The 72,089-nt window shown below is 40.0% G+C and overlaps 2 protein-coding genes and 1 long non-coding RNA gene across 6 annotated transcripts; 1 reads left to right on the top strand and 2 right to left on the bottom strand.

Annotated features, from left to right (window-relative positions):
- Window positions 1-26,074: 26,074 nt before the first annotated feature.
- On the top strand, window positions 26,075-33,691 carry LOC142607735 (ras-related protein RABE1c). Its single transcript, XM_075779340.1, has 9 exons — window positions 26,075-26,327; window positions 26,426-26,567; window positions 30,483-30,555; window positions 30,638-30,738; window positions 32,405-32,470; window positions 32,665-32,762; window positions 32,949-33,011; window positions 33,086-33,178; window positions 33,292-33,691. Exons 2-9 carry the CDS (start codon window positions 26,495-26,497, stop codon window positions 33,373-33,375), a joined length of 651 nt encoding a protein of 216 aa, XP_075635455.1. The 5' UTR covers window positions 26,075-26,327; window positions 26,426-26,494; the 3' UTR covers window positions 33,376-33,691.
- A 735-nt stretch (window positions 33,692-34,426) lies between these two features.
- On the bottom strand, window positions 34,427-37,910 carry LOC142605521 (uncharacterized). 2 transcript variants are annotated; one of them, XM_075776918.1, is made up of 6 exons: window positions 37,744-37,910; window positions 37,383-37,459; window positions 35,337-36,401; window positions 35,182-35,247; window positions 34,902-35,100; window positions 34,427-34,700 (listed from the first exon to the last, which is right to left on the bottom strand). In XM_075776918.1, the coding sequence occupies exons 2-6, from the start codon at window positions 37,383-37,385 to the stop codon at window positions 34,636-34,638; spliced, it is 1,398 nt and encodes a 465-aa protein (XP_075633033.1). In that variant the 5' UTR covers window positions 37,386-37,459; window positions 37,744-37,910; the 3' UTR covers window positions 34,427-34,635. The 2 variants fall into 2 exon arrangements, with proteins under 2 accessions (XP_075633033.1, XP_075633032.1); XM_075776917.1 differs by having other exon boundaries at window positions 35,337-36,410; window positions 37,744-37,884.
- Window positions 37,911-55,725: 17,815 nt separating this feature from the next.
- On the bottom strand, window positions 55,726-61,677 carry LOC142607050 (uncharacterized). 3 transcript variants are annotated; one of them, XR_012839223.1, is made up of 3 exons: window positions 61,481-61,677; window positions 60,804-60,991; window positions 55,726-55,959 (listed from the first exon to the last, which is right to left on the bottom strand). It is a non-coding gene; the product is annotated as an uncharacterized LOC142607050 (long non-coding RNA). The 3 variants fall into 3 exon arrangements; XR_012839222.1 differs by lacking the exon at window positions 55,726-55,959 and adding an exon at window positions 59,762-60,013 and having other exon boundaries at window positions 60,782-60,991; XR_012839221.1 differs by lacking the exon at window positions 55,726-55,959 and adding an exon at window positions 59,762-60,013.
- Window positions 61,678-72,089: the final 10,412 nt, after the last annotated feature.

Raw genomic sequence — 72,089 nt, 5'->3', positions numbered from 1 at the left:
GAGGACACATCCGAGGGTGAGTTTCTCCTCGGATAGACCCAAGAAAACTCGTAGATTCAGTATGAAGGTCAAGGCAGAACTCTGGAAAGATTGTTGGTTAAGAGGGGGAAGCCCTGAACCTCCTGAATACACCGATGTTAGAAAGGTATCATGAGCCAGGGCTGCCACCTCCACATTAAAGACTCTGCACCTACCTCACTGGCCGCATTAATGGGGAAGTGACTCCTAAACAGTAGAACTGAAACTTCTGGTCACTATTCAAAGGCACTAAGAAGAGAAATATCTAGGGGGGAGGAGGTTTGAGCAACACGTGGATAAAGTATCAGGAAAAGAAGTATTTAAGGGGAATGGACGCCAAAGAAAAAGGGGGGGCCAAGAAAGAAAGAAAGAAATTAAGAATTGTAATCTTTGAGAAAGAAAGAGAAATAATACAGAGAGGGTCCTCGGCTTACGTCCGAGGAGGTCTATTTGCAATTATCGTTTATTATTTACAAGTATTTATAACTTTTAGCCTGTTATCAAGTTCTCAATACTTCTAACCTAGGTTTCAAGCCCACACTCTACAAATTTCATTGTTTAAGGCTCATTGGGCCTGAGCCCGTAGTTGTCTTTGGGTCCAGGTGCAATTGTGCACTTACAATTGGCGCCGTCTGTGGGAATCTAGTAAAAAAGGAGCTGGGATACGATGGCAGGCCTAGGTTCTCACCATGCAGAATCACAGGGATCACAACCGGAGGATCATTTCGAGCGTTTTGAGCGTCAAAGGGATCGTGAGGGAAGTGTCCATACAGAATACCCTGGGGCTAGCCATACTCATGGCGGGGGTAGCACCACCCACGAGGATGGTGCTAAAGCCATGCAGAAGGAGATTGGTCGTTTGAAAATGATGATGTCGAAAATATCACCAATAAGTTGCGAGCACTCCCCAACTCGAATCAAACCTGCAAACAGAAAACAAAGAGACCTAAAAGAGAGCACCGGTGTGGTGCCGGCCAAAAACCCTCCGAAGGTCAAGTTAGAATTTCTTTTCAACCCTAAAGTGCTAGAGTTGAGTCAAATGTGCGTACCTTGCTTTGTGAGGGTTTTGGAGTATATATAGTAGCGTAGGGCCGAGATTCTCGCCTTGGTCAAGTAATCCTTTCCTTCTAGGAGAGTGACTCGTGAAATTCTGTATCTCTTAGAGTTCTTTTCCTTATATGAATTTTCAATCAAGGCTTAACGTTTAGTGCAAGAGTTCTTCATATACACGTTGGCGTGAATTACAATCAAGGCCACGTCAGCCCTAATCATATAGTATGACTTGAGGTAGCCCGGAGAAGGACGGGGGAAATTATGTGCATCCATTCTACCTGTCCGTCCACAACGCATTCGTCCTCCTTGGTCATATCACCCGTCACCCTATCACAACGATTTTTACATGTGGTGGTACCGTCATGTTTGTTTTATCCCCCATCAGTTGCCCCCTCATTCCATGATACCGTTATCTCGCCCAAGCGGTCTCATGGAATGACGGTTACAATTTCTGGCGGACAGGCTGGAATGCTGTCATAAATGCTCAGGGACATGTGGGGGAATTTTAATGGTTGTTTGCTGGAATCGAGGTGTCCCTTCGTTTACCGCGCCGTTCCCCCTATATATATACCACCCACCATATTCACTTTTACACTTTTTAGAAAATTTTCTGATCAGAGCGCAACCGTCAACCCTTTTCAGAGAGTAACCGTCTCCTTTGGAAGCCGGAAAACAACGTGGTGATAACTTCTCCGTCGTGCGCGTCTCGCCGTCTACTTGTAAGTTTCTTGTAAGCTGTTCTTATACAACATTTCATTCCTTATTTCCCTTGTTGGTCCCGTCGTCGGTATAAATCTAGAGCCTTAGGCTTCCTTTACCCGTCATATGTAGGTGTCAGATGTCTAGTGAGGCGTCAAGTAGTCAATCTTATGCCCGCGAGGGAGCGGGTTACGAAGAGGTGTTCCCGTTAGGTCAAGCAGACCAAGACACCTCCAGCGGGGAGAGGGAACCGTCGGCTAGCTCTCCTTCCCATGGGGAAGATGAAGGGCAAGATATGGACGGGTCAGAGTATGACTCGACTGACGACCTGGACGGTGTCGATCCCCCGGTCCAATCCGTCATTGGTCCTGACGGCTTCAGGGAGTTCGTCCTGCTCCCTTTGTGGACGGTGAATGACTTTGTGTCAACCATCAAGCCAGCGCACTTCAACACGCTGAGGCAAAAATACCAAATACTCGACACCATATCCATCCGTCTACCATTCAAATCAGAAAAATGCTATTACTACGGTCTTGAAGATGTCGGTGTCTACGAGCAGATGCTAAAAGCGGGTCTCCGATTTCCCCTAAGTGCATTGCACCGTCGTCTCCTCCAGTACCTGGGTCTGGCCGTCACCCAGATATCTCCGAACGCATGGAGGGTTTTCCTGAGCGTCGAGGTACTGTACGGCGTCATGTCTGACGGAGCTAGACGGTTGACAGTGGAAGAATTCTTTCATTGTTACCGTCCGTCTGAAATTACAAAGTCAAGGGGGATGTACAGCTTTGTGTCGAGGAGTCCGGTACTTAGGCTAGTATCCGAGACCCTAGACTCCAACCGTAACTGGAAGGGTCGTTACTTCTTCCTTCGAGGAGATAACTGGATGTGTCGTCCAGGCGACGACGACTATATGCCGGTTGATAAAACGTGGGGTATAATGCCCCCGTCTGGTACGAGTTCGTCTACTCATTATCCGTCATTCATTTTCATGGATTCTCTCTTAACATTTTTTTTTTATTTATAATTTTTACAGCGAGGGACCGTCCACTTATCTCAACCGAACAGTTCGGTTTTCTGGAGAAAATTTTCCAAAAGACAAAGTTGTCTGAACGGACCTGGTCGAAGCTCGTCACATTGGATACGTTACATTGGTATTGTGACGGTCCTGAACCTACATCCGTCGCCAGACGATACGACGCAGGTGTACGCAAACGTAAGTTCTAAAATCCTTCCGTCGATAATCTGTCTTTATGTTATTCCTTTGTTGACCGTCTTCTTTTGTAGAAATGGATGACGCCAGGAGACGGGCTATCATCAAACAGCAAGCAGCAAAAAAGAAGCAGGGGGCGATGCTTCAAAGGTGGATCCGTCACAGACGGCTCCTAAAAGGCCATCTTTTGAGAGGTGGGACTGTCACTCCAAAAAGCAAAAACTTGTGACGGGTCTACCTGCCGGTCAGGGGTCCGGCATGGCAAAACCATCTCCCAAGCTAGGAATTGGCAAGGGTAAGGGTTTGATGACCAACCCGGACCCCGTGAAGGAGAAGCCCCCCGTCCTGCTTCGTGAAGACCCCCAATACGCTCTCCGTCGTATTGGCTCCATCATAACCGATGAAGATTATGAAGACCTGGGGAACCATGCCACCGAGACCATGGGGGAGACATGTCTATACAGCTTAGCCCAGGTTAGTTCCCGTCATAGGCCCATTCCGTCATTTTAACTTCGTTTCGTTCTTATCCGCCCTGAATTTATGTCTATCCAAACTGTTGTAGGGTGTATTAATGGCCAAGGGCCTGTCAGACCGTTGCCTGGCCAAGGAAAGAGCCCTTGAACGGGTACGTGCTAAGGCAAAGGCGACGGCGGAAGAACTGGACGATTTGAAGCTATGGAGGGTCCGTCATGAGAAGAAGCTGGCGCTCTCCGAGCAGGCTCGCAAGAATTTAGAGAAGGAGGTGGAGCTACTCAGGAAGACGGTGAAAGCCCATGACGACAATATTCTTCAAGCGAAAATTGATGCCGTCAGAGAGTACCGAGATTCCGACGCCCTTTTGACGGAGCTTGGTTCCTCCTTTAGCGACGGTTTCGATGACTGCATCCATCAGGTGAAGGCGTCATTCCCTGACTTGGACTTAGCTCACATAACCATAGATGCTGAGGCCCGAACCCCTGCTCACCCCGTCGACTCTAAAGGGACGGAGGAACTCTTTGGCGAGGTTCCAGGTGATGACGGGGTCGCTAAAGCTACAGAAGAAACGACCGTCACTGACTCTTTTCAGCCGTTGCCTGAAGGCCCTGATGAACCCGTCACAATTAAAGATTAAAGTAATTTGTAGCGATAGGGAACAATTTCACTTTCTGTATTTGTTCAACTCTTTGTTATTGAGATGCACTGTATTATTGATACTTCTTGGATAATCCGTTTAGATTAATGTAACCCGTCGTTTTATGCTTTGCCTGATATCTTCAGTATGTCTTGGACTATCCGTTCACTTTGATTGAATTTTGCTTATTTATTTTGCTTATTTATTTAGCTCTTCAGTGGATCCGTCCACTGTATGGACAGAAGGTTTTTGTCCTTCTGTATAACCCGTCCACTTTGTAGAATTTGTTGGTATGGTCCGTCCACTTTGTGGACTTGTATGTTTTTATTCTTTTAATTATCCGTCCACTTTTGTGGACGTAGGTTTGTCATCCTTTGGATGATCCGTCCACTTTATGGACTTGTAGGTTTTTCATCCTTTGGATGATCCGTCCACTTTGTGGACTTGTAGGTTTCTCATCCTTTGGATGATCCGTCCACTTTGTGGACTTGTAGGTTTTCCATCCTTTGGATGATCCGTCCACTTTGTGGATTTGTAGGTTTCTCATCCTTTGGATGATCCGTCCACTTTGTGGACTTGTAGGTTTTTTATCCTTTGGATGATTCGTCCACTTTGTGGACTTGTAGGTTTTCAATCCTTTGGATGATCCGTCCACTTTGTGGACCTGTAGGTTTTTCATCCTTTGGATGATCCGTTCACTTTGTGGACCTGTAGGTTTTTCATCCTTTGGATGATCCGTCCACTTTGTGGACCTGTAGAATTTTCAACAGCATGCATTCCGTATTTTCTAAATAAAAATTCCTCTCATAAGTTCAACAAACCAATTGTCAATGGAAACGAAAACTTGAGTTAAAAAGTAAAAGCTATGACTGTCTAAAAATTAAACTGAAAATAAGGCAGTAGGTATCGTTTTATGACTGCTGCACTACTGGTAGTACTTCTTCAGGTGCTCCGTGTTCTAGGGATGGCCCAACTTCCTTCCGTCTAATGTCTCCAGGTAGTACGTTCCTTTCCTGTGCCATGAGATGATTCTGTACGGGCCTTCCCAGTTAGGACCCAGCTTTCCTAGGGATGTATCCTTCGTAGCGCCAAGCACTTTTCATAACACTAGATCTCCAACCTTGAAGTCTTGGTGCCGGACCTTGGAGTTGTAATGTTTCGCCATCATGTCTTGGTACCGCGCCAGTCTCTGGGCTGCTGCTGCCCTGACTTCATCGACAAGGTCAAGCTCTAGACGTAATGCTTCAATATTCTTGCTCTCGTCATAGCTTTCCACGCGGTAGCTCGTCAATCCCATTTCTGCCGGTATGAGGGCCTCAGCACCAAACGCCAATCGAAACGGTGTCTCTCCCGTTGGCGTTCTTACCGTTGTTCTATACGCCCATAGGACACTTGGTAGTTCGTCCGGCCATATGCCCTTTGCCCCCTCGAGCTGGGTCTTGATAATCTTTAACAAGGACCGGTTCGTGACTTCAACTTGTCCGTTGGCCTATGGGTGGGCGGGTGACGAGTAGTGATTCTTGATTCCCAGCTGAGAACAAAAATCTCGGAATGCATCATTGTCGAATTGCTTCCCATTGTCTGAAACGAGTACTCTCGAGATCCCATATCGGCAAATAATACTTCTCCACACAAAGTTGCAAATGTTTTTCTCCGTGATAGTGGCGAGAGCTTCTGCTTCCACCCACTTGGTGAAGTAGTCGATTCCAACCACCAAGAACTTCAGTTGTCTTACCGCTATTGGAAATGGACCCATGATGTCTAACCCCCATTGCGCGAACGGCCATGGGGCCGTCATCGGTGTGAGTTCCTCCGTTGGCTGTCTAATAAGATTGCCAAACCGTTGACACTTATCGCAGGCTCTAACGTACATACGGGCATCCTTCTGCATTGTCGGCCAGTAGTATCCTGCTCGGAGTAGCTTGTGCACCAGAGACCTTGTTCCCGAGTGGTTTCCACAAATTCCTTCGTGAACTTCCCTCATCACGTAGTCTACTTCGTCATGGCCAAGGCATCTTAGATACGGTCGGGAGAATCCTCTTTTGTAGAGGATGCCTTTAATCAGTATGAATCGGGCAGCCCTAACCTTCAATTTCCTTGCGTCTACCTTGCTGTCTGGCAGCTTGTCGTCCTTGAGGTACGCCACGATTGGAACTGTCCAATCGTCCTTAGTGCTTAATTCCTGCATTCGAACGTTATCTAGTAGCGATGAACGTTGGACGAAGGACAATACCTGTTTTGGAGCGATCATGGGTTCGGCCGAAGCAGCCTTGGCAAGTCGGTCCGCCTCTTGATTCTCTTCTCTTGGGATCTGAGCTATCGTGAATTGGAGGTCGCTCGTTAGACCCTTCGCTTCTCCGAGGTACCTTCTCATTCGTTCATTCCTGCAATCATAGCTCCCATTAACTTGGCTGGTTACGATTTGAGAATCGGAGTAGACTACTGCCTTCCTAGCCCCAGCCGCTATCGCAAGTTCCAATCCTGCCACCAGGGCCTCATACTCCGCTTCGTTATTTGTAGTGGGGAACTCCAGACGGATCATGCATTCAACCTTATCTCCTTCCGGGGTGTGGAGTACAACTCCGACTCCTCCTGCATGCTTATTGGAGGATCCGTCTATATGAATTCTCCATGTGGGCGTCTCTTCTGCCCCCTGCTCGTCAGGTGTAGTGAATTCCACGATGAAGTCTGCTAGTATTTGTCTTTTCACAGCTGTTCGTGGCTGGTATTGGATATCATACTCACTCAGCTCGATAGCCCACAAAGCCATCCGTCCGGCCGTTTCAGGATTGTTCATTGCTCTCCGCAAGGGCTGATCCGTCAGGACTATTATTGTATGTGCTTGAAAATAGGGCTTCAGTTTTCGAGCTGCAGTTACGAGTGCGAAGGCGAGTTACTCCATCCGTGGGTATCTCTCCTCTGCGCCTCTTAGCGCCCGGCTTACAAAGTACACGGGCTTTTGTATCTTCCCTTCCTCTCGGATGAGAGCTGCATTTACCGCTGCTGATGAAACGGCAAGGTATAGGAACAATTCCTCCCCCGGCGTGGACGGACTAAGCAATGGCGGGGTAGAGAGATATGCTTTTAACTCTTCAAATGCCCTTTGGCACTCGTCCGTCCACTCGAAAGATCTCCTTAGGGTTCTGAAGAAAGGTAGACACTTGTCTGTTGCTCTTGATACGAACCTGTTTAGGGCTGCTATCTTTCCTGTCAAGCTTTGCACTTCCTTCACCGTCCTCGGAGGAGATAGCTCCATAATTGCTTTCACTTTCTCAGGGTTGACCTCAATGCCCTGTTGGGACACCATGAATCCTAGGAATTTTCCAACAGTCACTCTGAATGCGCATTTTTTTGGATTCAGCTTCATTTTATATGTGCGAAGAGTGTTGAAAGTCTCCTAGAGGTCCCTCAGATGATCGGACACCTTTGCACTTTTCACCAGCATGTCATCTACGTAGACTTGGACGTTCTGGCCAATTTGGTGCGCGAACATTTTGTTCATTAATCGCTGGTATGTGGCTCCTGCATTCTTGAGCCCGAATGGCATCACCTTGTAGCAAAAAAGCCCCTGGCTTGTCACAAATGATGTTTTCTCTTGATCTGTTTTCTCCAATTTAATCTGATTATACCCTGAGAAGGCATCCATGAAGCTCAACAACTCATGTCTTGCGGTGGAGTCCACTAAGGCGTCAATGCGTGGGAGCGGGTAACTGTCTTTAGGGCACGCTCTATTCAGATCCGTGAAGTCAACGCACATTCTCCACTTCCCATTTGACTTTTTGACCATTACCACATTTGCCAGCCAGTCTGGGTAGTACACCTCACGTATGAAGTTCGCTTCTCGTAGCTTCTGCACTTCCTCTGCTGCGGCTCGATCCCTTTCGGGGGCAAACACGCGCTTCTTTTATCGAACTGGAGAGAATGAAGGTGACACGTTCAATTTATGGACTATGACTGACGGATCTATCCTTAGCATGTCGTCATGGCTCCATGCAAACACGTCTTGGTTCTCTTTGAGGAACAGTAGGAGCGCATGTCGAACCGTTTGGTCGACCGAGGTTCCTATCGTGGTGGTCCGGTCGAGCCTTGAATCGTCCAGTTGTACCTCTTCCAATTTCTCCACGGGTTCTGCCACTGCTCTCTTTTCTTCGATGTTCATTACCTGTACATGGTCATCCATCTCCATCATGGCCACGTAACATTCCCGTGCAGCCACCTGATTTCCGCGCAGTTCTCCAACTCCATGTTCAGTGGGAAACTTGATCATCAGATGGTAGGTAGAAGTGACGGCCTTCCATGCGTTGAGAGTGGGTCGTCCGAGTATGGCATTATACGCTGAGGAGCAATCAACCACTAGAAAGGAAACATCCTTGGTTATTTGCTGCGGGTAATCTCCTACTGTCACCGCCAATGTGACGGATCCTAAAGGATGGACCCGGGTTCCCCCAAAGCCAACGAGGGGTGTGCATGCCGGGATCAGGCGCTCTTTTGCAATCCCCATCTGCTGGAACGCGGGGTAGTAAAGGATGTCTGCTGAGCTCCCGTTGTCCACTAGAACTCGGTGGACGTTGAAGTCTCCTACCTGTATACTAACCACAAGCGCGTCGTCATGGGGGTGATGAAGGCGCCGGGCCTCTTCTTTAGAAAACTCGATACTGGAGCCATTCCGTCGTATTCTTTCTAGTGAAGAGCCCGTCGACTGGACACTTTGCACCGTCCGTAAATAGGTCTTTCTGGCCTTTTTAGACGACCCCGTTGAAGTATTACCCCCTATTATCATCCGTATGTCTGCTACCGGTGGTCTGGGACGTTCGTTTTCCTGTCTAGGATTCTGCTCCTGGGGTTGATCCGTTCTCTCCTTCCTCACGAACCTCTGCAACCTTCCTTGCCTGATCAGGGCTTCGATCTGTTGCTTCAGGTCATAACAGTCTGTCGTATCATGGCCGTGGTCACGATGAAAACGGTAGTATCTATCTCGTGGCCTCTTGTTTGGATCTCCCTTCAACTTGCCCGGGAACGTCAAGGTTCCTTCATCTTTGATTTGCATTAACACCTGGTCAATTGGGGCTGTGAGGGGGGTAAAACTTGTAAACCTCCCCGAAGGTGGTTTGGATCTCCGGTCTTCTCGTGGATCTCTGGTTCTTGCCATTTTTCGTCCATTATTTGGTTTCGTATCTTCCTGTCTTTCCCTTTTTCTTGGTTTATAGTCGTCTCTGGCCAACAAGGCATCCTTCGCGTTCATATACTTCGTCACCCTGTAATATACATCGGACATAGTCTTTGGGTCATTCTTGCATAGAGAGAACAAGAACTTACCCTCTCGTAGCCCGTTCGTGAATGCTGCCACAAGTATCTTGTCATCTGCTTCGTTTATCGAGAGGGATTCCTTGTTAAAGCGGGCTATATAAGACCTTAATGTCTCGTCTTCTCGTTACTTAATGCCCAGTATACACGCAATAGACCTCTTATGTCGATGACTTCCAATAAAGTGTGATACGAACTGTGCGCCCAGTTCCTTAAAAGTACCGATAGAATTAGGCGTCAGCCTGCTGTACCAATCCCTCGCAGGCCCCTTCAAGGTGGTGAGAAAAGCCCTACACATGATTTCATCTGGTACACCCTAAAGATGCATTAGGGTTCTAAAAGACTCCAGGTGATCCAACGGGTCTTTGGATTCGTCGTAGTTTTCCACATGGGGCATGCGAAACTTTGGAGGAACGGGGCATGAATTTACCAACGTTGTGAAAGACGAATCTGTTCTATGGACTAGGTCGTCCAGGTTGCTGGATAGCCGTCCTCTAAGGGCGTTCATCATCACATCCATGCGTTCCTTCATCTCCTGCATCTCGGCTGTGATATGAGGTGGCAGGGAGTCCGAGGCAGATGGCGGGTTTGTCTCCGGTCTCTCCGGCCTTGTCGGTGCGATGCTACCTTTAGGCCTGACGGCATTCCTCCCCTTCGGGCTCGCGACTTCCTGGTCCTCCCCTGGTGCACTTTGGTGCGCAGTCATCTGCCGTAGTTGCTCTTCTAAATTGTGATTCTGTTTAGTGAGGCGCTCAACAGCAGCAACAAGCGTCTGAACTTGCCTTTCTAGCGCTGTAGCGTGCGGTTCTTCGCCTCGATTGTTGACTGTCGCCATTGATCTGGTGAGTACCATGCAACTTTTCGTCCTTGGAATAGAGCAAAGTATGAATTAGTTTTCCCTTTACTCTCGAGTCCCCACAGACGGCGCCAACTGATGATGTTGAAAATATCACCAATAAGTTGCGAGCACTCCCCAACTCGAATCAAACCTGCAAACAGAAAACAAAGAGACCTAAAAGAGAGCACCGGTGTGGTGCCGGCCAAAAACCCTCCGAATGTCAAGTTAGAATTTCTTTTCAACCCTAAAGTGCTAGAGTTGAGTCAAATGTGCATACCTTGCTTTGTGAGGGTTTTGGAGTATATATAGTAGCGTAGGGCCGAGATTCTCACCTTGGTCAAGTAATCCTTTCCTTCTAGGAGAGTGACTCGTGAAATTCTGTATCTCTTAGAGTTCTTTTCCTTATATGAATTTTCAATCAAGGCTTAACGTGTAGCGCAAGAGTTCTTCATATACACGTTGGCGTGAATTACAATCAAGGCTACGTCAGCCCTAATCATATAGTATGACTTGAGGTAGCCCGGAGAAGGACGGGGGAAATTATGTGCATCCATTCTACCTGTCCGTCCACAACGCATTCGTCCTCCTTGGTCATATCACCCGTCACCCTATCACAACGATTTTTACATGTGGTGGTACCGTCATGTTTGTTTTATCCCCCATCAGAAAAGAAAGCTCGCCGCGCCAGACGTAGGCCTTCACCGTCCTCATCTAATCCTTCCTCAGAGGAGGTCCGGGGAGGTAGTTATAGCTCAATGTCATGCTCACCCCCTAGCGCAATGTCCTCTTGTGAGGAGGACGACCTGCCAGCTCGCAGACGCAAGAAGCTTCCTTCTAAGGGCTTAGGGAATGATGCTATGAGTCGGGTGTTGCACCAACTCTCCAAATCTCCATTTTCACGGAGGATTGAGAAAGGGAAGCTTCCCAGAAGGTTTACCCAGCCCACCTTTACCATCTACAATGGCCGAACTGATCCGGTGGAGCACGTGAGTCACTTTAACCAGAGGATGGCAGTGCACTCTCATAATGAGACCCTGATGTGTAAAGTTTTCCCCTCTAGCTTGGGACCTGTTGCTATGAGGTGGTTCAACGGCCTTAAATCGGGGTCTGTAAGTTCGTTCGGGGAGCTTACTAGAGCATTCGCTTCGCGGTTCATTACGTGTAGCAAAGTACCTCGGCCATTAGACTCGCTGTTATCCATGACCATGAGAGAAGGGGAGACATTGAAAGCATATTCTAACTGGTACTGGGAGATGTTTAATGAAATAGATGGTGACTTTGATGAGGTAGCGCTCAATACCTTTAAGGCAGGTCTTCCTACTGATCACGACTTGAGAAAGTCTTTGACCAAAAAGCTTGTCCGCAGCGTACGTCGCCTCATGGATCGTATTGATGAATACAAAAGGGTAGAGGAAGACCAGCAGCAAGGAAAAGGTAAGGAGAAGGTTATCCCGTAGGAGAGAAGGGATTTCAGGTCGGACAGATACCACAACAACAAGCCGAGGAGAGATTACATTGGGCAGTCCAGCTCAGCAGCACCTCAGGCCGTGAACACTGTGTTCCGAGAACCAGTACACCAGTTGCTGGACAAAGTTCGTAAGGAGCCCTTCTTCAAGTGGCCTAGTAAGATGGCAGGAGACCCCGCGAAGAGGAATCAGAACCTCTTTTGTCAGTACCATCAAGACGTGGGCCATACTACTGAGAATTGTCGGACCCTTTGGAACCACTTGGAGCAGTTTGTCAGTGAGGGAAAATTAAAGCAGCACTTGTGTCAACTTGGCGGGCAGGACAGTCAATCCGGTTCAAACAATCAGAGGAATAATTCATCTCGACCGGCGTTAGGAACAATTAATGTTATTTTTGCTGCACCTGGCAGGACCGGCTCAGGTCCCACCAGGGTGATGGCAGTTTCACATCCTCAGGCCGAGGAGTCAGGCTGCAGGCCGAAGAGGTTGAAGCTGAATTTGCCCGTCTTGGGATTTTCCGAGGAGGATAAGGTGGGGACTATCCAACCCCACGACGATGCTCTTGTAGTTACTCTTAGGATAGGGAATTATGATGTAAGGAGGGTGATGATTGATCAGGGCAGCGGTGCAAATATCATGTACCCTGATTTATTTAAGGGGCTAAGGCTGAAGTTGGAAGATCTTACTCCTTATGACTCGCCACTCAAAGCTTTGAAGGAAGGGCCGTTGTCCTGAAGGGACAGATTCGTTTGCCCGTTCAATCCGGCTCAGAAACGGTTGAGGTGGATTTCATTGTGGTCGACTCGTACTCCCCATATACAGCCATCCTCGCCAGGCCATGGCTGCACGCTTTGGGAGCTGTCTCCTCTACCTTGCATGTTAAGGTTAAGTTCCCCTCGGGGGAATACGTTGAAGAGATCCTCAGCAGTCAATCGGTGGCCAGGCAATGCATATCGGCTACAGTGCTGCACCAGACGGAAGCCGAGTCTTCGGCTTTGATCACCAAAGACTTATAGCAATTAACAGCTCCTAATGCACCTGGAGTGGTAACAAGAGAGGAGGCTCATTGTGAGGAGTTAGAGAAGTTTTTGATAGCCGATGACCCGGAGAGGTTCTTCCAAGTCGACATACGTTTGCCGCACCAGGAGAAGATGGAGTTGTTGGAATTTCTGAAAGACAATATCGATGTTTTTGCATGGGATGCTTATGAGGCTCCAGGTGTGGATCCGAGCTTCATTTGTCATCGTTTAAACGTCAACCCTGCCATTGTTCCGAGAAGGCAGCCACCTCGGCGTTCTTCCAAAGAACATTCCGAGGCTGTGAAGGAAGAGGTGCTCAAACTCAAGAGGGCAGGGGCTATTAAAGAAGTTTTCTACCCCGAGTGGTTGGCGCATACGGTTGTGGTTAAAAAGAAGAATGGAACGTGGAGAGTATGTGTGGACTTCACTGATTTGAACAAGGCCTACCCCAAGGATTCGTTCCCAATGCCGCGTATTGATCAATTGGTGGATGCCACTGTCGGACATCCTCGTATGAGTTTTTTGGATGCCTTCCAGGGTTACCATCAGATTTCATTAGCATTGGAGGATCAATAAAAGACTGCTTTCATTACTCCAACAAGGAACTACCACTATAAGGTCATGCCATTTGGGTTGAAGAATGCTGGGGCTACTTACCAAAGAATGTTGACCAGAATGTTTGAACAGCAACTAGGGAAGACCATTGAGGTATATGTGGATGATATGGTGGTGAAGATTAAAACAATACCTTCACACGTGAAAGATCTGGCTGACACCTTCCAGGTGCTAAGAAAGTACAAGCTACGCCTTAACGCCTCAAAGTGCTCTTTTGGCGTGGGGTCTGGAAAGTTCTTGGGATACATGATTACTCATAGAGGCATAGAGGTAAACCCAGCGCAAGTTAAGGCTATTCAGGATTTGTAGCCGTCTCGGAACCCAAAAGAAATCCAGAAATTGACTGGAATGATTGCCGCACTGAACAGATTTATATCTCGGTCAGCTGACCGGTGCCGTCCTTTCTTCCAGTTGCTGAACAAGTGGAAAGGGTTTCAATGGATCGAGGACTGCGTGCAAGCTTTCTAATAGCTTAAGCAATATCTTTCTCGGCCACCCATTTTGTCTCGCCCCGAGGTGGACGAGGTCTTGTTTGCTTATCTGGCAGTGGTCATCCACGCAGTCTGCCTGGTCCTTATAAGGGATGAAAGCGGGGTGCAAAGACCGGTCTACTACGTTAGTAAGTCTTTGAATGAGGCCGAGGTGCGCTATCTGCTCTTGGAGAAAGCGCTTCTGGCCATAGTTCATGGCACGCGCAAGCTTCCTCATTATTTCCAGTCTCACACTGTGGTGGTTCTGACCTAATTGCCTTTTAAGGCGGTATTATGCAGCACCGATTACTCTGGCAGAGTGGCAAAATGGGGAACCATTTTGGGAGCCTTTGACGTTAAATACAAGCCTCGCACCTCGGTGAAGGGCTAGGTCCTCGCTGACTTGGTGGCAGAGTTTACCGAACCATTGTTAGAAGAAACTCTGAAAGAAGCACACATGGATGGAAAATTAGTCGGTGTTATCACGGTCGCCGCACTCCCGACGTGGAAAATGTATGTGGATTGGGTAGCTAATCAGAGAGGGTCTGATGTCGGACTTGTCCTGATATCCCTTGAGGGAATTGTCTTCGAAAAATCTCTAAGGCTATCATTCTCAGCTACTAATAATGAAGCCGAGTACGAAACAATCTTGGTGGGCATGAACATGGTACATAGGATGGGTGGAAAGGAAATCCACGCGTTCTCGGACTCTCAGTTAGTGGTTGGCCAGGTCATAGGGACCATGGAGGCTAAGGACCCAAGAATGCAGGAATATTTGGCTCAGGTCAAGCGTTAACAAACTGAATTTGACTCCTTCATCTTAGCTTACATTTCTAGGAGTGGGAACACCCATGCCGATTCTTTGGCTACGTTAGCAACGTCTTCGGCTCAGGGTTTGCCTAGGATTATCCTTGTGGAGGATTTGTTAGAGCCAACTCTTACCGCTGTCAATGCGGCTCGCATCGATCTAATAAGGCCTGGACCTAGTTGGATGGACTTGGTCGTATCTTTTCTTAAGAACGACATCCTTCCTGAGGACAAGACTGAAGCAGATAAGGTACGTCGAAAGGCGCCACGATTCTGGTTGTCCGAGGATCAAAAACTGTATAAACGATCCTTCTCGGGACCATTCTTGTTATGTGTACACCTGGAATCAACGGAAGCACTTTTGGAAGAATTGCATGAAGGGATTTGTGGAAGCCATACTGGGGGAAGGTCCTTAGCCCATAGAGCCCTGAGTCAGGGTTATTGGTGGCCCAATATGCAGAGGGAGGCTCAGGACTATGCCAGAAAATGTGATCAATGCCAGAGGTTTGCCCCTAATATTCATCAACCTGGAGGGGTTCTTAATCCTCTCTCCAGTCTTTGGCCTTTCGCATAATGGGGATTGGACATAGTGGGGCCATTTTCGAGGGCAACAAGTACCAAAAGATGGCTGCTTGTGGGGACAGACTACTTCACTAAATGGGTCGAGGCTGAGCCCTTAGCAAATATCAGAGACGTTGATTCCAAGAAGTTTGTTTGGAAGAATATCGTCACTAGGTTCGGAATACCACATACGCTTATATCAGACAATGGCGTTTAATTTGACAGCAAGGCTTTTAGGAAGTATTGCGGTGATATGGGTATCATAAATAGATACTCCACCCCGGCTTATCCTCAGGAAAATGGGCAGGCTGAGGCCGTCAACAAGGTCATAGTCAGTGGGCTCAAGAAAAGGTTGGACAATGCGAAAGGCAGGTGGATAGAAGAACTCCCACATGTTCTGTGGACGTATGGGACTACACCGCGCAGGTCCACGGGAGAAACGCCATTCTCTATGACTTATTGGGCCGAGGCGGTCATACCTCTGGAATCTGGTTTTCCCACCCTAAAGACGAGTTCTTTTAGCCCGGAGAATAACGATGGCCTCTTGGAGAAAGGTCTTGATTTACTTAAGGAACGACGCGAGGCAGCTATGGTCCAAATGGCTTATTATCAACAGAAGCTTAAACGGGGATATGATGCCCACATGAAGCTAAGACCACTCGCGCCTGGGGATCTCGTACTAAGAAAAGTTGTGGCCACTTCTAAGAACCCAGCTTGGGGTAAGCTAGGACCAAACTGGGAAGGCCCCTATCGCATTGTTTCAGTAGCAGGCATAGGGTCGTATCGGCTAGCTGACCTAGATGAAAGAATTGTACAACGCCCATGGAATGTAAATAACCTTCGGAGGTATTATTATTAATAAAATGTGCTTTTGTTAGTTAGCAGTTCGAAGTTATAAATACCTCAGGGGCTTGCAGTTACTATTCTTAAGAGTCAAACAGAAACTTGGTTAAGTATGGTCCTCGGACCACAAACCTTGTGAAAATTGATGTCTTGTCATTTGTTAAACAACACCTTAGTTATGCCGGGTCCTCGGACCTCCTACTTTGGGGAAATTAACATTTGAAGTTACTATTCTTAAGAGTCAAACAGAAACTTGGTTAAGTATGGTCCTTGGACCACAAACCTTGTGGAAATTGATGTCTTGTCGTTTGTTAAACAGAACCTTAGTTATGCCGGGTCCTCGGACCTCCTACTTTGGGGAAATTAACATTTGAAGTTACTATTCTTAATATCTTGTCACTGTTCTTATTCTTATCACACATTTTGTGGAAATCAGTATCTTACCATTCATTAATTTAGGTCTTAAGTTCTATATCTTTAAGTGTTAAACAAATTTTTGTAAGGAATAGTCCTCGGACCTTACATCCTACTAAAAGCAATACCTCAAATTACAAAGGTTTAACCATCATATGAGTTTTCTAACTAAGGTATTGTTTAATATCCAAACTAAGTTATACGGCTGTTTTGAAGTTATAGTGGTTTGATTGGTGGAGTTAGACTTATTTATTTTGTTCTCCCTTTAACTATTTATTAGTGAGAACTTTCATGACAAGCACAAAAAGAATAAAGTAAAACAAATACAACATGAATGAAAGTTGAATAAAACTGTCCTTCATTAATTATATGCATCAAAGAAAGGGGGAGTACAGAAAGTTCCTATGTTAGGCCCTAAGCTAGGGGAGGGGGGTCTTGAAGGGAGCTGCTGCCAGCCTCAGTGCTCTTCAGTTCCAGCTCAAAGGTAGACAAGACTTGCTTCCCTTTGTCTGTTGAAGGAATGAGGGGCTCCACGTTTTTAATCTGCTCCTTCTCGGCACCACCACACTCGTCCTTCTCTTTATGGGAACCTTCAGGTTCTGTAGGATCAGGAACAAGTTCTTGCACCACAGGAGGAAGGGTAAGAGAGGCAACAACAGAAGGGTCTTCAATTTCCTGTATGTCTAGGGGAAGCCAAATGTTCTCGGGCTTCCTCAGCTCAGAAGCTTGAGGAACCCCTGCTGCATTCATGGCCTCTCCCTAAACCTGCTGACAGTACTCTCGGCACAAGGCCGCAAAAACCTCTGTCAGCTGTTCTTGCGTTCTAGTCACCCCCTCCTGATAGCTGGCCTTCTTCGCGGCCTCCGATGCTTGCTTGTGGGTGCGAGCCTCCTCCTTCATTCGCGTAAGCTCCTTCTCCAAGTCGGAGCGTGCCCGTTGGGCTAGAGAGAGCTCGTCGTCCTTTTGGCGAAGAAGCTTACGCTGCCCCTCCACTTGGGTTTCCATCATCTTTAAGCTAGCCTCGGCACCATCCCTATCTCTTTTCAAGTCGGCCAGCTGCGATGTGATCTTCCCGTTTTCTGCCAAGGCTTGGCCTAGGGACCTTTCTGTCTCCTGCCTTAGCTCTTGCTCCATTCCAGCTCGCTTCCGATAGTCCTCCACAAACTTCTCGGCCGCAAAAACTTCTTGAATGGACTGCAAAAATGTCAGGAGGTTAAACATGGTAAAGTGTCTACAAATGAATCTAGAGTATAAGTGTGAGGTGGAACTTACCAGAGCTAAACCCCTTTTTAATGAAAGGAATAATTGAGGCTGACCCATCTTTTCCAAGGTTTCCATGTCCTTGGGTAGCAGGAGAGGACGCTTCAACGCCTCGGCCAAATGGTGGGCGTGGCCTTGTTAGACTGCCCTAATGCTGGAGTGGCAAGGAATTGGTGCGCAGTCCAGTCTCAAGTCAGGAGACCAGGTAGCTGGTGCTCGGCGCACCTCGGCCACGTCTCTGATCTACCCACTTTCAACTGAGCGGGCGCGCCCTTTGCCCTTGTCTAATTTCTACTGCTGGGCTGGCGCGGGCTGTTTCATTTTCTTTTGTTTTTCACCACCAGCCCCCTTGGCCTCCGCCTTCCTTTTCTTCTTGGGATCTTCGGCCGGAGGCTTGGGGTCGGCTGGAGGAGGAGGAGGTGGTGGTAAAGCCGGGGCAACTTGGGACCCCCTCGTTCCCTTCTTTGCGACTCGTGCGCCTCTCATAGTCATAAGGTCTTTTAGCTCGTCCATCTTTTCTTCAATGGAACTGTCGTCTGGGTGCACTATCACTAGACCCGCGATCCCAGAGGCCTCGACTGCTTCTTCTTCCTCGTCAGAAAGAACAACGAACGGGTTTCCACGAGGTCGTGGGGCATCCTCGAGCTGAAACTGTTCTATCTCCTCGTCCAACGTGTTCGAAGAAGACACTTGCTCCTCTGGGACAGCAATTTCCTGAGAGTGCGCGGCGAGGGGGATTGCCGCTATGGTTTGTGAGTACAATACAGTGTGAGGGGCGTCAGGAATGTCGTGGTCAGCCAAGAAGTGGGGTCGGGCTACGTGAATCCTCCTACGTCTTCGGTCACCCGCAATTATTGCGTTCTCGATCTCCTGTAAGTCCAAGGAGATAGGGTCGTACCCTAGAATCAAATGAGCCGCCCTAAGTTGTAAGTCTGCACTGACGAACACCTCAGAGCGCAACACTCGATTCAAATCTGCAACGTTGCAGTGGCTTAAGCGTGGGCATACGTTTTGCTTATCTGCAAAGAAAGGCATCCAAATAAACAAACATGGTCAGATTCGTAGAACATGTAATAAATTAAAGTCAGACGCTCAAGTAAATGCAAATGCACATTCCTAGATGATAGAGGGAGTTATGGGGTGGGAAGTTAAATCCTAAGGTGTCGCACCTGGATCTCCCCACTCAACTGGGCAGTGGGGGCCGTCGTGCTAGTTGTTAGAGACGATGAGGTAGTCATCCTTCATGCCTTTATTGGACTTGGGCAAACAGGAGATTAACCTAACTATGCTAGAGCGAGATTTGATGTAATAACCTACTCTAGTGAGTTTGTGGCATTCGTACATAAAGACGACATCATGCCAGGTGAGGTTCAGACCCATCTGCTCGTTTAGAGCATCGACGCTTCCTAAGACCCTAAAAACGTTAGGAGCGCACTGATTGGGGCACAATCGGTGGTTCCGGAGGTACTCCCTGGTTACGGGTTTCATTGGGAGGGTCATCCCACCTTCTACGAAGGCGACCATTGGGATGATGACCTCTCCGGTTTTCCTAGAACCGGCCACGGCTTCCGCCGGGCAGTATTTTAAACCTACGTCGCTGGGAATGTGATACTTAGCTCTAAAACCCTCCATCCCAGCAGCGGTATCAACTAGACACTTAAATTTTCCCATCAGAAAGGAACGAAAGACTAAGTTCTAAGAGGGAGAACGGTTAGAAGGGGAGCCGAGGACATGATCCGAGGAGAATGGGTTAAGGAAAAAGAATAATCACTTACAAATTTGAAGTTGTGCGAATTTCGACGGATTTGTGCAGACAAAAGATGATTATTGATGTTTTGATGGGATTAGCCTCTGAAGAAATAAATGAAGGCGCAGGTTCCCGAAGCGTCATGACGTGCGGGAAGCGGTCTCGAAATTACATTTGTCCCGCCCAAATTTTCACGGAGTAACAGGGGCCGTTGGATGCTCATTTCACCGTTGAACGTGGGGGACCAGGTGTAACTTACGGTAATAAATGCGCGCATTTTTGAAAATAAAACCACCAAGTGGCATCTCCTGGAACGCGAAACGGTCTTCACACACGCGTAGTTATGTACAAAACGTGTGGGGTAAGTTCTCGTTGGATCAAAACCCTATTTTTCTCCTCGAATGCTGAAAAATAGAGTTTTGAGGGGCTATTGTGGGAGGTGTAAAGGAACCCAAGTGGGCATTTGGGCCCTTTGGGCTCTAGCAAGGAGGGCCAATCTGTTCTTGGGCTAAGAACTTGTTAGTACTGTGGATCGGCCCATACGTCGAGGGTCCGAGGACACATCCGAGGGTGAGTTTCTCCTCGGACAGACCCAAGAAAACTCGTAGATTCAGTACGAAGGTTAAGGCAGAACTCTGGAAAGACTGTTGGTTAAGAGGGGGAAGCCCTGAACCTCTTGGATACACCGATGTTAGAAAGGTATCATGAGCCAAGGCTGCCACCTCCACATTAAAGACTCTGCACCTACCTCCCTGGCCGCATTAATGAGGAAGTGACTCCTAAACAGTAGAACTGAAACTTCTGGTCACTATTCAAAGGCACTAAGAAGAGAAATATCTAGGGGGAGGAGGTTTAAGCAACACCTGGATAAAGTATCAGGAAAAGAAGTATTTAAGGGGAATGAACGCCAAAGAAAAAGGGGGGGCCAAGAAGGAAAGAAAGAAATTAAGAATTGTAATCTTTGAGAAAGAAAGAGAAATAATAAAGAGAGGGTCCTCGGCTTACGTCCGAGGAGGTCTATTTGCAATTATCGTTTATTATTTATAAGTGTTTGTAACTTTTAGCCTGTTATCAAGTTTTCAGTACTTCTAACCTAGGTTTCAAGCCCACACTCTACAAATTTCATTGTTTAAGGCTCATTGGGCCTGAGCCCGTAGTTATCTTTGGGTCCAGGTGCAATTGTGCACTTACAATTATAATATGATATTGATTAGCAATTATTTAAAAATATTTTTTTGATGACAATAGAAAGATAGTATCATTATGTTATAAAATGATATTGATTAGCATTTATTTAAAATTATTATTATTATTATTGAAAGAAATTATTATTGAAAGAAGAAGAAGAATAATATATATATATATATATATATATATATATATGATATATCCAGTCCAGGCAAAATGAAGCTGCTATCTTCGAACATTCTAATTGTTTTCTGGTGTCTTTCCCTATCATCTGAAAAGTGAAAAATATTTGGAAAAAAAAACAGTTTGCATTGGTCTGAAAGGGCAAAATCAAAATTATCTTATTTCTTTATTAATTAACACCGACAAGTACATAGTCACAGAAGTTATATAGTTTCCTTAAAGAGGAAGCAAAATGAACTGGTTTCCATCTGATTTGGTCTCAGCTCAGACTACGTCAAAGTTTTGTCAGTAAAAACATTATGAACGTTTCTGGCCTGTGACCAACCTGGTCAAAGTTGTCCCAGTCTTTGAAATTGGTTCCATGCTTTTACTCTCCCCCAATACCCACGCCATTATGTTTCCCTCTGACATTCATAATAAATATAATAAGATATCAAATTTGCATAATGAACAACAACAAAAAAAAAAACTCTAATATGCTTTTATATTCTTTCCGTCCCATATGGTTGATTTCTTTAGAAAAAATATATTTTTTAATCGAATATCATATAAATGCATTATTTGTCGAGTAAAAATGCGCAAAATCTCAAATCTATCATTATTAATTTAAACAATAGAGAAAGGATGATATTGACTTTTTAAATAAAATAAAGGTAAGATAAGAATTTTATTTATTAATTTTGGAAAGAGGACTTCATTTTGAATTTTTTAGATATCTTAAAATAGAATAGAGCACTAACCATTTGGGATAGAGGGAGTACCTAAAATGATATTTTGGTGCAATACTTGTCCAAATTTAGATAACACTTTTAGCTTAGGTATTTGAAATTTTATGGATAAAGTTTAGCTTCAAAATTGGTTGTAACTTGAGGTTACAACCTTACTCAATATCATTAACATTATTACATATTTCCAAAATTGAGCTATTGGATTAAATGTTTTTTGTGCTCTTTATATACATATCAAATTTTGTGCTAATCGGATATTATTTACTATATACTATATACTCTATATGATTATATTTTATGTATAATTTTAAATTACAAAAACTTGCACTTTAAACAATTTATTGATGATATAACAATTGGCCTTTAATTTTCTAAAAGTTTTGCAAGCATGGAGGATATAAGATGAAAATGTAATCTAATGGTGGATTTGTCAAAATTCACATCCAATAAAAAGATATTGAGTAAGGTTGTAATCTTAGGTTTTAACTAATTTTGTCCATATATATATATATATATATATATATATATATATATATAAATTTCTTGCCGGAGTCACTCTTTCTTTCACATTCTCAAAAACCTCTCTCTCTCTCTCTCTCTCTCTCTCTCTCTCTCTCTCTCTCTCTCTCTCTCTCTCTCAGTGTCACATAGATCACAATAATGGCTTCAAAGGATGTGGTGAGCAAAAAAAAGTTTATAACCTTGCTAATGATCTCAAAACACCTCAGAGACAAGGAACCTCACCAATGGTTGAAGGTTGATGATGATTAGAGGATGGTGTTATGATTACAGTGTTTATAAGCTTACATTGATTAAGTGTAAGTTTCACCATGTGTTTATAAGCTCTTGGACACCCTCTCATTGCAAGTTGGTTTTCAATGGTGAGTTCTACCCATGAGTTTGTAAGTGGCTCTAGTTTTAAGGTGGTGTAGTTGTCCATTTCGAGGCTACAACTCTAGGTTTGTTGTCAATTTGTAGGTTTTTGTGGGTTTGATCTGTCGTGGAGCATTCGTTTGTGTGCTAAGAAAACAAGGGAAAACTAAAGAAAATATTAAATTTAATTAGATGGAAATAATAATAATAAAATGAATAATTAAATGCAATAGAGTTTGGAATGGAGAAATGGATGTAGGTGTTTTGAAAAGTGATTATTAATTAACTAAGATACAAAAAGTAATTTCTTAGTTTAAGAGATAAAGGGAATTTTGCATAAGCCAATGTGAAGGCTCAAGATTATTATTTAATCAATTAACCATCTACGATTACAACAATATCAATGTGCCAATTTTGCTAACGTTAATTAAAATATTGTCATTAATCTATACAAAATCAATCTTGATTTAGACAAAAAATAAGGAAAAGAAAGAAGAGTAATGCTACAGATATAACAATTTCTACAATTTTTTTTTTTTGTAACAATTGAGTTAGCAAGTTTTTAGAGGTTCTCATTTGGGACCTCTGCAAATATTTCTTTTTTACCTACCAATAACAACTTATCACTTTGCTAATTGAGCAACTTTTTGTGACTCTAGACTTGTTGATTGGAAAACATTGCTTTTAAATAGCTTGACGATGGCAATGTGCCAAGAGCCTAATAGCTAGATTGGCTTTTTCTGATTTTTTTTTAACGAAGACATTTATGGTTCATTCTAATTGAAGGGGGAGGGAGGAAGGGTGATCAAAGGGGAGTAAAATAGAGTTGGCATCGACCAATTCTATTCTACTCTACTCTACTCTACTCCCCTTCTCCTTAGGAGAGGATCACCTCCAGTTTCCTCCAATTTTAAAATAGATGAGTGACACGTGTAAATAAAAAGATCCAACGGTTGGAAAATTAGCAATTTGTGTTTAAAAAAATAGATGCAAAAGCAAACAATTTTTGAGATAAAAAGTGTAAGAAGAAGGCATGGGCTTGTTGGAGTCGGAGCAACACTTGATGGAAACCTTCAATGGCGTGTGGATTGGCGGCCAAATTGCAGGCTGCACATGAGAGCAAAGATGGAGGCCGTCTTCTTGGGTTTTACATATCAGAGCGAAAGAAGAGAACCGTAGCGTTGTATTCACGAACCACCAATTGATGGAGAAACTATGACGGTGCGTATATCAATAGCCACCACACGTGGTGGCGCGCGTGGGTGAAGATAGAGTTGTACTTTTGGGTTTTGCATATCGGAGGCCAAAGAAGAGATCTATGATATTGGTTTCATGAAAGGATTGAGAATAACTAACAGATCTGAAGGGAGGCTCGAACTCGATGATGCGATGGCTGTGGCTTTTGATAGCGGCAGAGTGGCCTTATGGAGGTGGTAAAGGTAGCAATAGTCTTAGGTTGAACAGTGGTGTTGTATAGTAGATTAGTTTGGCTCCAGAGATCGTGAAGGGAGAGGTAACAGAGAGATGAAAAATTGTTAAGTTTTTCCTAATTGTTGGATAATTTTATATATACATGTCACTCATCTATTTTAAAACTGGAGGAAACAGGAGGTTTTAAAACTAGAGATGATCCTTCCCCTTTCTCCTCCTCCCTCATTCCTTCCCCCCTTAATCTAAACAGGTTAATAAAATTTAGGCCCCTTCCCCCCCCTTCTCTCTCTCTCTCTCTCTCTCTCTCTCTCTCTCTCTCTCTCTCTCTCTCTCTCTCTATATATATATATATGTATGTATGTATGTATGTATGTATGTATGTAAGGGTGGCAAAATTGATACGACCTGTGAACCCGACCCGACCTGACATGAAGTTTGTAGGTTATGGGTTGAGGGTTAATGGGTAAGTGTCATATTTGGGTCAATATGACTGACCCGTTTAATAAAACCACACATGGCGGCGTGCGTGGGTGAAGATGGAGTCGTACTTTTGGGTTTTGCATATCGGAGGTCAAAGAAGAGATCTGTGGCATTGGTTTCATGAAAGGATTGAGAAAAACTAACAAATCTAAATGGAGACTCAGACTCGATGATGCGATGGCTGTGGCTTTTGATAGCGGCGAGGCAGCGACGGAGAGGCCTTATAGAGGTGGTAAAGACAGCAATAGTCTTAGGTTGAACGGTGGTGCTGTATAGTAGATTAATTTGGCTCCAGAGATGGTGAAGGCAATAGAGAGATGAAAAATTGTTAAGTTTTTCCTAATCGTTGGATCATTTTATATATACATGTCACTCATCTATTTTCAAATTGAAGGAAACTGGAGGTTTTAAAACTGTACGTGATCCTTCCCCCTTCTCCTCCTCCCTCTCTCCCTCCCCTCCCCTCCTTCTCTCCCCTTAATCCAAACACGTTATTAAGATTTAGGCCCCTTCCCTCTCTCTCTCTCTCTCTCTCTCTCTCTCTCTCTCTCTCTCTCTCTCTCTCTCTCTCTCTCTCTCTCTCTCTCTCTATATATATATATATATAAGGGTGGCAAAATTGGATACGACATGTGAATCCGACACGATATGAAATTAGCAGATTATGGGTTGAGGGTTAATGAGTAAGTGTCATATTTGGATTGGCATGACTGACCTGTTTAATAAATGACTTGGGTTCGTGTCCAATCCATGAAACCTGTTTGACTTGTCTAACCGATTTAATTAAATGAAATTTTATCAATATACCCTTCAAATCATAGGTATATAAATTTATTAGTTGTTGTAGTTTATTTTCTTTGACATATTATGATTGATTATTTGTGATATTAAGATATACTTTAGTTTTGAATGATTATTTGTGATGCAATTACTCTTTAGTTTCGAATTTTATATTAAATTTTTTTTTTCCAATTTGGTTAATACTAATTTTTTTTTCTTTTCATGTTGATAAATTTTGATAAATAGGTTGACACGATTGATCCATTTAATAGATGAGTCGTGTTAGGATTAAGAAATCTTGACCCGTTTAATAAATATGTTAAGTTAGTGTTAACCAATATAGTTGGATATTTATAAGCCGACACGACACGAATTCGACACGTGAACAGAAATTAGCACCCTAATATATACACACACATATATATATATATATATATATATATACAACTAATGAATCATAGAGGGTGTAAATTGCAAAATTTTAAAATTTAAAGATCCACTCAAACCCTCCTCGGATCATAATAATTGATTCATTGACCCACATATCATACCTGGTTATGCATGTAATTAATATACTGGAATATGCACAGTTTACAAAATGATTAATCACTCACCGATTATGTGTTTGGGCGGTTCTGATTGCATACGAGACAGTGAAGATACATTCAGCAGAAAAAGATAGCGAAGATAGGATACGGCCAACAGCATAGATTTTAATTTTACTTTTTCCTTTCCCACTTGCATGCCCATATGACAGTTGTAACGTAACGCTTTGACAGAGGTATCTATTGGGTGATGATTAGGATTGCCAGCTCACACACCCTGTCTCCAATCTCCCACATGCATCCCCAGCACACAACTCCCTACGACACATCAATTAACCAATCAAAATACGCCACCTGGAAATTAAACAGGTTTCGGGGCTTGATTAGTTTCAGCGCTAATGTGCGCCACTGAGGCAAAAAGGTAAACAAGAAAAAAACCCACCATACTCGGAGGAGCTTAAAATTGAAGAAGGTGGTGAACCACTCAAAAGGGCTTTTGTTTCCTATTTCGTGAAATTACCAAAATATCCATTAACTACCTCAATAACTCTCTCTCCCTTAAATTTCAATGCCCCTTCGGTTTTGACCTCTCGGAGACCCCTATCTCCCATTTTTTCTCTCTCTAAAACTCTCTCTCTCTCTCTCTTGCTCTTTCTCTCTCCCTCTGTGGAAGTTTCCGATCTGGTACTTCTTGTTGCTACGATTGCTTTAAATAGTTTTAGCTTTCTCATTGTGATTTGTTTGATTCTAATTTTTTGTATTTTGCTTTGACTTGATTGCAGAGAGGTTAATTATTCGAAGGGGTTTCGAATTGTTTTTAGGTGATTGATTTTTGATTAAAAACTATTTCAATGGCTGCTCCACCGGCAAGAGCTCGGGCCGATTACGATTACCTCATAAAGCTGTTGTTGATCGGCGACAGTGGTACGTTTTTTTAAAGCAATTTTCATTTTCTTTGTTTTCTCGCTCATTTTCTTGAGAACCAAACGGATCGTTTTGTGTTCCAGAACCTAGATCGTGTTCCTGAGCTCGAAAAAATGTGAAGATTTTCTGCATTGTAGGTTTACTTGATTTGATTTTGGAATTTGGAAGGTTTTTTTTTTTTTGGTTTTGTTTGGAATTTCTAGGCGTTTTGATGTGGTATCTGTGTAGATCTAGTTTGATTCAGGGTTTGAACTTGTTCTGACCTGGTTTTTGAGCTTTTAGGAGTTGAAAATGATGAGAATTTAATCAAACTATGTGAATTGTGTGTTTTTGAGCTATTAGGAATAGGTGTTTTTGATTCTCAATGTTATATCGTTTTTGCGAAATAGCCTCGCTGTTGTGTATCTAAGTTATGATGGATTATCTGGAAGTGAGATTGAACTCTGTCTTTCAATGACTGGCTTAGCTGCAATCCTTGATTCATTTGCTTACCAAATTGGGCCTCCAAATTGTGTTTGCCATGTTTTTATTATTATATAAAATCTTTCTCTATATGTTTTGACTGTGACTTGGTCTATGCTATCCTGATGGATTTTTTGTTTGTCTTTTTACTTCAATTAAAGATTTAAAAAAAAAGTGTTTATGTTAAAATTCTGGCAAGTTCTTATTTCTTTAAGCTTTAATTTGATTGCTTTTGGGTTGCGTGTTAAGTAGGGGTAAGAAGTGATGTGATAATTATCTAATTTAGTGTTTTAAACTTCAAATAGCCTTTTTCCAAGTCCTTAAGTACTCTTTTTGCAATATGTTTATATTGATGAAGTTTTTGCCGCCTTCTTCTTCTTATTTTTTTTTTTCCTTTTAAAATTCATTTTTAAGACAAAAGTGCAACAATAGATCCTAGCTTGGATTTTTTTTTGGGGGAGGGGGGGGGGGTTCATGGGTAATAAGAGTTAATTTATTATTCAAATTTGAATTGGTTTAATTCAAGAGTAGTGAGCTCTCCCGGTCTCCTCCTCACCCCTCCATTCTTTCTTTTTCTTTATCATAAAATCATAGAAAGTGCATTGATTCTTAACTGGTCTGAGGCTTATTTTGATCTAGCGCTACTATTTTTGAGTTCTCTGCTACGTTTCTAACTTGCTATGTTCACCTACTTTACATCAAGTATCATATTTTCATTTATATATTTAGATGAGTACCTTGAGGCTTATATGGGCTTAGGAGCTAGGTAGCTTAGGTGTTATGTGAGTCGTAGATTTTGGAATGGGTGGTTTCATAAGAATGGTGGAGAAGAATGTATTGAGTCGAACTTGATTAGTCTATTGAGGATCTATGACCGATCTTGAAAGTTTTGGGACTAAGGCTTTGCTGTTGTTGGTGGTTTCATGGGAATGTACTGATTCAACAAATTTATAGTGTATCCTTCAAGGGAACATGCATGAGCAAAGTCTTGCCCACCTACTTGTGATCAATCAGAAATTTTGCAGTTCTTCTGGCCTTTGGTATATCCTGTATGTCTAGGGCTTAGGTCCCTGTTCCTCCTCCTCTCTCTCTCTCTCATTAGAAAGCTCTGGCTTGAAGATGTTAACTTTCTTCATGGTATAGAGATAATTAAGTGATTTAAAGTAGTGATCTCACACTTTGCAGAGAAAGGCTTTTTAATTAGTTATGCTGATAAGTTTATGCTGTGTTTGGGGGAAAAATCATTGAAACTTGTTCCCTTGTGTTGTGTGAATGGAAAAAAAAATTTGAGCATATTAAAGATAAGGACTTTGCTACTTAGGTCATTGCCTTACATAGATGGGGGATAGCAAACGATTTCAATGTTAAAGCTTCTTTATCATACCTTTTTTTTTTTTTTTTTGGGGTAAGTAAGCATATATTTTACTGCAAAGAGACTACTTCATGTACTGGAGAGACAAAGAAGTCTAAATACTTTATCATACCACTTCAATTCTACATTCATACTGGACCTTTTTGGCTGGACCCTTTATACTTTTTCTCATTGAACTTTGAGAAACCTTTTTAGGATGAACTACACTAAACAAATATGACTAGTAATGAGGGCTTACAGTTGAGCACTTGTAGCCTATAGAGACTCTACATCTTTTTGGAGACAACTGTGCTATCTAGTTGAGTTCTTGAGTTGAAGCCAGAGATTATATGATTTGTTAATTGGTTCTTTAACTTGATGATATGTTGACAATCTTGTTGGGCCCATAATATGTCTTACTGTATCAATGCTTTTATTTTATATTTAATTGTGGTTTACTGGTTTTTTTTACTTATCAAAAAAAAAAAAAAATTGTGGTTTACTGGTTTTAGGCAGTGAATTTTTAGGGATTATGTTGTGAAGTTCAATCATAATGTTCTTAAAATGGATTAAGATCCTCTAGAGTTCTTAAAATCCTAGCCGTTCATTTTAAAATGAGTGGATTAGATTTTACCACAACATCATTAATATTTAAAAAATGTTTGAGTATAATCATTTTGGTGTCTATTTAATTTATTAATGATGTGGAAAAATCCAACCCACTAACTTCCAAATGAATGGATAGGATTTTAAGAACTCTATAGGATCCTAATCTTTCTTAAAGATACTTATTGCCTATGAAGCACGGATGCGGCAAAATGGCCGCCGCACCCGTGTCCGACGCGGCGACGTGCGAGGGACGCTGCTGTCTGCGCGTCGAACTGCGTCCAATTTTTGTTTTTGTTTTTTTGTTTTTGTTTCGCGATACGCGCCGACTCGCGCAGATTTGGGCCGAATCGGTCCGTATTGGCCGAAACACACCGTGCCGGCACCGAACAAGACAATGAAGAAAGAAAGAAAGTTGGAGAAGAAGGTGTGGTTTTGGTAAGATGAAGTTGAGCTTGCTACAACCATTCTATCTCTGTGTGATTGTGATACTGGTGGCTTTAACCCCTTTCTTTTTCTTTGCTTCTTCGTTTTCTTCTTCCTTTATTTTCACCGGAGCCCCTGCCTTCTGTTCTGTTTCTCTTTTTGAAAAGTTTTTTTTTTTTTTTTGACAGTAGAAGGATGGGATAACTGGAGCCAGCCACAACTTTAAATGCCTTTGTTAACTTTATTTTGTTTTTTGTGCTCTGTGACCAAACACGTGGGCCAGCCACATCTTCCTCCTTTTTTTTTTTTTGGGTAATGGGAAGAAACTACACTTATTTTAATACTTGTCACATATATCTTTTATTTTGTTTTTGGGCTGACCAAATATGTGAACCACTAAACCAAATCTTTTTATTAATTTATTTATGAGAAGCCTCATCTATTTTAATACCTTTGTCAAGAATTCAAATGTCAAAAACTTTAGTGTACTTATTACTATCTATTTATTATTATTATTATTATTATTATATGAGTTTTCTATTATTATTATATAAAAAAGTATGCTTAGCAATATATTAAAAATATAAATAAAAATATTTTTAATAATTTTTTAATCGCCGCACCTGCACCCTACTTTTTCAAAAATTGCCGAATCCTGCACCCACACGTGAATCCGGAAACGCACCTGTGCTTCATAGCTTATTGCTGGGCAGAAGCAGTGGAGAGGTTGAGTTTGAGTTGAACACTGTGCACAAATCCTGGGGCATAGTAGCAATTTTTTAAATATACACTGTCTGTGCTGAAGGATATCAGGGGTTTAATATTTTGGGCATATTTCATATCCATAACTAGAGAATGTGTTCTGGGCAATGAAAATTCTCTCTCTCATTAAGTTATTTTTCAGATTAGTAACACTGCTCCAAAAATTTGACATTTTTGGGGATCTGTCATATATATAACTAGAGAATGTGTTTTGGGCAATGAAAATGATCTCTCATTAAGTTAATTTTTGGACTAGTAACACTGCTCCTAAAATTTGACATGTTGATTCGTGTTCATTACTTCTACAGGTGTGGGTAAGAGTTGCCTTCTTTTACGTTTCTCAGATGGCTCATTCACCACTAGTTTCATCACTACCATTGGGTTTGTATTCTTTGAATTTTAGCAGTTAGTGTTGGATTCTTGAAGAATTTTACCAATCTACCATGTCATTGTTCTCTTGCAGCATTGATTTTAAAATTAGAACCATTGAACTTGATGGAAAACGGATCAAACTGCAAATTTGGGACACTGCTGGTCAGGAGCGGTTCCGAACAATTACAACTGGTAATTCTTTTTAATTATTACAGGTGTAGACGTTTTTTAATTGTGGAAGGTAGATAGTACTTATGAAGGGAAGTGGTTTGGTGGGTAATTTTCCACTCTGAAACCAGTTGATTTGATAAGTCTTATCTTGCAGTTTTGACAAATGGCATTTTCTAAAAAACAATTTAGTTTTTGGTGGTGCACTAGGATTCCATTAACAAAGAGTTGTTCACCTGGGTCAGTTGCAATTATCTTGGGCTTGGCTTGTTTGTTTCTTAGTGACCAAGACTGAGCCAGTTGAAAGGCTCATTTATTTATTTATTTTGGTATAGGTAATAAGAATAATATTAATCAAGATGAAAAAAATGAAGAAAGCAAATACAAGGTGTTCATTATGGTGAACACAAGAAAAAGCAACAGACAACAAGACGGAAATATATATTTTATGTTTAAATTCTCAATATTTCAAAATTAAGCTCATAAGCATATGAAATGGCTCAACATAGGATGGTATTAACCATGCATGGGTGAAAGAAAGTTGCTGGCTCTCTCATCAGTTTCTAAAGTGCGACAGGTGATCCCTTCAATTTTGGTGCACCATTTTACTCCATAATTAAATAATAATGCCTACGGCCAAGAGCCTTGTGGCTCAACTGGTACCTCTTTGTGTTTCCTATGGAGACATCCAGGGTTCAAATCCCCCCACCCCCAACTATCGAATTATCAAGAAATAAGTGGTTAGTACCTAAGCCCTTATAGAAAATAGATTCAAAAGAGGGTTGCTCTCTGTAACAAGCCCTCCTGCTTTTTTCTTCCACTAACATGTTAGCTGTATACTTCGGTCCATTGCATGGGTTTTTCTGTTCCATTATTTAATATCATAATATAATAAAATTATTAAAGGAGTCCCCGAGTAGCCTGCTAACATATAAGCCAATTATAAGCTTGTTAAAACTGAACTTGAGTAGATACTGTGGTTTGATTTAAGCTTCAGCCAGGCTTAACATCTATCCCAAGCTCAAGCAGATAGATCTCTGCTTTTCTTGTTTGTGGCTCTGAAGATATGAACCTAAAAAAATTACTTATGGAAATGGGACTTTGGGAGAGGGCAACTGAGAGAACTGCTGAAGTTGATCAGGAGCATTAGTTTAGGGTACATACCCAACAAAATGAATTATAAAAATGGGACCTTGGAAGGAGAGCAACTGAGGGAACTGCTGATGTGGATCAGGGGCTTGAGCCCTAGCACAATGAGGTTCACATTAATGGACTTGGCATTAATGTGTGGCATATCTGCATTTGGCAGTTTGGAGGTGCAATGCGAGAGTTATGCTCTCATCCTGGGAAATTTTTTTAGACCCTCCTTTCAAAATTCCCAATTGTGTCTTTAACATCTTGCTCCATTAATCCTTCTCAGGGATTCTGGTCGTCTCCACCAATTGGTCTCATTTACTGGAAGTATTTTAGATAATATGTCTAAGATCATCTGAATGCTGTATGTTGGGCTTTATAATATGATCAAGATAGTATTGTTTAAACACTTATACTGGGTGGTTGGATGGTTTCTATTGCTGTTTTCTTGTAATTTGTTGTCTTTCATTATTTTGAACTGCTGCTACAAATGCTTATCGAGTTTGCGTCTTCATATTATTTTCCCTAGTAACTGTTTTTAAATTTTTATTTCCAGCTTACTATCGGGGAGCCATGGGTATTTTGCTTGTCTATGATGTGACTGATGAATCATCTTTCAACAGTAAGCCCCTCACCCCTCTCTTCTTTTCTTACATGCTCGTGCACTCGCATAGATATAGAGCAGTTAAAGATTTGGATAATTGGATGTTTATTTTTTGTTGCATTATCTAGTCTCACTGAGGTTGTTGGTTGACAGTTTATGGTTTCTTGGATTTCTACTGCTTTTTTATGGACCTGTCTTCTCACTGTTTACAGACATTAGGAATTGGATTCGCAACATTGAACAGCATGCTTCAGATAATGTCAACAAGATACTGGTAGGGAACAAGGCTGACATGGATGAAAGCAAAAGGGTATGTTCCTTTGTGTATAATTATTCATAAACCTCTTTTGCTCTAGGGTGAAAAAAAGAAAGCTTACTTTGATTAGTATCTAGAATTAATCATCCTTCTAGTTCCTTCATCCTGCCTTTGTGGATGAGTGTTTGCACTTTGCACCATCCCCAATCATCTTTTATTATATTTTTCTTTTCTTGTTAGGCTGTGCCTACATCCAAGGGCCAAGCACTTGCTGATGAGTATGGTATCAAGTTCTTTGAAACTGTAAGTAATGCTTACTCATTATTGAAACTTGTTAATTAGTTTAGTTATGTACTCAAATATACTTTTCCTTGCAGAGTGCAAAGACAAATCTAAATGTGGAGCAAGTTTTCTTTTCGATAGCAAGGGATATAAAGCAAAGGCTTGCAGACACAGACTCTAGGGCCGAGGTACTTTAAAATCCTGCCTTAAAACTTGAATAAGAATGAAGTATAAATGATACTACTGGTGGTCACTCTTGGTATTGGGTTTTGAAAATTTCTTTCTGTGGTTGTCATTGCAGCCTACAACCATTAGGATCAATCAACCAGACCAGGCAGCTGGAGCTGGTCAAGCTGCCCAAAAATCAGCTTGCTGTGGATCTTAAGAACCCATTATTTGAGCAGGGATATGTCATGGAGGTCACACTATGTCTGGAAACGGAAAAAGAAATAGAAAAAACTAATTGTCATAACAATGTGATGGGTGCTTGTAATTTTCCTGACTCATTCTTTCCGAACTTGTTTTAGTGTGTGAAGGGTAGCTTTTATTTGAGAATCTTATTTCGTGGCTAACATTTGATGTGTATCTTGTGGCAAACAACAGCTTTATTTGTTTTCTACCCGGTTTCTTTCTTTTGCTTGGGAAATGAACAGTTTATATTAAATTGTAGTTTCTAATGTAGAAAGATGGGTTTTACTTTTTATTAAATGAGTAAATTTGTCCCTTGAAAGTCGAGTTCCTTCTTGAAAGAGACTCTAAAAGACGTGGTTAACTTCTTATAACAAGCCGACTTGTAAAATGTAAACACAGGATGTCTCTGAATTATAATTTTGATCCTTGGTTTAAGTACCTATTGCCCGTTTATCAGCTAGCTGAGATTAAGACCAGGGCTTCGGCCACTGGATCCATATTCGTTTTGGCCTCCCCCATTGCCCATACATAAGCAAGAAATCTTTTCATGCAAGAGATGTCAATTAGATATGACCAAGCCAATGAAGATCATTCCCGAGTCCCGACGTCTTGTTTCGTATAGCAATCTTAAAAATGCCTCCTCTTTTATTACATCAGCAACCCGAGAGAAGCTTCCCTCAGGAAATATTCAGATTTAAAGACGCCATGGGAGTTTTGCATGTGTTTTATGCTAAAGTTGGCGAGGACGAAGGAAATGAGTCCTGATTTCAAACACAAATCGAGAGTTATTCAAGAAGTGAAGCAACTGATTTAACCTTCCTCTATAGGAGTATTAAACATGATAATCTGGATAAGTTTTAATGTTTTATTGTTGTATACGTACACTCTTGGATCTGTACAACTGAAATACTTTAGTTGGATGAGAAAATCACAAGCACTAGTTTTCCACAACATAAAAAATACCATTGCAAAGCACCTCATCTCGATGGATGAAAGCACAATATCAAGTTTTACACGAATCATTCTGCACCAAAAGAACAAAAAACACCTGTTCTTCGTTACCACGGGATAGAGTATATAATTTACAAAAGAGTTGTACTTGCATCGAAAGAACAAAAAAACACCTGTTCTTCCTTACCAAGGGATAGAGTACATAATTTACAAAAGAGATGTACTTGTTCTATGCACATTTCACCTTATATTACACTTTGACTAATGCTCATCTAGAATACTCCTATATATTCAGTTCTTCCTTTCCATATATACGCTGAAGCTCGCGAGTTGCTGCTTGAAATGATTCTAGAAAAAGAGAGGAAACAAAGAATCAAAACAAAAAGAAATTAAGTATGGGAAGAAAGAAGATTAGTGTCACAGTTAAAATTTGGCAGCCCCCCTCCCCCCAAAACAGTGGGAGAGTTAATGAAAAGCTAAACCATGAACATTTTTTATAAAGAAAAGAAAAGAAGAGAACAACAATTGATGTGTAAGAATTTTTGCTACCTTTCCAAATGCGAAAGGACTTCTGATTAATAGGTGCTCCAAAAACAGTCTGAATCGCATCAAACAACAAACTCTCAGGTGTGCTTCTTAATTCTTGTACAATCTGATAGATAGTCTTTCCATTCTCGAAGTATATGTGATTGTTTGGATGTTTTGTTTTACAACCAGCATGACGCTCAAACTCAAAAGCATTCAGCACCTATGCGGAAACCATAAAGATTCAACAGTTAGCTCTCAAGATATTTTGCTGCACCAAGTTATGAATCAATGGATTACTCACCTTAGAAAAATTGCATGACTGACACCCACAAAGATATCCAGAACCTTTTATAATTCCACGAAGCTCCTAGTTAAATGTAAAAATATAATTGTAAGTCAGTAAAGTGGAATGGCAACTGAAGTTCAAAAAATGGACGGAAAAAAAAGGTAAATTACCTCCCGTGCCAAGGAAACATACTTTACAGGAACACCATCAAGCATGCCCGTTGAGATCAAGCTTCTAACATTAGAGGGGAAGCTGTTTGGAGCTTCTTTCCTTGATGTTTTGAATTCTGGCTTATTCTTAGAAACAGATTCAGGTTTTAATTTAGCAACTGGAGTGGCACTAAGAACTGTATTGGCATTTGTTTGATCCGGTTCTTTCTCGTGGGCTGTTTCTAATGTTTGAACTGAAGACTGAGTGTATAATAAATCATAGTTGCTGACCGGCCTTCCCACAGGGATAATATCTTGTTCATCAGGAAACCCGCCAAAAGATATTATATTAGCTTCCCCCTTACCATACGTGTCACCCATTGAAATGGAATTACCATCTTCATTTCCAAACGTGGGACCTGTCGATCTGATATTGGCATCTCCCCTATTGTAGGTATGACCCATTAAAGTAACATTGTCATCCTGGTTATAAGGCTGCCCTATTGATGCAAAACCAGCTTCACTTTCTCTGTTATAGGCCTGACCTGAAGACAGGTGACTGATATTTTCCCCATTAGAACCGTGTCCCTTTGGCATATGCACCCCATTATCACAATCCTTAACTTGATTGACTTTGACCTTTCTTATTCCACCATAGGTAAGACATGTTTCAGGATCTTCCATAGCATGAGATATGGACAAACCAACAGATGCGTCTTCTCCAAATTGGTCATCCATACTCTTTCTCCTCACATTTGGATTCTCTGTTTCAACAAAAATATTCCTTTCAGCAAAATTGACAGGCCTTGCTGTTTCAGATCCAAAAAAGCGGTGATTGAACTGGCTTGGAACTGAATGAAAACTTGAGGCATTCTCCCAAGAAGGAATATTAGCATTTGACATTCCTGAACTTGATTTGTTGTTTGGAGCTTGCACTGCTTGCTTCTTATTAGGGAACAGCTCTGTTTCAGCAGCATCTACAAACCATTGATGTGATCGCTTTGGTTCAATTCTGGAAGTATTATCAAATGTTGGGTCTACATCATTTACATGTCCAGCACCCTTTGACATCCAAAATCCCTTGTCCTGCAAAGACTGCCAGAATCAATCACTAAACTGTTGCAGACTCTTAACACAGCTTGCAAACACTTTCTTATAGTGGATATGAACAGAAAGGTTTAATTCAAGCATCATATCTTCTTAATATTGAATGGTGATATATTCATTGTCTAAGTAAATGACAACAAAAGTAATATAAAAAAAATACCTTAATATCTTTAATGAAATTTTATTACTTATTATATAAGCATATTAGAGTTCACAAAGGAGTGCTGCTAGCAAAACACAGAGCATAGTGCAAGCTCAGGCTCAGAATACTGCATGCTTGCATCCAAACTCACCCAGTATATACACTCAATTAATTCCTCCTCCCTAACTATTACAGATTTACATCTTTTTCTAGGCTTGCCAAAATCCGATCCATCCAACCAAAAGGAACACATCATTAACCTCAAACCTACCATTTTCTGAAGCCTAAGTGTTTTTAATCTAAAATAAACTAGGATAATAAACGAAAGAGAATCTAGCAAGCAAAAATGGCAGTGTGAAACAGTTGTAGCCCTAGAAGACCATCCTCTCACTGGCAATGAACCATCGGTCCATCACATTCCATATATCGCGTGGAAGCCATTTCAATTTTTTAACAATGGACCATTTCAAAATTTAAACAACCTTCCAAAGAGCGAGTCGACCCCAATCAATTCTCTCACCTCAACCTCAATCATGCCCAGAAACTTAGTTTGGAAAAAAGACATTCTATATCAATAAATATCCAAAAATATTAAATTTATAAATGTCCCAACATTGAAGCTGCAAATTCACTCAAATGCCATCTTCTTCACAAACACAGTACCACATACAGATATATAATGACAAAACAAAACAAAACATTGGTAACAAACAAACAAACAAACCACAAAACCCAAATAATAATTAAAAAAGAAGAAGAAGAGAGGAAGCACTACATGGGAAAAGTTCCAACATATGAATTAAGAATCTAGAAGGTACCATTTTTGCTTTGCGATTCAACTTTCACTTTCACCGCACGTTGTTTACGTCTCAATTAAGTATTTTCAGAGTAACATCTGCGAAAGACACCGAAGCTTTGCTTTTAGTGTACGGACATACAATTAGCCAAAACAAATAAAAAAAACAAAAAAAATTAATTGCAAAATGAAACATTGTATCAAAATCTCTTACAAATTCATATTCAAAACAAAACCCTAAACTGATATAATTTTTCAGCAAAAAACACATGAACAATTTGAACGTGAATTTTCAATTTTCAATTTTCAATTGCAAATGAGCAACAGAAATGCGATTCCCTAGAAATGAAGAATTAGAAAGAAAGAAAATTGACGATCGGTACCTTCGACGATGACCGGGAAACTGACCAGACCGTTGAAATCCGGTCGGAAGTGGGTGAATTGTCCGGTGAAGCCACACCGGCGGTGAATGTTTCTCACAGAGAGAGAGAAAAAAAATGGATATGTTTGAGTGTGAGGAGCACTCGATTTTTTCTCGGAGAGGGGAATATAAAAAAAAAGAAAAAAAAAAAAAGGGTAAAATCGCATGAGAAAGAGAAACGGTTACGATCATCTATGTCGTACACGTGTAATTCCTCAATGAATCTGGACTGTTGGTTTTAGTTGAGCCACTTGACTGAGGTGGCATTTGGTCAAGTCATGTAGTACGGGTAAGAGAATTTAGAACGAGTGGCGAATGGGTATTGTATACACGTGGTGAGATTCTGGTGGATAATATGGGCAATAGTCAAACAACTGTACATGCAACTTAACCATGTCGTCTGCTAAGTCATTGGTGCAAAATAGAATATATTCAATTCCTCGTTGGAAATTAATATTATTTAAAAACTAAAATTTTAATTTAGTTTTTTTTAATCTTTCATTCAAAACACAATTTCACTTAAAACATTTTTTTTGGAATAAAGTTTGGTTACAAAATTAGTTGTAACTTAAGACTACAATTATTTTGAAAATCTAACTGTTGAATTGCATGTTATTTATGCTCTTAATACACATGTCAAATTTTGTGTCAATCGAATACTATTTACTATATGATCTATAAGCTTATATTTTATGCATAATTTTAAACTACAAAAACTTGCAATTTAAACAATTTATTGATGACTAGCCTTATCACATGCGCAAACTCATCACACCCGCTTTGGGCGTGCGATGAAACTGTTTTTTTTTAGCAAAACAAAAAACTCAATATTTTTATTTTATCTATACTACTATTCTTAAAATAATATATATATATATATATATAAAATAAAAACACAGTTTTTTTTGTTAGTATATATAATTTTTATTTTGAGAATCTAATTTATAAGTAGATAAAGCAATTTGGGGCTTCCCTTGTTTAGATTTCTCATTTTTTAATTCAAAAATGTCCCTATACGCCAATGTTTAAGTAGAGACAAAATTAAAGGACAATATGGTAAAAATGCAACTCTAACTTCCACTAAAATATTGCCTAAAAAATAGGACTATTTTCCTATTAATTTTTAAATTACTTTATTCACTTATGAATTAGATTCTTAAAAAAAAAATATATATATATATATAAAATAAAAACACAGTTTTTTTTGTTAGTATATATAATTTTTATTTTGAGAATCTAATTTATAAGTAGATAAAGCAATTTGGGGTTCCCTTGTTTAGATTTTTTATTTTTTAGTTCAAAATGCTCATACACTCCTATATTTAAGTAGAGACAAAACTAAAAGACAATTTAGTAAAAATGCAACTCTAACTCCCACTAAAACATTGCCTAAAAAATAAGTCTATTCTCCTGTTAATTTTTAAATTGCTTTATCCACTTATAAATTAGATTCTCAAAATAAAGTATATATAATAAAAACACAGAGTGTTTTCTTTAGTATATATAATTTTTATTTTGAAAATCTAATTTATAAGTAGATAAAACAATTTAAAAATTAACAGGAGAGCAATCCTATTTTTTAGTGGAAGTTAGAGTTGCATTTTTATTGTATTGTTCTTTAGTTTTGTCTCTATTTAACCATAGGGGTGTAGGGGCATTTTTGAACTAAAAAATGAGGAATCTTAATAGGAGAAACCCCTTAAATAATAGTATAGATATAACTATTGATCTTTAATTTTCTAAAAATTTTGTAAGCATGGTGGATATAAGAAGAAAATGTAATCTAATGGTGAATTTGTCAAAATTCACTTCCAATAAAAAAATATTGAGTAAGGTCATAACCTTAAACTATAACCAATTTTGCAACTAAATTTCATTCTTAAAACATGAATGTTAACCCTATTTGGTTCAAAGTAAAATATTATTAAATACTATATCTCAGATTCTCAAGGGTGGTTCAACTATTATGAGAAAAACCCTTCCTATTTCGTACCTCATCAATGACATGCACAAACTTGGATTGCTCGTGCATAGACGGAAGAAGCCAAAAAATAAAAGGCCCAAAAAAAATTCAAGATTTGTTCGAAATATACACGTATAAGAAAAGAGATAGAGAGAGGTTTTATCTATTTATTTTATGAAAAAAGTTAAAAAAAAAAAGGTAGGGAGCCACCTGAGTTGGTGTCTTTTCCCAGAATGTGAGTATAATGACACCTTAATCGTTAAGTTTGAGTCTACAAGAGCAAGAGATCCGGATAGACTATAGTTGTGCACCTAATCCTATTGAGAATGCTAATAAGCATGAGCTGAGAGGTTCTAATTTGAATTGCTTTGTGAGTTATTATTATTATTTTTTGCAATAGAGATAGAGGGATTCTCTAAACTACAGTATTTATTTAAAAAAAAATATATTTTAGCTAAACTCTTAGTGTAACTAACAATGATTTTGTTTTGGTCACTTTTAATAATATAATGATGTCATTTTTATTATATCACGTGGCGTCATTTTACAGGTGTGTTTTGCAAATTTAATTTTGAATTTATTTGCAATTTTTATCATTTTTTTTTTCAATCGTTAATTCTACTGTCAAATTCCTAACTATGTGAGTTTTCGTTGGTTTCCCCCGGAGGGAGATCAATTTGAAGTGGTTAAATTCAAGTTTCAACCTTGCTCCCAATATATGTGAACACCTTAGAATGAATTTTATTATTTTCTCCAATTTGTTCTAATAGTTTATTTTTCTCAATTATGAATATCATTTTTTTTATTTAAGTTCATATTAGACCAAGATATGGTTAATTGATATATGAGTTTCTCAAATTGCATAGTTCCAGTCATATTTACCATTTTTATCACTCATTTGCACTTTTTTTTGGCCAGGCCATAAAAAAAAAAAAAAAGAAAAAGGAAAAGGAAGGAAAAAGAGGGAACTCATAAAAGAATTGAATCCAAGGCAAGATTGTCAAGCGCTTCAATAGTTTCAAATTTGTTTTGTATCAGATTTTATAGTGCTTGCATAGTTGCATTTTATTTTTTTACTAATTGTGCAGAGTGTAGAAACAACTGGACAAAACATTGAATTCCCACCTCAAACCGTGCATGATACGTTATTACAGGTTTACTATCATTCACACCCTTTACATATATGTCTTTATGGTCTTGGTTTTAGTTTTGGAGGGACTTGTGATGATGATATCATGTGGGTTTGTGTTGTGTTGTGTGTGGTGTTGAATCAAAGCTCAGCTTCTTCTCTTTTGACAAAGTGAGATGGAAGAAAGGGATAAAAATGGGTAACAAAGTCTCCAAACGAACTACCATTGGTATTCTACTCTCTTTTCTATTTTCCACTATTGTTTTCGATCTACTCTCTCAATATTTCAACTTTTTATGATCCCATGTGAATTTGGTGAAATGGCTTTTGTTGACTTTTGGACATTGTAAAGTCCATATTTTTAAATTGGAAACCATAAACAAGTGTAACAATTTAGAACCTAATTTGTCTAGTTGATTAGTATTGAATTAACCTTTGGATCAAGACAAATCAAGTTCAAAACAATTGAAGACTCAATGTGAACGCCTTGGGAGAGATTATCCCCAAAGTTTCACACATTGGGGGCTTGGTGACATGTCTTATGTGTGCATGCATTTTTACAGTAAGATGTGTGTGTCTTTTTATTTTTATTATTTAAGAGTTGCCACTAACTATTGGTATTGTATTGGGTGTGATTGGTCACTTATTTGTCTATTTAGTTACCTAATTAACTACAAACCAATTTCAAGCGTTCTTAAATTAATTAAAGTAAACGAACATCTCAAACCAAAGAATTTTTGACTCAGAAGTTCGGTTACGAGTGAGGAAGGTGTTAGGCACCTCACACTGCCTATCCAAAAGATAGTACCGCATTTTAATTTAATCACAATGTACACATTTTTGGAAAACAAACTACATAATTGGCATTTTGATTTTTGAGAAGGGTTCTGTTCAAAACAATACACACACACACATCATGTGAGTATTTATCCATGTATAAAATATCATGTGAGTATCACTTGAATAGTGAATAATATACAAGCAAGAACATGTGAATAATATATGTACATGTCATGTTAAAACTAAATTACAATATTGCAAGAATTTAAATGTATATATAATTAACATGTGAATAATATACTTATTATGTATTTACCATGTGAATATGCATATATATATATATATATATATATATATATATATATATCACAACATAAGGATGTCACCTTATGCATTTAAGCCCATTTTATTGTTATGTTCTTGGAAATTCAAAAATGGATGAAAATAAGAATGAAAATGAGATGGAAAATGAGGGTTACTTCGAGGGTAACCGCCTCCTGAGCAATAGAGAGAGCTGGTTTGAAGTACAACTAAATGTTAGGAACTCATGGTAAAATTCACCTTTGAAAATCGGTTTGCAAGGAGAGGGTGTCCAAGTGCTTATATGCACATGTTTAATCTTACACTTAAGCAATGTGAGATATTAGGATTATAACATTTATTCTCAAGGTTTCATTCTCATGCGTAAACACAATGAACCAAAAATGATTAGTGCAAAGGGAAGGGGGGAACATGTAAGCTTGATAGGAGTCTATTGATTCAATGGGAGTGAATCATAGACACAAACCTCAACAAAAATGTGCCATTTAACAGATTCAAAATAACATACATAAAAAGAACTCTTTGATTTTCTTTTGAAAAGATGAGTGTCCTCTTTTCGAGGAAAACTTCATGACTTTTTGGAAAAAAAATGCTTATTTTCAAATAAGGTTTACACACTTTTTGGGAAGTGAACATTAAAAAAAAAAAGGGTTTCTCTTGGTTTTACATGAAAAATGGTTTTTCTTTGATGAGAAAGCAAAGGGGTGCTAATTCTAAGAATAGTGATTTTGGGGGAGTAAAAAGAACTTTTATGAACAAAACTTTAAAGAAACAAAAGTTTTAGGTTCTAAAACCATTTTGAAAACTTGTTTTTTTAAGAAAAAAGGATTCCCAATTTTTTTGGAAAGAACATACCCAAGATAATCTTTAAAAAATAGAGGTTTTTAAGAAAAGGGTTTCTATGGTTTTAATAAAAGGCATGGTTTTTATTCATCTTTTAAGATAGAAAAACTTAGTTTTAAAAAACAATGGTTTTGAAGGAATAAAAGTTTAAGATTAAAACCACATTTTTTGGGAAAAAGAAATTCCTGTGTTTTTGAAAATTTTTTTCCCAAAACTTAGGTCAAAATCATTTTTTAAAAAGAAGGGTTTCCATGGTTTTAGTGAGAATCATGGTTTTTAATCATTTTTGTGTGAAAAGAAAGAACCAAACTTGGCAACTTCTTGGGAAAGGATTTTGAAAATGACATTCATTGAGATTTTAAAACATACCCCTTTGTAAGGTGTTTTGCTAAAAGAAACTCAAAAAGAAAGTTGCATTTTATTCCTTGAAAATATCAATTTTAGTAAAAAATTGGATGACCATTGGAGCCTATTTTTTGTCTTTTAGAAAACACATTTTTTTTTGGGAGGCTTGTTTACCCAAGCTCCTCATTATTTGGTAATCTTGGGTTCATGGTGCTAGCTAGAACGATAATAAGGAAAATAAAGAGAACTTTAAAGACAAAAGACATGAATTAAAAGCAAGGAAGAACATTATTTAAAGGACTTAAATATAAAACCAATTTTGGGCATAATTTAAAGGACTTGAATATAAAGGTAATATATAATCAACATAATTTAAAAGACTTGAAAATAAAGACATTTTATAAACAAGAACATGATTTAAGGGACTTGAAAATAAAAACAATTTATAAACAAGAACACAATTTAAAAGGCATGATTTAGAACTTTAAAAAAAATTTCCTTTAAATAAACCCTAAAACTTCTAACATCCAAGGGTGTAGGCTCTCTCCCATGATGGAAAAGGGAATCTTGAGAACCCCTTTTTTAAGTGAACCTATCCCAATTTTTAGAAGGTTTTCCACATCATGCTTGGGAACAAGTTCAAGATTCATTTAAGAAAAACCCACCTATGCTAAATCTCTATTTTCCCACTAGGATTGGTTGTGCATGAGGCTATTCCTCCATATATGGTCTAGTTAGGAAAATGAAGGTTTACAAAGGTGTTGGGCTGATTTCTTTCTATAAATCCAAGGGATTTAAACAGAGAAGACAACAAAGAAAAAAATTTAAAGATTAGGATTAAAAACTTTTTTTTTTCTCTAAAAACAATCCTCCTTAAAGAAATCCTAAAATATGTAAGAACCAAGCTTGTAGATTCTCTCCCATGATGGAAAAAGGGAGTCTTGGAACCCCTCTTTTGAGTGAACCTATCCCAATTCTTGGAAGCATACCCACATTTCATGCTTGAAACAAATTTAAGATTCATTTAAGGAGAACCCATCTAAGTTAAATCTTCATTTTCCCACTAAGGTTGACCGTGCACGAGAGAGTAGTCCTCCACATGCCTTTTAGTTAGGAAAATGAAGGTTTATCAAAGGTGTTGAGTTATTTTCCCCCTTTAAACCCAAGGGATTTAATGAGAGAAGACAACAAAGAAAAAGATTAAAAGGGTGAGAAAGAAAAAGAGCATTAACAAAAGAGATACAAATGTAAAGATATAATAAGAATGGAAGAACTATGGAAATAAAAGAACAAAACAGAGAGATTTTTATATATAGAAATTGTATTTACAACATAAAAAGGAGGATAGGGTAGCTATGGAAGAAGTTACACTATCTCAAGTTCACAAAGGGCTTTAGAAGCTCACCTATGCTTGATAGTGGAAAAATGGAGGAAAATGGTGTTTAGAGATGATAATTTAAATGGAGGTGCTAGCTTGATGATATGGCTTAGCAATTTCTATTGAGAAAAGTATTTAGTAGTTCCATTGGTTATAGTCTCTGTTTTTTGAGTTTTTTATTTTATAGTAATTCCATTGATTTTATTAAAGCCACTACTTTTTATGTTTTTTTTTTTATTATGCAACAAGACAACTGTATATCAATGATAATGTTCTCCATAACTAAGTTTTGGTTATATATATAGATTTTCAATTATTTTGTGCATTAGTATAAAAAAAAAACTCATGCATTGCACTAGTTAGTGATTTGTCATTGTGCACACCCAAAGAGGCTTCAAACAGATGGGCCAATATTTGGGCTCACAACTAATTTGTATGGTGGGCTTAAGAGTTTCCTACTACGGGTGATCTTTTGCCGAGCGACCCAACAACACCTCCTAGTTCAAATGAACTCTCCTTGGCTCTCCTTGGCTCTCTGCTCTTTTCTACCTGTTCTTTCTCTCTCTCTCTCTCTCTCCCTTTTTTCCAACCCCCTCTTCTCCTTCTATTCTCCTATTTATAGCCTCAGCTAAGTGGAGGTGTTATGATTACTTCCAGATCTTACTAGTGCAAATAGGGGTCTAATTCCATCATTTCTAAGTGGGTGTCCTGTTGAGAACGGTGGTAATGGCATTGGAATTGGTTCCACTTTCAAAAGACAGTACAGCAGAGATATTCCCCAAGGCAATATCGGGCAGTCGAGAATGCAAGACGTTCTTGGCATGCACTTTTCTTGTTCACGAAGTAACGTGATCGGTATGAGCTCATCTCTGACATGCTTAGAGGGAGCGACGGGCCTGTCTTGGTATTTGGGCTCTAATTGGGCCCGAAGATGTGTTCGGATTGAGGTCAATGGCCCAACGGCTTGAGTCCATGCATCAGGCCATGGGGCAATGGCCCGAAGTTTAACGGGCTCAAGCTTGCACCCCGTATAATAGCCCCTCCTTGGTTTATGCCTGGCTATCGGGAATGAACCAAGGACAACCCGATTGGTGCTAGCGACCCCTCGGGGATCCCTAACCGCCGGTCATTCAAACAAATGAGATAGCCATAAAATGCTTTCTCAAAAGGGGTGCCCTGTCAGGCTGTCAAGTCTTACTGTTTCCATAACTCGACGGTTCGTGATTAGTGCCCGCGCATGTTGGCGGTAACTTACTATCTCATTCTTTTCCATTTGTTACAATGCATGTGTATTCCCTTCGTCTTCATTTACCATCTTATCATTGTCGCGTCATCAAGCTGCACAACTGACCTACGTCATTGACGAGAGGTTAAAGGAGGCTACCGAGGATTCCAAACGGGAGAAGGCGTTAAAAGACGTTGCAGTTGCCACGACGGAGGAGAAGGGCAAAGCTGCTGAGGCCGTCGAGAAGAGGGTGCAATTTGCCGAGAAAGCCAGGTTGGTGGCGGAGAACAAATTAACAAAGATGGAGGTTAAGCTGGGGGGCATGAAGCTCAAATTGGCGAAGGCAGATAGCCTAAACCTGGCCCAAGCCGACGAGAAAGCGGCCCTTGAAGCGTGCAAGGAGAAGTGGTATAATGTAGACTTTACAGAAGCTAAAACTTTGTGGAGCCCATTGTCCACAAAACCCACCATCATGGGTTCGGGGAGGGGTGGCTTGCAGCCTTACAGGCAATGGAAGTAGTCGAGGATTCCCCACTGAGGAATCCTAAGTAGATTCCATACCCAGCCCCTCCTTTCCCCGTTCGGAGTCAAGCCGGTGCCTCGGATGAGGAAGATACCCCTAGCATGAACGAGTTGGTACAGGTGATTGACTCCCACGTGGAGTTAATTGATCTGGAAGTCATAAGCAACCTTCATGCTGCCGCCCAATCTGCTGCGGACGTCCAAACCCAGCCACCCCTAGCAGCCCAACCAGCCGAGGATGCGCCAGAGCAGCCCGCTGCCAAACTTCCGCCTACCGACCTTGCAGTATGATTGTTGATGTTTTGCTTGCCTTAACCTTTTATTTTTCCTTGTTCATTTCTTTTACTTTTTTATTTACTCGGTTTGCCTATGGTCACCGGGTTGTGGTGATAGAACAATGGTTTAATTTTTTAACTATTTGATTAGTCATCTTAAGATGGTGACTGGATGCCTTTTTCATCCATGTTTGTAAATAATTGCTAAATTTATAAATGATTTTGGTTGTCAACTTGCTTATCGTACCTTACTTTCTCATTTATGATGACCGGGTATCCAAATCAAAGTTTACCCTAGGTCAGTAATAAAAGGTTACCCTTTCATTCGAAGGGATAGAACAAGTTGGTGACCAGAACCGGGTCGAAGGTGGGTTTCTACATTTAGGAAGAATTGTTAGGCTCGCGCCTCCCTGACCATTGGAATTAAGCTGGGCACTTGATTTTATTCCTGTTGAAAACATTGTTCCCAGTTTAGCGGTTAACGTCTAACTGGGAATATGCTTTTGTCCTTAAATGTTTTGATTTAAGATTTCCATCCGCTCGGTGATTAGGATTGAACTGAGAAGCAGGTTCCTATCAGAATGACTCGATATAAGGTTTCCACCTACTCGATGATTAGGATTGAATCGGGAGCAGGCTTTTGTCCTCAAAATTTTTTTAGGATTAAGGTTTCCACCTGCTCGGTGATTAGGATCGAATCGGGCGCAGGCTTCTGTCCTTAGGAAATTTTTAGTGTTAAAGTTTCCACCTGCTCGGTAATTAGGATTGAATCGGGAGCAAGCTTTTGTCCTCAGAAAATTTTTAGGATTAAGGTTTCCACTTGCTTGGTGATTAGGATCGAACCGGGAGCAGGCTTCTGTCCTTAGGGAATTTTTAGTGTTAAGGTTTCCACCTGCTGGGTGATTAGGATCGAATTGGGGGTAGGCTTCTATCCTTAGGGTGAATAGGCTTGGTTCTCTTTGCATTTGCTGGCCGGGGTTAATAAATCAAAAATGAGAGAATCGAAAATACAATACACCTGCATGAATGAATATTGCTCTTATATTTAATATTGCGAATATACATTATACTCAATCCATACCCTAGCGCACTGACAGTCAATGGTAAAACTTCTTTAAATTATGAACATTCCATGGCCAGGGAAGTGGCCTTTTGTCCAAGTCCTCCAAATAATACGCCCCCGCACCAGCAATGACAGTTACTCTATATGGACCCTCCCAGGTAGGTGCTAATTTTCTTGCATTGACATCCCGTGTGTTCTCCACAACCTTCTGAAGTACCAAATCATCGGCACTAAACTCCCTTCTCCTTATGTCTTTATTGTATCTCCGAGCAAGCTTTTGCAGATATTCTGCCAACCGTATGGTCGTCGACTCTCGGTGCTCTTCCAACAGGTTTAGCTATCTCACCATTAGTTCTGCGCTAAAGAGAATCTCGAAACCTGGGAACTACATAAATTACCTCGGTTGGTATGATTGCTTCTGCTCCATATGTTAGAGAAAAAGGAGTCTCTCTCGTGGACCTTCTCGGGGTTGTACGGTATGCCCACAGAACATTGGGCAATTCTTCGGCCCACTTGCCCATAGCACCCCCTGTATTTTTTCTTTAACCCATTCACGATGGCTTTGTTCGTGGCCTTCGCCTGGCCGTTACTCTACAGGTATGCCAGGGTAGAGTACCTGTTCTTGATGCCGAGGTTGCCACAAAACTCGTGAAAAGCCTTGCTATCAAACTGCAAACCGTTATCTGACAATAGTGACTTTGGTACTCTCAACCTCGTTACTATTTTTTCCAAACAAACTTCTTAACATCCACATCCCGGATGTTTGCCAATGCTTCTGCCTCTGCCCACTTGGTGAAATAGTCCATGGCCACTAAAACAAACCTTAAGTTTCCTGTAGCCCGAGGGAATGGACCAACAATATCGAGCCCCTATTGCGTAAAGGGCCACGGGCTTCTAATAGGATTTAGGCTCCCTGTCGACTGTTGGATCATAGGGCATGCTTCTGACATTGCTCACACTTCTGTGCACACTCGATAGCATCCTTTTGTATTTGTGGCCACCAAAATCCCTAAGTCATCGCTCGGTGGGCTAATGAATGCCCCCCACGTGACTGCTGCACACTACCTCATGTAGTTCGGTCAGGAGTTCTTCAATCTTGCTAGGATGCAAACATTGTAAGTAAGACCCCTTAAATGACCTTCAGTATAGCTTACGATCTGTTGACAAACAGTACCGAGCAGCCGCCTGGTGTACCTTTTCTGCTTCCTTTTCATTGGCTAGCACCTGATCCACGGCCAAAAATTCAACTATCGGATCCATCCAACATGGTTCGGTTGTTGTTAGTAGTAAAACACCTACCCCTGCATTAATACTCGGCTCGACTACCAACTCCACTTTGATTAACCGGGGTACCTCCTCGGTAATTGATGACACCAATGTGGCCAAAGAGTCAGCGTGCCGGTTTTGTCCCCTGGCCACCTAAACTACTCTCACACTCAGGAAACGATCCATAGTCTGCTTTGCCAACTGCAAATACTACATCATTCATTGATCTTTGGCCACAAAATTTCCTTGCATTTGTTTAACCACCAATCGAGAATCCAAGTAGATCTCTACTTCCTTTGCTCCTAAGTCCGAAACAACTCTTAATCCGGCAAGTAGAGTTTCATACTTGGCCTCGTTGTTAGAAGCGCTAAATCCTAGCCTAAAAGAGTGCTCCAGCTTTATTCCTTCAGGGGTGATAACTACGATTCCAGCCCCTGGCTCCTGACGCATTGGAGGCGCTATCCACAAAAACCTTCCACGGGAGGGCTTTTACATGGCAGACCATCTTTATCTCCCATCTTGGGGAAAATTCTGCGATGAAATCGGCGAGAACCTGACCCTTCACCGAGCTTCTAGGCCTGTACCTGATGTTAAAGGAGCCCAGCAAAGTTCCCCACTTAGCTATTTTGCCGGTGAAATCAGATCTCTTCAACAATGATTGCAGAGAATACTCGGTCAGTATATAGATAGTGTGGGCTTGAAAATAATGAGGCAACTTCCTTGTAGCATGCACTAGCGCTAATACCAACTTCTCCAGAGGCAAGTACGTCATCTCGGCATCCACCAAGGTCTTGCTAACATAATATATCAGTTGTTGCACTCCCTGATCCCTGAGAAGCACCACACTTACAGTGTGTTCAAACATCGAGAGATACATGAATAAGTCTTCACTAGGTTTTGGGGCTGTCAACACAAACGCTTGCACTAGATATTCCTTCAGGTCTTGGAAGGCCTTTTCATAATCCTCGTTCCACTAGAATCCCTTTCACTTCTTCAAAAGTTGGTAAAACGGACGGCACCAATTAGTAAACTTGGTACTGAACCGGTTAAGGGCAGCTAACATGCCAGTCAATACTTGGACTTCCTTTGGGTTGCTCGGCGACTTGAGGCACTTCACGGCTTCAATCTAATCAGGGTTGACTTCTATTCCTCGGTTAGTGATCAGATACCTAAGGAACTTGCCAGCCTCCACTCCGAAAGCACACTTGTCAGCATTGAGGCGCATCTTAAGTTGTCAGAGCACTTTGAACACCTCGTTAAGATCATCAATGTGCTGCGCCTCTTGTTTGCTTTTAACCACCATATCGTCAATGTATACCTCAACCGTACACCCAATGTTGTCTCTGAACATTCTTGTCATCTTCCGTTGATAAGTGGCTTCAGCATTCTTTAGCCTAAATGGCACCGCGGTATAGTGGTAATTGGCTTTAAGAGAAATGAACGCTGTCTTCTCCTGATCCTCAGCAGCTAGGGCAATATGATGGTAACCCTGAAAAGCATCCAAAAAGCTCATCCTCAGGTGTTCGTACGTGGCATCCATTAGTTGATCGATCTTTGACATGGGGAATGGGTCCTTTGGGCATGATCAGTTTAAGTTGGTAAAATCAACACAAACCCTTCATTTGCCGTTCTGCTTCTTTACCACCATGGTATTCGCTAGCCACTCTGGAAAGAAAACCTCCTTTATTGCCCCTGCCTCCTTTAACTTCTTGACATCTTGCCTAACGGCTTCAACATGCTCCTTAGTCGATCTCCTCGGCTTTTGCTTCTTGGGAGGGAATAAGGGGTCCACGTTAAGCTTGTGAGCTATGAATTCAGAGTCTACCCTGGGTACCTCGTACGGTCTCCAAGCAAATACATCCACATTTTGTACAAGGAACAACAGCATCCCCACCCTATCCTCGTCCTTTATACTTGCTTCTATCTAGAACTCTTATCATCATCCAGAAGTATCCTAACTCTTATCAGATCCTCGGCACCACAAGCCCCTTCTCCTCCTGGGGTTCTTGTAATTGCTATAAGGGAATCTCTTCGGCTGGTTCCTTCTCTTTGATCTCCAGGTTGACAGCGGCCACCAGGCACTACGTGGCCACTTGCTGGCTTCCTCTCACTATGACAATACCTTGCTCGATGTGGAATTTGACCTTCATATGCAGGGTGGATGGAACTGCCCCCATTGCATGAATCCACGGCCTCTTAAGAATTGCCTATATGGTGAAAATAAGGTAACCACTATAAACATTACCATTACTTCCTCGCCCTCCATGTTTACGGGAAGTGAAATTTTCCCGTTCGAAATCACCATCCGTCCATCAAACCCTACTAGGGGTGTGTCGTACTTAGAGAGATCTCCGTTCTTCAATCTGAGCCCCCTGAATAGGTCAAGATACATCACTTTCACGCCAGTACCTTGATCTATTAATACCCTCTTCACTATGAAGCCATTTATTTGGGCCGTGACTACCAAAGCATCGTCATGCGGCTGGATCATTCCTTCCAGGTCATCATCATTGAAGGCAATGGGTTCCCGAGTGAGCTTCAACTTCTTCTTGAATGGTTGCTTGTTCAGGCAACCTTTTGCTGGCACCACGGTCAATACCCTTCCCTTCTAGACACCATGGTACCTCTTAAAGCTGCATGGATGACCTCTATCACTCCCAATGGGGGTGGGAAAGGATTTCCCTGTGGCCGAGTTCCCACCCCTGCATCTTGATTCCTCGAGTCTACCATAAACTCTTTCAAATACCATGCTTTAACCAGCTGTTCCAGATGATCTTTCAACACCCTACATTGTTTGGTGGTATGCCCCTTGTCTTTATGGTAATTACAGTACAAGTTTTGATTTCTTCTCGACAGGTCACCCCCGATCTTGTTCGGCACCGAAAGTATGGCTCATTTTTGATTTGATCAACAATTCTATGCATCGGCTCTTTGAACGTCACGTTCACTTCCCCTACTTGAGCACCCAACTCCTGAATCCTGAAATCCCTTCGGGGCCTTGATTGAAAACTCCCCTACAGAGGCTGACTTAGGATCGGAGCTTTGCCATTGGTCTGCAGCTGGTCATCCTTTAACCTCTTATATTCTTTAATGCGCCTCATCAACTGCCTCATGTCTTTGGGAGGTCTCCTTGTCAACGAATCTCGCAGCTTGGAATCCTAGGGCAATCCTAATCGAAAAGTACTTGCGACGATCTTCTCATTGCCTTCGCCGATCTCGTTGTATAGTTCCCAATACTGGCCAGTGTAACTGTGAAGGGTTTCCCCGACCCCCATCTTCATTGATAGCAGCGTGTCTACTGGCTGTGGTACTCGGCTGCAGGTCATAAACCGGATGCCGAACTCTTGAATCAGCTCGACAAAACTGTGAATTGAACCTTTCCTTAACCTATTGAACCATCTTAAAGCGGTGGGCTCGAGACTCGATGGAAATACCTTGCACATTAGTGCATTGTTATGAGTGTGCAAAGACATCATCTGGATATAATGGCTTACGTGCTCTACTGGGTCCGTTTTCCTGTCATAAGAATTAAATGGAGGCTGTGCAAATCTACTCGGCATGGGGGCCCATTCAATGTTCCCCGAGAACGATGAACGGGCAGCTTTGCGTAATGCCCGATTCATAGCATCCATAGCAGTATTCCGGGGTCGTTGCTCTTCTGGGGAAATTGAGTTCCTTTCTGCATACTCCAGTGAACGATCCCGGTGTCGATAGGAATTAGATTGGTGGGAGCCTGCTCCATAGCGACCTTCCACACTAGCTGACGCTTCCTCACACTCCTCGTGGTCCCTTCTTTGATGCCTACCTCTTGCTTCCAACTCCAAATCCCTCACCAACCTACGCAAATGTTCAAGCTCCTCGTCCCTTTCGTCAAAAAGATGATGCCTCGAAGCATCCGACAGTGTTTGATGCGTTTGAAACGACCCTTCTCTAAAGTCAGACTGCTCTTCCTCCTGCTCACGCTGCCTGTCTTCGCACCTTTTTTTCCTTCTTTCTCGCCAAGTAGATCCCTGAGAAGATCTCCAAGAACCACTTTCAGCATAACTTCCTGACTAACCTTCGGACATTTTCCCTGCGTAGGTCTTGGCAGAACCACAGCTACGTAGGAGATTCCCACAGATGGCGCCAATTGTGTGCACTCAAAGAAGCTTCAAATTAGATGGGCCAATATTTGGGCCCACAACTAATTTGTATGGTGAGCTTAAGAGTTTCCTACTATGGGTGATCCTTTGCCAGGTGACTTAACAACACCTCCTAGTTCAAATGAACTCTCCTTCGCTCTCTAAGTCTTTCTGCTCTTTTCTTTATGTTCTGTCTGTCTCTCTCTTTCTCCCTTTTTTCCAACCCCCCTTCTCCTTCTATTCCCCTATTTATAGCCTTAGCTAAGTGGAGGTGTTATGATTACTTCCAGATCTTACTAGTGCAAATAGGGGTCTAATTCCATCGTTTCTAAATGGGTGTTCTGTTGGGAACGGTGGTAATGGCATTAGAACTTGTTCCACTTTCAAAAGACTGTATGGCAGCGATATTCCCTAAGGCAATATTGGGCAGCCGAGAACGCAGGATGTTCTCGACATGCACTCTTCCCGTTCACAGAGTAACGTGATTGGTATGATCTTGTCTCTGACACGTTTAGAGGGAGCGACGGGCCTGTCCTGATATTTGGGCTCTAATTGGGCCCGAAGATGTGTTCTGATCGAGGTCAAAGGCCCAACAGCCTGAGTCCGTGTGTCGAGCCATGGGGCCATGGCTCAAAGTTCAACGGGCCCGAGCTTGCACCTCGTACAGTCATATATCATATTATAAAGTTAGGCTTAGAAGCAGTGACTGCAACAAGTTATAATTTTGTACGTAGATAACAAATAAACATATTATTTATTCCTATCAACAAATAAACAAATTATTTGTTCTTATCTGCAAATAAACAAATTATTTATTCTTATCAACTACTGATAATCATACTCTTAAAAAAAAACTATTGATCATCACTTCTTTATTGATAATGGATAAGTATCTAATTTTGATTTTGATTTACTAATTATTATTTCTTTATTCACGTGAGTGTGAGACTTCATACCAAAAAATTGGATAAGTAAATTTTTTTTAAAAAAATACTAGCTAGAAAAAGATCAATGGGTTACCCATATTATCTAGAACATTTTTCTAAGAAATCTCACTTCACATAGCTAAAAAAATAAGAACTTCTTTATTTTGATTTTTTATAGGAACATTATTATTATTATTATTATTATTATTATTATTATTATTATTATTATTATTTTAAGTAATGTTATAGACACAAACTATTTTACAACATTTTTACAGAATCTTGATGTGGCAAATTCTTACTAGTTATAATATTGGCCCATTACTAACATTACATTTATACTTATAATAACTATTTAGAAAATACTAAAGCCACATTAGCAGTTTATAAAAATGTTGCAAAATTGTTTGTGTCTATAACATTACTCTATTGTATTTGAGAAATGATACGTCCACAACATTTTCACAATATTTTTACAACAAATTCTAAATGTCAGGTTGTTATTGGTTATTATTGTTGGGGGAAGATACTGAACTCCTCTTTAATTTTGATTTTGATTTACTAATTATTATTTCTTTATTCACGTGAGTGTGAGACTTCATACCAAAAAATTGGATAAGTAAATTTTTTTTAAAAAAATACTAGCTAGAAAAAGATCAATGGGTTACCCATATTATCTAGAACATTTTTCTAAGAAATCTCACTTCACATAGCTAAAAAAATAAGAACTTCTTTATTTTGATTTTTTATAGGAACATTATTATTATTATTATTTTAAGTAATGTTATAGACAAACTATTTTACAACATTTTTACAGAATCTTGATATGGCAAATTCTTACTAGTTATAATATTGGCCCATTACTAACATTACATTTATACTTACAATAACTATTTAGAAAATACTAAAGCCACATTAGTAGTTTATAAAAATGTTGCAAAATTATTTGTGTCTATAACATTACTCTATTGTATTTGAGAAATGATATGGTCACAACATTTTCACAATATTTTTACAACAAATTCTAAATGTCAGGTTGTTATTGGTTATTATTGTTGGGGGAAGATACTGAACTCCTCTTGAATTTGAAAAATCTTTCAAGAGGGATCTCCAAAGGCGATATAGATTGTAATTCATAATTTTCAGTATGAGTACTTTGTCCTTGTGGTTGATAGTAAAACATCAACTCTGAGACTTGAGAACCAATTACTTCAATTATTTGTGAGAAATTCCCTTCATTTTTTAATTAATATATATAAAATAAACCTATCCTCTCTTGTTAAGAACAGACAAATTGTTTAGAGTTATCGTTTTTTATAAGATACTTAATGTCAAGAAAAGATCTTTTACCGGAAAGTTGAAATATGTGGTTTGGCTTCATGGATATGCACATGGTTCAAGTGGTTACTACTACAAGGCTGGTTGGCAATGTTGTTCTGACTCACTCACAGTAGTATATTACAATTGAGAATTTTCAAACTTAATTTGTATGATTTAAAAACATTAATTTACTTTTTCTAACATATTTGCTACTTCCCTAATCTTTGTAAGAGATAGGTCATGGTATAGAAGATTAGCCGATCTTGCTTATAGCCAGATATTGAAGAAACCATTTTCTTATATTGACACTGATGCATTAATTTCATTTTTTATTTTCAGGTGCCCTGCGTTGAATGCTTTATATTTGCCATCTGTGATGGGGAACTTTCATTCATTCGTTTTGCCAGAAATGATAAGTGGAAAAGTTTTGAGCTATTGAAACTTGGAATACCGTATCGCACTTATTGGAAATATAATTTGGAAGATTGCTCAAATTGATTAACAGAGTTATAAAGCAATATCAATAATATGTCAATACATTAAAACAAGAATATGCTAAGATCAACTTAATAAAATCAACAAGAGTAAAAGCACATAAAATTCAGATTTAACAAAAAATTATTGCCGAGGCACGAAACTAAATCCGGTGTCCTTAAGAAACGATTTTGCCTCCACTAGGGTGCATATGGCTCAGGCGGTCGCTGTCCAAGATACAATGACAACTCTGTTAATGTGCACTGAGTTTTGAACTCGTCTCAAATGCCCAAAGAGAGAATTTCCAATATAATAGTAAGAGTAGAAAATATCAAAGTGGTTGAATTGATCTTTTTTTGGGACAGTATTATATAGAAGAGCTAATAAAAAGTTAACCACACTTACACAATTGGCTGGCTCCATTTGTGATTTACTTTCCCTAGAATATTCCCCAATTGCAGCGAGTAGTTTTCTGGATGTTGAAAGTAATGAATTTTTGCAAGAGTGGATAAGGAAAGAAAAGGATGGTAGACTTAGGAAATTCTACCAACAAAGGAGTGATTTGATGGATTTCATCCCCTTGACACCGGAGCTGCCCAAATCAGAAGTTTTTTTTTTTGAGAGAGAGTTTTAACCTATGGCGTCCGCTCCTGATGATAGCTCTTTATCATCAGACCAAGACACCAATCAGTTTATTGGTGTAGGCGGGAATTGAACCCCAGATCTCTTATACAACCATCAGAGACTTTACTAGTTGATGATATTGGGGATTTGGGGATTTGTTTCTGCTAAGTCTCCACGTGCTAGCTGACTTACTTTATTATGGGCTTGGGTTAGTTAAACACACACTTGGGCTTCTAAGAAAAGGGTTTAAAGTTTTTAAACATATCCAACAATCCCCCACATGTTTAAAAATTTATATTTTATAAAAAATGGCTAGTCACAAGATGAATTAGCGTTGATGTCTTGTGGACTTGAATCAACACTTGGTATTCATAGTCTAGAGTTCACAAAATCTTGGTGATACATGATCTTGAACTAGTTTCATGAACTGCAGAATATGAACACCTTCACTTGTGAATTTTTAGACGAGTTCTCGATTTGGCACATTTTGGCCATGCGCCCTACCTAGATTTTCATGAGTGCTCTAGAGAGTTTGCCCTTACTCTTATAGGAGGCGGCCCAACCTCCATACTCACATAGTTGAATTCATCAAGTGTGTACTACCACACACCACCCATAAAGGCTAAGAGTTCATTAAGAGTCATAAAACTCAACCTCACTAGTTTGGTAGTAAGCACTATCTACACCATAGTGAGGGATAGTGAGATCTCATTCTCAATTGATAGTGCTGTCTTGAATCTCTCCATGATGCCCATTGAACCTTTTGTTGACATAGGTTGGGTTGTCATCATGGATGATTCACTCAATAGGCTTAAGTCCCATCCCCTTCGATGTATTATAGACCAATTTTCTAGTTAGCCATTTGGTCAGAGGATCCGCAAGATTCTTTTCTGACCATACAAATTCCATGGCAATTATGCCATTACTCATGAGTTGCCACACTATATTGTGCCTTAGGTGTATATGCCTCTTCTTCCCATTATAAATTTTGTTTTTTGCACACTCAAGTGCGGCTTGGGAATCACAGTGCAATGATATTGATGGTAATGGCTTATCCCATTTTGGTATATCTGCAAGTAGATTTCTAAGCCACTTAGGTTTAGTACTTGCCTTTTCTAAAGCAACCAACTCCACTAGCACTACAGTTTTGCTTAGAAGACTTCTAAGATATAGCTCCTCCACCTACGGTGAAAACATAATTACTAGTGGAGTTGGTCTCATCATTATCTGATATCCAATTTGCATTGCAATGGCCTTCTAATACTATTGGACGACCTGTATATGTAAGTCCCAAATTCATAGTACCTTTCAAATATCTCAAGAGATGAGTTAGTGCATTCCAATGTTCATGGGTAGGATTATGTGTATATTTGCTGAGTCTACTAACAACATATGCAATGTCAGGGTGTGTACAATTCATTAGAAACATCACACTACCAATAAGTTTAGCACACTCAGATTGTGCAACAGGAGACCCTCTATGTTTCTTTAAATGTATGCTTGGGTCATATGGAGTTCTCACAGGGTCACAATCAAAGTGATTAAATTTTTTAAGAACTTTCTCAACATAGTGTCATTGGGAAAGTATAATCCCTTCAAAATTTCTAATGATTTTTATTCCCAAAATTACATTTGCATCTCCATGGTCTTTCATATCAAAGTTTGAAGATAAGAGGTCTTTAGTATTTTTCACAACATTCATATCATTTCCCAAAATTAACATGTCATCTGCATACAAGCATGTGATAACACCACTATCACAAGAAAATTTACCATACACATCTATCAGATTCATTCAGAACAAATCCATTAGAAGTTGAAGTGTTATCAAAATTTTCATGCCATTGTCTGGGAGCTTGTGTCAAACCATCTAATGATTTTCTAAGTTTACACACTTTACTTTCTTGTCCTTGAACCACAAAACCCTTAGGTTGGTCCATGTAAATTTCTTCATCTAAATCACCATTTAAAAAGGTTGTTTTGACATCCATTTGGTGAACAATCAATTTATGTATTGAAGCCATTGCAATTAAAATTCTAGTGGTAGTTAATCTTGTCACTAGTGAATAAGTGTCAAAATAATCTATCCCTTCCTTTTGAGTATACCCCTTTGCCACTAGTCTAGTTTTGAATTTGTCTATAGACCCATCTGCTTTTAATTTCTTTTTAAAACCCCATTTGCAACCGATGGTCTTGCATCTTCTAGGAAGTTCAACTAACTCCCATGTATGGTTAGCCATTATTGATTCTAACTCACTATGGATTGCATCCTTCCAAAAGGTTGCATCTACTAATTTCATGGCCTCTTGATAAGTTTTTGGGTCATCTTCATTGAAAAAAGCTGTGATAAAGCCAGGCCCAAAGTTGGTTCCATTTTTAGGTCTTTTACTACGTCTTAACTCTTATGTTGAGTGACTTTCATCTAAGTTTGAACTTGATCTCACTTGGGGTATGATTGATGAGGATTCCTTAGTGAGCCTTGTTTTCTTCATAGGAAAAATTTGCTCAAAGAAATCAGCGTCCTTAGTCTCCACTATGGTGTTAGTCTCCAAAACTAAGCACCTATAGGCAGGAATATTTTGTGCATATCCTATGAGGACAATATCTTTGGTTTTAGGACCTATCTTTTCTTTATGTGGTTTAGGAATTCCAACCTTTGCCAAACAACCCCACACCTTAAAGTACCCTAATTTTGGTGCACGTTCTTCCCATAGTTCATATGGAGTTTTTCTAATCTTTTTATATGGGACCCTGTTTAATACATGACATGCAGAAAGGATAGCCTCCCCCCACATGTTGGAAGGAAGACTAGAGCTAATGAGCATGGCATTCACCATATCCTTTAGGGTTCTATTTTTCCTCTCAACTATTCCATTTAGTTCAGGTGAACGGGGTGCAATGACTTCATGAATAATATCATTTTCTTCACAAAATTTTTTAAGCAAAGCTAAACCATATTCCTCCTTTTTCAAACCTAAGCCTTTTAATTTTATTATTTTTCTGATTTTCAACATTTGTTTTAAATTTTATGAACATGTTTTCAGCTCCATCTTGACTACTTAAAAGATATACTCTTGTATATCTGAAGTAGTCATCTATAAATGTCACATAATATTTTTTACCTCCTCTACTCATATAATTTTTGAAGTCTCCTAAGTTACTATGAATGAGTTCTAAAAGTTTAGAGCTCCTTTCAACAATTTTGAAAGGTTTTTTAAAATGTTTTGCTTTTACACATATTTCACACTTCGAATGCTCTGTGTATGTTTTTAGACCCCTTAAACACAATTAGATTAACCTAGTTAATTAGCCAAGTGATTACTTAGTCAAATTAAACAAATCTAGGTTAACACAAATATATCATATCATTGTAAAGTGCGGAAAATAAAGAACACAACAATATGATAACTCAGGAAAACCAAATTGGTAAAAAACTTGGGGAGGATTTAACTTAGCTATCCTCAAGGTAAAACAAATCCACTATGAAAGAATTAAAGTTTATACAATAGTGACTTAGACTGTTAACATCCTATTGCTACCTCGAGCAGGAAACTTACTACCACGACCATGTGACAGCTCTGAGTCCACAGACTACTTCTTTCTTGGATTCCTAGCAAGCACAAACACTCCCACTTGTATATCTTTAAGCTCTTGAATCTACAAATGAATTGATCACCAATCTTTTGACATTAATTTAGATCTTGATAACCCCAAGTGTATGTGAAAGCAAACACCTCTAGATCTCACAAAAGATTCACACACACAGCATAAAGAGCAACCTCAAAACGTGGCTAGAGTTTTTCCTTTTATACTTAAGACAAAACATAAAACCCTACACGTTAAACCAGGCTTGGGCTGAGTTGGAAAATTATGCAGAAAAACAATCTGCACGAGCTTCGATCGATCAAGTCTAATTTTTGATCGATTGAGCTAGCAGATTTACACAGTAAATCTTGCAGTACACTCGATTCCAACTTTACACTTAAACATACTTTGAGCAAGTCTAAAATAAGACTAAACGTTTTGATCATGGTTTGCCAACATTACAAATTGAAGTTCTAATACATTTAAACCTAAAGTCTTAGAACCCAACACTCTGAATTAGTAAAGTTTGGGATTTGGCTCACTTGTTTCATTCTTTTAATGGCTGCAACATTCACATGCCTTAGCCTACCATGCCAAAGATTCAAAGACTCATCAATAAAAGCAGAAGAGTTACTAGATATAGTCATATTTTCACAATCAATTTCAAGCACAAATAAGCCCTCATGACAAAAACCCTTGCCCACAAAATCACCATTTTGACTAAAAAACAAGTTTAGATTCAAAACAAGTTTAGGCCTGCCTTATTGAGTAAGAACCCAGAAACTGAATTTCTACACATGTTACGAACATGAAAAATAGTGTGCAAGGCTAAAGACTTACTAGAAGTTAATTTTAGGAGTACCTTTCCCTTTCTAGCAACTCTTGCAGTACCAGAGTCTCCCAAATAAAAATTCTCTTCATCTGTTACTTCCTCATAATTAATGAATAACTCCTTGTTGGGGCAAATGTGTCTAGTGGCCCCCGTGTCCACTACCCAATCAGTCATGTTATTGACTAACTTCATTTCCAAAACAAGTGCTGCCTCAGATTCTGAGACAATATTAGGAACATCACACATTTTGTTAATCAATAAGAACAAAAATTGTTTCTTAAGATTGTTGGAAATATAATTTGGAAGATTGCTCAAATTGATTAACAGAGTTATAAAGCAGTATCAGTAATATGTCAATACATTAAAACAAGAATATGCTAAGATCAACTTAATAAAATCAACAAGAGTAAAAGCACATAGAATTCAGATTTAACAAGAAATTATTGCCAAGGCACGAAACTAAATCCACTGTCCTTAAGAAATGATTTTGTCTCCAGTAGAGTGCATATGGCTCAGGCGGTCGCTCTCTAGTATACAACAACTTTGTTAGTGTGCACACAGAAATAGAGTTTCGAACTCGTCTCAAATGCCCAAAGAGAAAATTTCCAATATAATAGTAAGAGTAGAAAATATCAGAGTGGTTGTATTGATCTTTTTTTGGGAAAAATATTATATAGAAGAGCTAATAAAAAATTAACCATACTTACGCAATTGGCTGGCTCCATTTGCGATTTACTTTCCATAGAAAATTCCCCAAATGCAGCGAGTAGTTTTTTGGATGTTGAAAGTAATGAATTTTTGCAAGAGTGAGTAAGGAAAGAAAAGGATGGTAGACTTAGGAAATTCTACCAACAAAGAAGTGATTTGAAGGATTTCATCCCTTTGACACCGGAGCTGCCCAAATCCGAAGTTTATGAAAGGGAATAGATGATATTGGGGATTTGTCTCCACGTGCTGGCTGACTACTTTTTCATGGGCTTGGGCAAGTTAAGCACACACTTGGGCTTCTAAGAAAAGAGTTTAAAATTTTTAAACATACCCAACACTAACATGGAAAAGAAACCAAGGTTATGTTTGGTAACAATTTTTATTTTTTTATTTTCAAAAACTTGTTTTTGGGAATATAAAGAAAAAAATAATTTTCTTGTATTTTTGAAATCAAAACCATGTTTGGTTAGTGGAAATTAAAAAAATAGTTTGTTGAAGAAAGAAATAGAAAATACTAAAATATGTTGTTATTAGAATTTGAACTCTAATGCTAACTTATTAAATGAGACAATTCATTATGTTAGATGCGTGTATTCACTGACTTTTAAAAATTAGAAACTAAAAACATTCTTTTGCATGTTTTCAGTTTTCTCACAAATTGAGTTTTGAAAATAGTTTTTGTTTTCTATCCATTTTGGGTTGCTAAACAAGTTTTTTAGTCTCAAAAATAGAAAATTGTTTTTGGAAACAAAAAGTAAGGAGAAAAAACAGTTACCAAACGAAATTAGCCTTCACTGCAAGAATTTCTGTCATTTAATTGATGTTGGGGCAGATATTGGGAGAGAAGCAGCGTCAGCCATTGTCACCTTTCTGCCAAACATAAAGTATTTATATCTAAGGAATGGACGCATTGATAGGAAGAATTTAGAGACAATTATGCAGGGTTGCAAGGAGCTTGTGCATTTGGATGTCAGGGGTTCTTTATGGTTTGAATCTGATGACCAGTTGCTGAAGCTTGCTTCACATATTACTAATTTCCAGTACTCCATGTCGACTATAGCATGGATGACCCTGATGGTGTTGACTAAATTCAGGGAGGATTCAGCATGAGGCTTTTCTCATGACTATTTGTAATTTATTTAATTTTGTAGATACCGATAGTATTTCAAATTAAAGATTTAATTTGTTTATGAATGTTTACTTCTTTTTTATTTTTATTTTTATTTTTTTTTATTTTAAATTAAGCAAAGTAATAAGCACTATACATACTAGTTTTTGAGCAAGCGAATCTTCTATTTTTTGAGTAAATTTTAATAATTTGCATCCATTATAACGTTTTTTAATTACAAAAAAATCTAGGACTGTGATGAAAAAAATATTTCACCGACAAATGCATAATATTTATCACATCTCTAGAAATTTTTTGTGATTAGAAAATGTAGTAATCCCAAATTATAATTGATGCAAATTATTAAAATTTACCTAAAAATAAAAGAGCCTCTGAGCACGCATTTGAGTGTGTGCTTAGAGGCTAGTTTATTTTACAAAGCAAACAATTATTAAGGAGTTGTGCATGATTGCAAGCAAGATTTAACTTCTCTCAGCCGAACTCAACTAACACCAAAATTTGATGCTTTGGCCTTTATGCAATCCACTAAAAAAGTCACCCTGCATTAAAAAAAAAACAAAAATTATATGAGTTAAATTTGTTTTATGTTTTTGGACATTGAAACAATATATGGTTGTTGTGTTTATATTTTTAATTTTTGATCATGTTAGAAATTAGTGCAGAGAAAAGTCTATGATTAAAAGGAAAAAAATACAATGTAGAGATATGTGAGGAAAAAAAAGTTCAAACACCAAAATAACACAATAAATAAAAATATTAAAAGTAAAAATGATGCATCGATCTTAATTATGATTCTTAATTATAGCAATCATAAACAAATTCTCCCAAAAAAAAAAAAAATAACGATACCTTGAAGAAAAGTTACATACCTTTTAATGAAACAAAGCAAGGTTTGTAGAACAGTTTTTTTCACTTCAACTGCAGCACACTTCAATAGATGTAGTGCTCAAAGAACGTATTTTTCTCTTTTAGCTTCTGACGTGTTGCTCTCTTCTATTCAATTAAACCACATGCACGCTGCTTTTATATAAAGAAGTAGCCAATTGACAGAATTTGGTTATCAATTAGGAATAGGAATAGATTTAACAAACGATTGAGACTGTTGACAAAAATTCTATTTCAATTAGGAATAGAAATAATAGTTCTTGCATACGTAGGGAAGAGTTTTTTTTTTTCATAGAGTTTGTGTTTGTAAGAAGTTCAACTATTGAGAAGTTTTTGTTTGTAGTGGGTGGAGAGTGTTATTTCAATGTGGGGAGTGCCTTTTTTTTTTTTGATGAACGTGGGGAGTGGTTTGGTGCACTGGGAGTGTTTTTTTTTTTTTTTTTTTGTATTGAACATTTTTTTCCCCAATAGGAACAAGGGTAGATAATTGATAAAGCGTGTGTTTTTTTTTAGGGGAAATTACACTTTGCCCACATGTGGTTTTTTGCTCAAAAAACACTTTACCCACCTGTGGTTTAAAAATTGGCACTTTGTCCACCTCTGGTTTAATCTGTTAAACAAACGTTACCCACCTCTGTTCCTGCCGTTACTCTAACACCAATCCACTCAAAAAAAAAACAAAAGCAATTGAATCAAAGCACTTTCCTTTGAGAAAGAAAAAACCCCCTTTACTTGTAAACTCTCTGTTCAAGATTGTGGTCCTCTCCATCAAGATCAACCCGTGAAATTCTCAGCGTCAAGAGAAGATGGCAGTCTGATCGAAACCCATGTGAAGGATCATGAAGACTTTCTCTCTTGATTTAAACCACAGGTACGTTTTTGATAGTTAGGGTTATTGATTTCTTTTTCAAAAATTGCTGCTAGATTTTTTTTTTAAATTGCTGGTAGCTTACTTGATTGATTGCTGATAGATTACTTGATTTCTTGGTTCCTAGTGCACCATGTAAACCAAACATTCGTAAGCTCCTTCATATTTGTCTTGGTCAATTCTATGGGAAATCTTTCCCAATTTCTGCGACCAGATAATAGAGTTGTGTTTTAGAATTACAAAACACATGTTGTGCTTTCCCAATTTCTCTATATTCCTCTTATTGTAAATTTTGGTTTCTATTTGTTAGTGATACATTGTAGCTACCTTTAACTCTATCACAAGGGATGACAAAGTGCATGTATCTATAGAGAAAACAGAGGACCCCACGAAGATGCTTAACATGTTCTAATTTGACCATATTTGCATTTGGAAATACACTTTACAAAGAGGACCCCACGAAGACATTGCAGACAAAGTTTCAATAATTATGTTCCTTTCACCATGATTATTCATTGGCACAACTTAGCAGTATTACTTTTTTATTTTTTTGAAAATAACTTAGCAGTACTTTCTAAGGTTAGGCAGAGTAGGAATGGCAACTGGTTGGGTTCGGGTCGGATTTCTTTATACCCGGACCCGACTAGCCACTTCAGGACCCGACTATTCAATGGCCCCGTTGCGCCATGCCACTTCAGGACCCATTCCGTTGCCCAATTAAAAAAAAAATTTTGTATGTCTGATACTGATTTTCTCAGCAACCAAACAGTAGGGGACACTCAAGAAAATCCAGTTCTGAATAGATGGGAAACCTTTTTTTTTTCATTACAAAATTTTCCCACATCAAAAGTAAAAGCAAGAATTAACATATAATCCATAGGTCCGAACAAGAAGACCCTACAAAATCAAATCAAACAAGTCGATCCTATTCAACAAAAATAGCACTTAAACTAGAAAATACAAATCTGATTCTTTGAACAAGAAGAATGATTTTCAATGCAAAAGCTTGAGTTAACATCGAGGTGAGAAAGATAAGAGTTGTGGCCTTGTGAGGTGGAGGAGGGTCCGGGGAGGTGAGGAGAGGTGCCTTTGGGCTCGGCTGGCTCGTGAATCTCCCATGCTATCGAACTTCGTGTACTAAGATAAATCAAAACCCATCTGAGTTTCGTTGTGTGTTGGAGCTGGGGCTACTCTGCTCAAACCAAGAACGCTTCTTTTAACAATAAGACCTACAAGAACTCCATGCCCAAGCCTAAAGGGATGAAAGAGGTCGTACCGGAAGGCGAAAAGTATTTCCAGTCAAGAAGAAGCTCCGTGAGCTCAAGCTCCACACCATTTGCGAAGAGGCCAGGTGTCCTAACCTTAGCGAATGCTGGTCTGATGAGATTGAGAGTGAGTGAGAGTGGGATGAGATTGAAAGTGAGTGAGAGTGGGAGAGGAGAGAGGCGGCCGGTGAGTTCAGTGTGTGTTGTGAAATGAGAGAGGATTAGATTAGGGTTTATAAGCGCGCGCACACACACACACACACACACACACACATATATATATATATAGGTGGGTATTTTTGTAATTTTATTATCTTGTAACTGGGAAATATCCGGATCGGGTTCGGGTTTTTTGATAAAACCCGAACCCGACCTGGACTCACTTCAGGGTTTTTTTAATTTTTAATTTTTAAAATCCAAACCCTAACCTTATTCTTTATCGGGCCGGGTAAAACCCGACGCATTACGGTCGGGCCAGACCGGGTATCCGCAGGTCGGATCTAAATTGCCATCCCTAAGGTAGAGGAGGCACATTTGTTGTACTCAAGGACCTTGTACTAAGTACTATGCTTTGTTGTACATAGCCATATTTGTCAGTCATTAGAGGCTGGTCTTGTTAGATTTGAGATTGTTTTTAAAGTCAAGTTCATAATTCAATACCAACACAAAGAAGACCAAGTTTATCACTTGTCATTGCATTTTTAAGCCCAAAAAGGAATTAAAGCCTAAACTTCAAGGGCATGCAGAAAAAGGTACTTTGATTTATATCCAATGGTAAAGCAGATAACAACATAGTTTCTATCAATAACTCATTTGTGCTGGATTTGTGTTCTTGATAGGTTCTTTTCTTTATTTGCAGTAATTTCTGTGAAGGTTTCTTGAGCAACTTATGCAATGTCTTCATCAAGTGGCACTTATTCTACAACAACTCATTTTTACCAATGCTTCAAAGGGAAAAGTCAGCTAGGGAAATGGAAGAAAAAACTACTAAGAGGGAAATAAAAGCTCGTGAACAATATGTAGAAGCTAGGGAGAAAGCAATGAAGGCAAGAGATAATGAGAGATTGTGCAAACTTAAACTAGTGGTGTCATGGGGATTTTTTTGTGTTTGTAATGTTGGTTTTTTGTTTTGCTTTACGTCAACAAAACAAAATTTAAGAGATTTAGGTCTAGCATGATGGTTATGTGTTTGTTTTGTTGAGGGTGGCTAGATCATTGAGCTTAGTTCAGTGTGTAAGTTGTATTGTTTTGTAGGTTGAATGCTTAAATGGTCATTTTGTAAGTTGTATTGTTGTAATATAACAACTTTGGTAATAGAATCACTTGATTTGATTGTTGGTAATAAATTGATGGTATTTGTAAATTGATGGCACTCAACTATCATAACCAAACATTTTGGAATGTACATAACAGTACAATATTGGCACTCTGCCATATCAGCTAACAACATAGCCACTTCGTCACTACCTGGCAAATTGCCAAAACTTAATAAGTGCAATATATGACCAAAATATAAGTAATTCTTCCATATTACCTAACAACACAGCCACTCTGTCAATACCTGGCACATTGCTAAAACCTGATATATGCAATATATGACTAAAATATTAATAATTCTTCCATAACAGCTAACAACACAGCCAATCTGTCTTTACCTGGCACATTGCCAAAAGCTGATATATTGCCAAAATATTAATCATTCTATCATAAATGGCACATGCCAAAAAATAACACAACAATATATTACCAAAATATTAAAACCTTTACACCTTAATAACAAGATTACAACAAAAAGTAAAAATATTGTTTGACAAAAGACAGAAACACATCTCCTAACCAATTATACTAGGTACGTGGACCACAAAAAAACAAAACATCTCATCTAGCTTCCTTCTAGTTTGTTGGTCATCATGTACTGCCCTTCCCACCAACTGGTTGAAACTTTGATGTTCCACACAAACTTGCCACCACAATTAATCTCAACAGTGAACTTCAAATCTGCCATTTGCATAAAAATAAATGCTTAAATAGAAATGTTTTTTGACAAAAGAATAAAACACAAATATAGGGGCATTGGGCTCAGTAATTTACCAAGGATGGCCCAACAAAGTCTTTTGGGCTAAAAACCCAAATCCGAGGACATCAAATGATCTAGGAGTACATGAATTTACCTCATAAAGAAAATGCCAAGTAAAGATATGATAAACGAGTGACCAATTACGTCCGAGGAATAGATTTGTCCTCGGGTTTTTAAGCCGAGGTCATAAGAAGAGAGGTTTAGTGTCCCCGAGCTATATTATAAGAAATCCTATGACTACGAGAAGACATGGTACACGTGGAGGACAATAGGAAGAGCGGTGGAATATCTAAGGTAAAGCTGCTACCACTGCCCATACATTAAAAGCTCTGTAATTGATATACTGACTGCATAGATGGAAAGATGGGACCTGAGCATGAGGTTTGGAACTTGGTCCCAGACCCCAGCGGACTTTGGGGAAGAATTGATGGGACAAGTATCCCAAGCCAGCGTTACAACCATGAGGTGGAAGATGATAAAGAGAAGAAGAGGAAGTATAAATAAAGAGAAAGACTTTCGGATCAAGGGGAGGGCTTCTTTCTGTAAAGGAGAAAGACAATAGTATATGATAATCTACAATTGTAACCAACCTTAGGAAGCAATATTATAAACTATCCTCGGATTGTGTCCGAGGAGGAGCTTTTAGTTATACTGTTACAAATAACTCTTTATCTCGTGCCATTGGGCCTGGAGCCCGTTCTTTTCTATGTTATTTAAAACCATCCTTGAGAACTAGATTACAAACCCACTCTCTACAAATTTATTGTAAAAGGGCCTTTCAAGCCCATTTCCAACCTTAGATTGGGAGTTTGAATTGTGTTCTTACAATTGGCGCCGTCTGTGGGGATTTAGTCTTTGAGGAAGTTTAGAACATCATGGTGGGCTCAGGACCACAACGCAGTGCAGAGTCCGTAGGCTCCCAACATGAGGATCACTCCTTGCATCCTGATCACGGAGAGAACCGGGAAGGTAGTGTACATACTACGCACACTATCAGAAGTACGAGTCATTCACAAGGAGGAAGTAGAGGTCCTCACGAGAGGAATACCAAGGCCATGCAGAAAAAGATTGACGGCCTAAAAATAAAGTTACATCACGAAAGGCGAAGGCGAACTCCTTCGGTCTCCGACCCCTCTTCGGAGGGATCCGAGGATGACAATTATAGGCAGAGGTCCAGGACTCCCCTAGGTGAATCTTTTTCTTCCGATGAGGATAACCTGCATGAGAGGCATTGCAGGGACTTCTCCTCTAAGGGCTTGGGAAATGATGCGATGGGTAGGGCGTTGCACCAAATCTCCAAGTCACCCTTCACGCGCAGACTGGAGGAAGGGAGGTTACCTCGGCCCTTCACACAATCGGCCTTCACTATTTACAATGGCCGGACGGATCCTGTGGAGCACGTGAGCCATTTCAGCCAAAGAATGGCAGTACATTCCAAGAATGAGACCTTGATATGCAAGATCTTCCCCTCTAGCCTGGGCCTGTGGCCATGAGATGGTTTGATGGCTTGAGGGCAAGCTTTATTAGCTCTTTCAAAGAGCTTACTAGAGCATTTGGTTCTCGCTTCATCACGTGCAGTAGAGTTCCTCGGCCATTGGATTCATTATTATCCATGGCCATGAGGGATGGGGAAACCCTGAGAACGTATTCGGATAGGTATTGGGAGATGTTCAATGAAATTGATGGGGACTTCGATGATGTGGCGATAAGGACCTTCAAGGTCGGCCTACCGACGGAGCATGACTTAAGGAAGTCTTTGACGAAAAAGCCTGTCAGAAGCGTATGCCGGCTTATGGATCGCATCGACGAGTATAAAAGGGTTGAGGAAGATCAGCAGCAGGGGAAGGTAAGGCGAAGGTTATCCCACAGGAAAGGAGGGATTTCAGGTCAGACAGATACAACAACAATAGGTCTGCAAGAGATTTTTCCAAACAAGCTGGTCATATGCCCCCTCAGGTGGTCAACACCGTTTTCAAAGAACCAGTGCAGCAGCTGTTGGAGAAAATCAAGCATGAGTCTTTCTTCAAATGGCCAAATAAGATGGCAGGGGACCCTCTGAGACGCAACCAAAATCTCCATTACCATTATCACCAGGAGAGGGGTCACACCACCAAGGATTGTTGCACTCTGTGGAATGATTTAGAGCAGTTGGTCAAAGAGGAAAAGCTAAAGCAATTCCTGTATCAGCCTAATGGGCAAGGAAACCAATCAAGGGTGGCAAACCATGGTGGCCCTTCGTCAAGGCCTCCTCTAGGTACCATCAATGTAATTTTCGCGGCACCTGGAAGGACTGGCTTAGCTCCTTTTAGGGTGATGTTAGTGGCTCGGTCTTTGGCCGAGGAGTCAAGGGATCAGCCGAAGAGAATTAAGGCGAGTATCCTACCAGTTTTAGGTTTCTCGGAAGAGGACAAAGTGGGGACTATCCAGCCTCATGATGATGCCTTGGTGGTAACCCTAAGAATAGGGGACTATGATGTGAAGAGGGTGATGGTCGATCAAGGCAGTGGCGCAGATATCATGTACCCTGACCTGTTTAGAGGTTTAAAATTAAAGCTTGAAGATCTTATGGCGTATGACTCACCCTTGATAAGCTTCGAGGGAAAGGCTGTCGTTCCAAAGGGGCAAATTAGATTGCCTGTACAATCAGGCCCAGAGGTAGTGAACGTAGATTTCATCCTAGTGGATGCCTATTCTCGCTACACCGCAATTGTGGCAAGACCTTGGCTGCATGCTTTGGGAGCTGTTTCCTCAACCTTGCATGTTAAGGTTAAGTTTCATTCTAGAGACCAGGTGGTGGAGCTACTTGGGAGTCATTCTGTGGCTCGACAGTGTATCACGGCTGCAATTCTGCGTTAACCTGAGCCGGAGTCCTTGTCCTCGGTTGGCGGAGAGGTGTAGCAATCAAAGTATTTTGGCGCAGCCAACGTAGATGAACCTGCATGTGAGGAATTGGAGAAGATTCTCATAGACGACGACCTTGAGAAGTTCTTTCAGGTAGGGGTTCAATTGCCACAGGAGAAGGAAGAGCTGATTTTGTTTTTAAGAAAAAACATGGACGTATTTGCATGGAATGCTTATGAGGCCCCTGGGGTTGATCCAAGTTTCATTTGTCATCATTTAAAGGTCAATCCAGCTGCGGTACCAAGGAGGCAATCACCTCGCCGGTCCTCCAAAGAGCATTCCGAGGCTGTGAAAGAGGAAGTGCTAAAACTCAAGAAGGCAGGTGCTATCAAAGAAGTTTTTTATCCTGAATGGTTAGCCCATACGATAGTGGTGAAAAAGAAGAATGGGAAATGGAGAGTTTGTGTGGACTTCACAGATTTGAACAAAGTTTGCCCGAAGGACTCTTTCCCAATGCCTCGGATTGATCAATTGGTGGACGTTACTATTGGACATCCTCGGATGAGTTTTTTTGACGCTTTCCAAGGTTACCACCAAATACCTTTAGCTGTGGAGGACCAGGAGAAGACTGCTTTTGTCACTCCCACAGGAAACTACCATTATAAGGTAATGCCCTTTGGTTTGAAAGACGCAGGAGCTACCTATCAAAGGATGATGACGAGAATGTTTGAGACATAGCTGGGAGAGACTATTGAGGTATATGTGGATGATATGGTGGTAAAGAGTAAAGCAGTTTCTACACATTTGGAAGATCTGAGCAACACTTTTCAAACGCTAAGAGAGTATAAGTTGCGACTCAATGCCTCTAAATGTTCTTTTGGTGTGGGATCGGGCAAGTTTCTAGGCTATATGGTAACTCACCAGGGAATTGAGGTGAATCCTGCTCAGGTTAAGGCCATTAACAACTTACACCCACCTCGGAATCCTAAAGAAGTACAGAGACTAACAGGAATGACCGCTGCCCTCAACCGATTTATATCTTGGTCCGCGGACAGATGTAGGCCTCAGTTGTTGAATAAATGGAAGGGTTTTGAATGGACTGAGGAGTGTGCGGTGGCTTTTCAACAGCTTAAAGAGTATCTCTCGCAACCATCCATTATGTCTCGGCCAGAAATTGATGAATTTCTGTTTGTATATATTGCAGTAGCTAATCATGCAGTTAGTTTGGTTCTTATACGAAATGATAGTAATATCCAGAGGCCAGTTTATTATGTAAGCAAGTCTCTACATGAAGCCGAGGTGAGTTATTTGCCACTGGAGAAAGCTATTTTAGCGGTGGTGCATGCTACACGAAGGCTTCCTCATTACTTCCAATCCCATACGGTGGTTGTCCTTACACAACTCCCTCTCAAATATATACTTTGGAGTGCGGATTATACGGGAAGAATTGCGAAATGGGGCACTATCCTAGGAGCTTTTGACATCAAATATATGCCTCGCACCTCTATAAAGGGGCAAGTCATCGCGGATCTTGTGGCGGAAT

The sequence above is a fragment of the Castanea sativa genome, chromosome 8 (genome assembly GCF_040712315.1).
Source record: "Castanea sativa cultivar Marrone di Chiusa Pesio chromosome 8, ASM4071231v1".
NCBI lineage: Eukaryota > Viridiplantae > Streptophyta > Magnoliopsida > Fagales > Fagaceae > Castanea > Castanea sativa.
Note: the sequence above shows the minus strand (reverse complement) of the source record. Positions and strands in the feature narration are given on the sequence as shown.

Bases quoted from the DNA above. Each gene is read 5' to 3' on its own strand.
- LOC142607735 (XM_075779340.1), top strand. From the start codon at position 26,495: ATGGCTGCTCCACCGGCAAGAGCTCGGGCCGATTACGATTACCTCATA. The intron at 30,556-30,637 runs GTTTGTATTCTT...GTTCTCTTGCAG, and splicing joins AGTTTCATCACTACCATTGG to CATTGATTTTAAAATTAGAA. The intron at 33,012-33,085 runs GTAAGTAATGCT...TTTTCCTTGCAG, and splicing joins GTATCAAGTTCTTTGAAACT to AGTGCAAAGACAAATCTAAA.
- LOC142605521 (XM_075776917.1), bottom strand. The intron at 35,248-35,336 runs GTAATTTACCTT...ACATTTAACTAG, and splicing joins ATGTTTCCTTGGCACGGGAG to GAGCTTCGTGGAATTATAAA. The intron at 34,701-34,901 runs GTAGCAAAAATT...CTCTTTTTCTAG, and splicing joins GTCCTTTCGCATTTGGAAAG to AATCATTTCAAGCAGCAACT.